General features: G+C 42.7%; 3 protein-coding genes across 3 annotated transcripts; 2 read left to right on the forward strand and 1 right to left on the reverse strand.

The window, feature by feature from the left end:
• The first annotated feature begins 7,345 nt into the window (after positions 1 to 7,345).
• LOC149281824 (stomatin-like) lies at positions 7,346 to 18,641 on the forward strand. Its single transcript, XM_089498930.1, has 9 exons — positions 7,346 to 7,384; positions 8,951 to 8,964; positions 10,143 to 10,158; positions 13,248 to 13,346; positions 13,758 to 13,830; positions 14,213 to 14,295; positions 16,196 to 16,399; positions 16,534 to 16,668; positions 18,444 to 18,641. The coding sequence occupies exons 1-9, from the start codon at positions 7,346 to 7,348 to the stop codon at positions 18,639 to 18,641; spliced, it is 861 nt and encodes a 286-aa protein (XP_089355056.1).
• A 1,269-nt stretch (positions 18,642 to 19,910) lies between these two features.
• LOC149281825 (gelsolin-like) lies at positions 19,911 to 31,126 on the reverse strand. The gene is made up of 16 exons (XM_089498928.1): positions 30,928 to 31,126; positions 30,690 to 30,844; positions 30,160 to 30,321; positions 29,284 to 29,433; positions 27,276 to 27,365; positions 26,599 to 26,731; positions 26,228 to 26,316; positions 25,499 to 25,714; positions 24,472 to 24,605; positions 23,752 to 23,842; positions 22,088 to 22,258; positions 21,599 to 21,773; positions 21,212 to 21,333; positions 21,038 to 21,115; positions 20,346 to 20,406; positions 19,911 to 20,080 (listed from the first exon to the last, which is right to left on the reverse strand). The coding sequence occupies exons 1-16, from the start codon at positions 31,121 to 31,123 to the stop codon at positions 19,911 to 19,913; spliced, it is 2,193 nt and encodes a 730-aa protein (XP_089355054.1). The 5' UTR covers positions 31,124 to 31,126.
• A 25,413-nt stretch (positions 31,127 to 56,539) lies between these two features.
• On the forward strand, positions 56,540 to 59,086 carry LOC149281826 (ras-related protein Rab-14-like). Its single transcript, XM_089498931.1, has 7 exons — positions 56,540 to 56,591; positions 56,766 to 56,819; positions 57,303 to 57,480; positions 58,133 to 58,199; positions 58,389 to 58,476; positions 58,684 to 58,714; positions 58,909 to 59,086. Exons 1-7 carry the CDS (start codon positions 56,540 to 56,542, stop codon positions 59,084 to 59,086), a joined length of 648 nt encoding a protein of 215 aa, XP_089355057.1.
• Positions 59,087 to 62,481: the final 3,395 nt, after the last annotated feature.

Here is a 62,481-nt window from a genome sequence, read left to right on the forward strand (position 1 = left end):
AAGTTATTACGAGGAGCTATATGGACTAAGGAACCGGACTGGATGGGTCTGTCATAATGAGTATCTAGTAAAATAAACCCTATGCTGGAGGGGCAGTATAGGTTAGTATGCAAATACCTGGTGGATGCCGGCCCACCAGGTATTTGCCCGATGTGCCATATGGTCAGTCTTGGCCTAGTACAGACCTTTCTCCATACATATCATAAAAATCTTATTCGCAGAGGGCTGCCAGGAAATACAGTGATATTCTTTGGAGAAAACCTTACCAGGTTGTCCCTAAAAGAAACTAGGTATGTCCGTCCAGCCTGGCCCTGCTGGAAAAGGTATGTGTATGTACTAAAATATTTATAACATAAACTTCCAAAATTCAACAGTGATAAATGCAAAGTTACGCATTTGGGTTATTGATAATATACTCCATAAGAACTAAATCAGACTGGGTCGATAAAAATATTTGGGGACACAGTATCAGCATTCCATTAGAGGGACACACTGGCCATCATATACACTACAATACATGTATTACAGTGTCATTAAAGAGGGTTCAATGAGACCCCCATGTGCATGTAGAGAAAACACCCCCCTCCCTACTCCCATACCTACAGATAAATAATGCCTTCTTTAATATGCATTCTTCATTGCTATGGCTGTATAGGACGTTATACCGTCCTTGTAAAAGGGTATCATGCATGGAGAGAGTTAGTTAGACCTCACTATCTCCAGAAAAGGGCTTCCTACAGGTTGATCACAACGCGCATGTACATTCAAAGTTCTTATAACCGTGCAGATTCTACATCCACCAGAAAGAGCTGGTAACAAAATAAATCACTCATTGTTGAAAAAATTGCAACTTTTTAGCATGCACCTACCACAGGTGGTATAAAAAATATAAATTGGGCAAAACAAGGCAAACAGACCCTTTTTTTCCCCCCATAAGTTTTGGAAGCCGTGCAACCGTCACGTAACATCATAGCCAGATCCGGACCGTTTAAGATCATGCGTCATGTTTACATTCACGGATCTCGCCATTTCCGTGCTGCTATACATCGGACCTGGCTGTGAAAGCGTTAAGATCATGAGAACGTTTTACGTCTAATTAGACCAGCAACCTATAGCGGCTTAAAATTCCATCTGCCGATAAAACGAAGATTATTTCCAAAGCAAAACTGCCGAAAGATGGTTACTAATAGGCTCTTTGCATAGGAGACTGCTCGTTCGCGACCTCATCGCTGCTCCATCTGGAAATCCAATATTTATTTATTTATTTATTAAATCCTAAGACAGGAAAAAGAAATAACAAAAATAAGGGTTTGGGGTTTTTTTACCTGTTGTGGTAACATCGCGCGCGCCGTGCTTCTCGCGGCTCCCGCGACGTGTAATGAAACAGATGACTCGGAAATTAGAAATTGTCTCCTCCGACCCACTACAGATAACCCACGTGATGTTTGTTTCATTACGCCACGCTGGATCCAGAACAGCTCATTACAAGAAGAAAAGAAAAAAAAAACGCAAGCACAATGTGCGCGGAACAATAGTAACTGATAAAAGTCACCAACGACTCCGTCTGCTTGACATCTAGAAAAATGTTCAATTAAAGAGCTTCGAAGCAGATCTCTAACCCACGGCGCGCATGCTGATTTTCCGAGAAGATGAATGCACTCCTGTTCCTGACGGATTCCTTGGGACGGGTACTCGTTAAAGTGGATGAAGAAAAAGAGACTCGATTGGGAATGAAGTGATTGCGACGCTTCGGAGTAATCAGCCTCGTAATTTGAGCGTTACCCCACTCAATAGACTCAATAGACTCAATATGCGGAAACATCTCCAAGTTTGAATGCTGGATTTTGTTTAAAGCGTTTCCTCACGGGCTGAGGTTCTCTTACCGAAGACAAGTGATTAGACCAACATTTAAAAGATGATCGTCCATTATGTTAATTTTTTAAGGGGCTCCTTACAATTTTAGGTATTATAAAAGAGAGGATTGGGATTCAAAATTTGAAAGCTACAGTGTGTGTTAAGTTGATGGTCCTCTTGTACCTTCTAACATGATGGTCCTGCTTTAGCTTCTAATGTGATGGTCCTTCATTACCTTCTAACATGATGGTCCTCCAATACCTTCTTACATGATGGGCCTCGTGTACCTTCTAACACGATGGTCCTCCAATACCTTCTAACATGATGGCCCTCTTGTACCTTCTTACATGATAGCCCTCCATTACATGATTGTCCTGCTTTGGCTTCTGACATGATGGTCCTCCAATACCTTCTAACATGATGGTCCTCCAATACCTTCTAACATAATAGTCCTCCATTACATGATTGTCCTGCTTTGGCTTCTAACATGATGGTCCTCCAATACCTTCTTACATGATGGGCCTCGTGTACCTTCTAACACGATGGTCCTCCAATACCTTCTAACATGATGGTCCTCTTGTACCTTCTTACATGATAGCCCTCCATTACATGATTGTCCTGCTTTGGCTTCTGACATGATGGTCCTCCAATACCTTCTAACATGATGGTCCTCCAATACCTTCTAACATAATAGTCCTCCATTACATGATTGTCCTGCTTTGGCTTCTAACATGATGGTCCTCCAATACCTTCTTACATGATGGGCCTCGTGTACCTTCTAACACGATGGTCCTCCAATACCTTCTAACATGATGGTCCTCTTGTACCTTCTTACATGATAGCCCTCCATTACATGATTGTCCTGCTTTGGCTTCTGACATGATGGTCCTCCAATACCTTCTAACATGATGGTCCTCCAATACCTTCTAACATAATAGTCCTCCATTACATGATTGTCCTGCTTTGGCTTCTAACATGATGGTCCTCCAATACCTTCTTACATGATGGGCCTCGTGTACCTTCTAACACGATGGTCCTCCAATACCTTCTAACATGATGGTCCTCTTGTACCTTCTTACATGATAGCCCTCCATTACATGATTGTCCTGCTTTGGCTTCTGACATGATGGTCCTCCAATACCTTCTAACATGATGGTCCTCCAATACCTTCTAACATAATAGTCCTCCATTACATGATTGTCCTGCTTTGGCTTCTAACATGATGGTCCTCCAATACCTTCTTACATGATGGGCCTCGTGTACCTTCTAACACGATGGTCCTCCAATACCTTCTAACATGATGGTCCTCTTGTACCTTCTTACATGATAGCCCTCCATTACATGATTGTCCTGCTTTGGCTTCTGACATGATGGTCCTCCAATACCTTCTAACATGATGGTCCTCCAATACCTTCTAACATAATAGTCCTCCATTACATGATTGTCCTGCTTTGGCTTCTAACATGATGGTCCTCCAATACCTTCTTACATGATGGTCCTCATGTACCTTCTAACATGATGGTCCTCCAATACCTTCTAACATGATGGTCCTCCAATACCTTCTAACATAATAGTCCTCCATTACATGATTGTCCTGCTTTGGCTTCTAACATGATGGTCCTTCATTACCTTCTAACATGGTGATCCTCCATCACCTTCTAACACAATGGTCTTCCTTTAGCTCCTTCACTAGGGGGGTCAATTCACTAAATAAGGGGTCTACAGATTAGTTGGTTTGCAGGATAAAACTTATCAGGAAAGACTAAAGGATCTCAATATGTCCAGCATGCAAGAGAGAAGAGAGAGAGAGAGGGGATTGGAGAGAAACGTTTAAACATATAAAAGGATTTAACAAAATACTGGTTAGAACAAGAGGGTACTTCACTGAGAGGGTGGTAGATAAGTGGAACAGCTTCCTAGCAGAAGTGGTAGAGGCTAATACAGTGAGGGAATTAAAATATGAATGATGAGTCAATGGACTTCGTAGTTGTACATAACGTGGCTCACCATTAAGTTCCGCCGACTCTGTGAATTTAATCCTAGTTATATACCTCATATCTCTTGTGTTCGGTTTATATTTTTTACATTTCGTCTACAGATAGACGTCGAATGATTTTATTGATTTATTTTTTAGTTTTTAATCTAAAAAGGCTTTTGTTCCTGTAAACTGAAATATTTTTTTGTTATGTTCACTGATACCATAGCAACACTTTACAAAAGAAAAATTAGACTACAGTTTATTGACCCTGAAACTGTATGCAACCAACCAACTTTTCTCAACACTAAAATGTAGCCGTGGCGATGTTGAGGATTACGCAAAATACAATAAAAATCGGCATAGTTCAGCATTTATTTATTATTTTGCTGGGAAGGATATTTTTATATAAGGCTATGACCAATGAATTTGATTGGTGGAGGTTAAATTTTATACTTTTTCATGTCATTAGACGTTTTCTGCAAAACATTCCCAGTTTCCGATGACCTTCTCTGAACTCTCTCCAAAATATCAACATCCTTTATGTGCCAAATGCATTAGTTTGCATTTATCAACGTTAAACTGCAGCAGCCACACTCTAGATCCTTCTTTTAACTATGATAACTTGCAGTTTGGATCAAGTGCGATCATTCGGTAATGTAGCCCAGTAAATGGCTTTCCTAGTTACATCCTTACCTGTAGGCTTGTGGAATTTGTCCACAAGCATTAAGGGAATCGTAAATTCAGACGGTTTACAGACTTAATGTGAAACATTTAATGCAACCTCAGATTTCTGCCAAACTAACATCAGGACGGGTTATTTCTTTGGTCCGGCCGAGATTTTCTGTTACCAACAAAAATATTTAGCAGGACGCATGATGAGGTTTTTATACTGTCTGTTGGAGACGAGCCCAGGGCAGCGCTGGCAAGCAGCAGAAAAAAACGTCCCGATAAGATGAATATTTCCAGTCGGCTTCGGGACGTAAAGCTCTCGATGAGTTTTTCTCTGTGTAGTTAACGACTTCTGTCCTGGTTTACAGCAAACTCATGGAGCTGAGATGGATAACGAATGGCGGTTAATTGACTTATGTTTTATACACTGGAGAGTCGTAGGCACGGCCGGACCGGGGATGACTAGGAGCCCCTGGCACTTTAAGGCCAGCAGCCACCAAATGAAGCAAGTGGGGCCACGGCTGGATAGGCTGGCAGGACCCGATTTGCCACTGGAGGGACAGAATGGGTAAGCACGAGACCCTAACAACCTGTTTAAAATATCAAATGCCCCAAGGAGCTTACAGTCTAATGCAGACATGTCCAGTGTTCTTGTAGTCAGTGACTACTAATACGAAAAAAGGGATCCATTTTGCGGTGGCCTCCCTGGACCTGACGCCCTAGGCCTAGTTGACCCAGGCAGAATATATCGATATTGATGAGCTGAGGTATGCTGTACTACTATTCTTTCCATTAAAAACATAGATTTGATCAATCGAGTTTTTGCCACTACTCCGGGTCACCATAGAGAAACTCTGAGCAGCAGGAGCGCCGTTGTGGCAGGCCCCTCTGTCCACCCATCTCCCCTTCAGACACGGCCAGCCTTCAGTGGGACCACCCACCGATATCATCGGGCCGCCCACTGACATCAACGGACCGCCCACCGACATCAGTGGAACCGCCTACCCGCATTCCGAAAAGGGACGGCTCCTGGTAGTCAGAGCCTAGGTGATCCTAGGTATCAGCGCCAAAGATAAATACCCCACTGGCTTCTGGTTCTGGTATCGATACCTTGTGACCCAAAACTTTAATAACCAATAAGAACGCACACTCTATTAAATCAACATGAAGTTTATTAAGCCAACGTTTCGGGCCACAGTGGCCTTCGTCAGGGTGAACCATAATAACTTACGGGCTGCTTAATATAATTTTCTGCCCTGACGAAGGCCATAATGGCCGAAACGTTGGCTCAATAAACTTTACGTTGATTCAGAGTGCGCGTGGAATAGGTCGTTGCTGGTGATGAGTCTTTTTTTTAATTTTATTTTAAATGTACACATTCGTAGATCTGCTGGAAAGTCCGGCGCGGAAGGGGTTAAACATTTTTATTCTAATCGAGATCCGGTCTCCATTACAGTAAATAATGTCCAATTTAATGGAAATCACCCAATTTTTTTCTGGGTAGAAACATATGTCCTCGCAAGAATAATCAGCATATAAATGCAACGGTTCCAATGGTGTAAGCAAAGCAGGGGCTTCATCTTAACGGATCCTCTGCGGCCCAGGGAGTATTACCCCTCCCCCCCCTGTTTCTTATACTCCGTCAGATGTAAAATTTGAATATTTTGGTTAAACTGGCCCATTCTGTCGTGCAAACCAGGCACTAAATGATTTACTCTCCGGCGCGCAAAGGCATTTGTTTTAATTTGCTTTCAAAGTGCCTCGTAGCAGGGGCCAATAACTAAACCGCGTCTTCTTTGCTGATCATTCCAGGAGCCGCCATATGTTTTGCTATCCTAATGATGTCATTTGCATGTCCTCTTGTGTTTTTAGAAAAAAGTCTCATAAAGCAGTTTCCTGCTGTTTCTATACACATTATCGGGGCTTTTAGGGCTGTAGAACCCTGCGATACCCTCATACCCAGCAAACATTCTGAGTGCCTGAGAGCTTTACTGATAAGTGCAACAGCCTCCCAGCAGAAGTGGTAGAGGGTAATACAGTGAGGGGATAGACATATGGCTCCTGAATCTAAGACGAGACCACTGACTGATTAGGGTTTGAGTCTTTACAGCATGGGGCAGGTTCTATTTTTTTTTTATAAAAACAGATTTCAGTATAAGGAAGCGGGTGTAATGTGCGCGAATCACCACTAGAGGGAACCATTTACCTGTAAATAATTGTGCTGCTATTTTATTAGTTTATACATATAAAAAAAAATTGTTTTTTTCCCCCAAATCAAGGCCTGGGGTAATAAAAGGACAGTAATGCAGGGCAGCCCCATTTCCTTATATATATACTGCCAGATACTTAATGCATTTAGAAAATGCATACCTGCCAGCGTTCATGGGATTACCTGTACAGTCCTTTTTTAATTCCTGCACATTGCTACTACTGTATTATATGATGATATTTAATATATATGAAACTAAACAAAAAATGACAAGCCGGGGGTGCTGCTGCATTGTTGCATTCACTGGGGAAGGTACTTTACACCGGGTGTGTGGCACTGGGAGGTACTTGGTGGAGGTACTGTACACAGGGGGTGGGGCACTGGGAGGTACTTGGGAGGGCATTGTACTAAGGGGGTGGGGTACTGGGAGGTACTTGGAGGGGGCATTGCACTAAGGGGGTGGGGCACTGGGAGGTGCTGTACGTAGGGGGTGGGGCACTGGGAGTTACTGAGGAGGTTCTGTACACAGGGGGTGGGGCACTGTGAGTGGCTGTTACCGCCCTGCTATGAGCGGAGTCCGCGTTATATACTCGGGCTGTTCGGAAGTCGCCTTATTACCCCCTGGTCTCCCCGCCATGGCAGATAACCGGGACAGCGAGCTTAAGCCCCGGAGAGTCACCGACTTGGAAGGTATCGCAGGACTGAACGGGTTAACAGGGTATGGGGTGGGGTCTGAGGGGAGGGTGACAGGGCGCCTGACTGCCCCAGCTGGGTGGCATTGGTGCTTTATTGCCCCTGCTGGGTGGCATTGGTGCCTCAGTAACCCTGCTGGGTGGCATTGGTGCTTTATTGCCCCTGCTGGGTGGCAGGATGACCCTGTCCTGCAGTGCCTGGGTTTGGTAAGATGCCAGCACCATCTGTGGGGTGCCAGCCTGTAGCACTGGGTATTACTGGGTATTACTGGTATTACTGGTATTGAGGTAAATGCATTTGCCCCCCTTGGTCTCATATACAGTATTTGCTGCTTTGTTTAGTGCCCAGTCCTGGCTGTTTAATCCCCTGACTCCTGCCATCTGTCTCCACCCTGCAGCTGTCACTGGGGCACCTTAATAAAAAAAAAAATGGGATCTGTCGAGGCTCCTTTTTTTTTTCCCTCCGTATCCTGTTTACAAAGTACTTTTTGGGCCTAAACATTCCCATTTTATTTAACTTGCCCAATCCCACCAGTTCCCCGAATGTTTCTTTGTGTATAAATATTTTGAAGCCAAACACGAGAAATATTTACAAATATTGTAGTTCCGTTATTTGAAAATAAAAAAAAATATTTACTGTTTAACTTCCACGGTGTTTCCATGTAACTCTTTGGGTAAAGCTTCACCTGTTGCCAATTGATTGGCAAAGGCTGAAAGGGTTAAATTCCTTCCAGAAGAATGTGAAATTAATTTTGTAATAAAGAGCAACCTACACATTAACCCTATAAATCACTGCCCTTCCCATTAACCCTATAAATCACTGCCCTTCCCATTAACCCTATAAATCACTGCCCTTCCCATTAACCCTATAAATCACTGCCCTTCCGCATTAACTCTTACCTTAGGGGGTTCTGCTAAATGTGTTTTAATGTATGTATATATATATGTGTGTGTGTGTGTGTGTGTATATGTATATATATATATGTATGTATGTATGCATAAATGGGTTTAATGTCCTTGTACTTGGAATCCTAGCTGGTCATAGACTGTAAGCTCTTGTGAACTCATTCCCTGTTGATTTGTTTTTGTTAATGCTTTCTCAGACTTGTGTGCGCTCAGTAAGATTCAGGAGCCGTATGTCTATTCCATGCATGTTTAAATCTCCCCACTGTATTACCCTCTACCACCTCTGCTGGGAGGCTGTTCCACTTATCTACTACCCTCTCAGTAAAGTAACCTTTATCTACTACCATCTCAGTCTCTGATCGTCTAGTGTTGGATTCCGGTCTCTTGTTGTAACTTTATTCCTCCTTTTGAAATAAACTTCCCTCCTGTTAAATCCCTTCATGTATTAAAATTACTCTTCCTCTCTCCCTCTCCCTCTCACTCTCTCACTCTCTCACTCTCTCACTCTCACTCTCTCTCGTTGCTGGTTCCATCAATCCGTCTCCATCCGGTGCCGAATATATAGGGCTGGTGGCCGGGAAAAGTTTCTCAGTCCACAAAAAAACAACACAACAAGCAAAGGTCACATTAGGGAGGAAAGAGGGGAATGAAGAGAGGAAAGAAGGGCAGTGAGGAAGGACTTTTGGGATGAATGCTTACTCAGTGGTTACTTTAGGGCCCCTTAAAGTGGGTATTAATGCTGTTTCCTCCTAATAATGTCTGACATAAAGATTTTTTTCTTATATCGCTATCTTATTTCTTTTTTCCAAATTGTCCCTAATCTGGAAGCTCAGTCCCTCTTTCGGACCTAAATCTCCATTCTTCGTCCCAGAATCTCTGGTCTTCTTACAGAAGGTCGTATAAGGTATTAAATTCTTCATCGGAAGGCGGCCTGAAACAGAAGAATGTTTAATAATATCAAATAATCACTGAACGACCTTCCCTCTTACACCACTGATGAGGTTTATTATCTGTCGTAACAACTCAAGGCCATCGAGGTTCCAACTTTCCCGTATGTTGCAATGAGGAATATTAAGAAATTAGCCGGCGTGTAACGTTAGGTACGGGAATAGAGCTCAATACCTTCTGAAGAAATAGTTAGGTACGGGAATAGAGCTCAATACCTTCTGAAGAAATAGTTAGGTACGGGAATAGAGCTCAATACCTTCTGAAGAAATAGTTAGGTACGGGAATAGAGCTCAATACCTTCTGAAGAAATAGTTAGGTACGGGAATAGAGCGCAATACCTTCTGAAGAAATCGTTAGCTCCAGAAATCAACTCGTAAATATATACCGAAACTACATTATTACAGATCCCAATATTCTAGGAACATTTTAATATTAGGGACTGACTTTTGGTCTGTTGGCGGCTATTGGTGTGGGCCACTGAGTGGGGCATTTAGAAGAAGAATGGGTTTTATATACCCCTTTTAATTTATAAAGCCGTTTCCTGCTGTTTCTATACACATTATCGGGGCTTTTAGGGCCGGAGAACCCTGCGATACCCTCATACCCAGCAAACATTCTGAGCTCCTAGAAAAGAGGGGCATCAGGGGAGGAAAGAGGGGCATCAGAGGAGGAAAAGGGTACTTACCAAAACTTTCATATATCTTGTATTGAGGCAGCAGCTAGATGATACATTAACAAATATTATTTTACTATATATATATATGTTCCAATAACATGTAGGAATTGTGTATACATTCAATTGCGTAAATAAAATTCATTATTTTATTCATTTAAAAAAAAATTTTTTTTAATTCCCATGACTACCTATAAGACTATTTTATTTATTCAGTAACATATCTATTGTATAATAAAAAATGGAAGCAAACATTCTGACCTCCTAGAAAAGAGGGGGATCGGGGGGGGGGACACTTGGGAGGAATTCATTTTGTAATCAAAATAAATATTTCCCATCTCATTAAAATTAGCCAAAGTCCATCTTTTTCCGCTGCAGCCGTAACATTTGGCAATCAGCCCTTCTTATCGCCGGCGTTATTACTGTTATTTGGTTGGATGCGCTCAGCCATGTAAAGAATGTTTCTTCCTACGTTATCTACAGTAAATACTTCGTGATACTTAAACTGTCACCAATTAACTTGTTATGTAGCTCCAACAATTCAATTAAAGGTGCGGTCATTATTTTTCCTCCCCTCTGATGCCCCTCAGGTCTAGAGCTAAAGCTTCTTTCGGGGTATTTATCGCAGCACCTGCTTTTCCTACATTTGTTAAAGGGGACAGTTTAATGTCCCCGGACACCCCCTTCTACTGAAGGAATCCTATGAAAGTACTCTGTGAGTAACCCTAACACCTCTGGGAGTTCTTCAGTATGCGTTCTTCAAACCAAAACCCGCGAAGCTGCAGCCCTGTTGCTGCAGCTTCCCCCGTCATCCTCGGTTTGCCATTTCTCGCCACTGATTGGCTGACCGAATCAGTGGCAGGAAAGCAACATCCAAATCTTGATAGACCAGCAAACCCGCGGCGTTCCCAGAGAACACCACGAAAGACTCTCGCCGTAGAAATTTAAAGGGGCCACACGTATGAATTAACGAGCACAGAATGGCCGGAGCGTCGGTGTAAAACGCGCTGGGACCTGTGTAGGTTTTTAAGACTTTTTGGGTGACTTGGACTATTTCTCGCTGGGTTGGCAGAATTTCAACTTTAAACCCGTAGCCACACGCTTGTGGCTTGGGGGGGCTGGGGCTTTGGGTGACGTCACCGGCCCTGACGGGGGAACCCCTGTGGAAATTGTTGCAGAGGAGCTGACGATCTTCAGGAAGCAGTTGGTGACCGAGGATGTCTCTTGTTCTCCTCTGTTCTCAGACTCCGCCGCGCTGTTTGCTCGCCTCGCGTTATCGGACGCCGGCGGGTTGCTGTTTGCTTTTAGTGTTTCCGAGCCGTTATCTCCCGGGCTCTTTACCAGGCACTCAATCTTTGAGTTTGCGTCAGGTTTCCTTTATTCCGTCGAGTAATTCTATTTGCGGCGCTTGTGTACACGACGCGTTCTGCTTGGATACTAAACAAAGGGACGGCTCCTTACGCTCCCTTCTTAAGAGAGAATCCCGTCGCCGGCAATTAGTTTTATCGTCTCTCGCTTTCTTCGACGGGTCCCAAGATGCAGCCGCTGGGAACGGCAAAACATCGGAGATGGTAGAGTCAGCTGTGTGTACACAACAGAGAAGGTCTCCATGGAGGGCTGCGGGGTTTCATGCCGTAACCCGACGAACCGGAAAGGCATGTTTAGGTGCATTTAACTTAAGCAGAAGCTGCAGCTCTCCGGCTCCTCTGTGTCTCGTAGTTCTGCGTAAAGCAGCCAATCGGCTCGTGCGAGGAGATGAAGCTCCCTCTTCCCTGCTGCATGCTCGCTGTGCTGATCTAGCACCCCGTTATTTACAAAATCATTAATTCCTCGACGACGCGTTTCGCTCATGAGCAGTCTTTTCGTATAATGAGACCGCAAGTCGCTTAGAAAGCCTTATCTTATATATTTCACGTAAGCAGCTGGATTGCTTCCGTTTTACGTCTCCATGGCAATATAGACGGCCCTGATCCGCCTGGACTTTAATGTTTTTAATCATAAGGTTAGGATTATATTTATATTAAAAATAAAAATAATAAACATAATAATAAAAATATATTTATATAGCACCAATAATTTCCCGTGGCTCTTCGTGCAGTCCCTACATTCAAAGGGTCAGCCGTGATCCTCCTAAAGCTTTAAGTTGGGCGAGGAGCGAATGCTTGACGTAGAATAGCGAGAAGAGAGCAACAGAACCTTCTTCTCATAAATAAAGAAGGAATTACGGGAATATTTTGTGTTTCCTCTTCCTCCGTGTAGAAGAATCGCAGTTCTTTCTAATAGATGCGCTTAAAGAGCAACTTCCACCAATTCTTTTATTCCTCGTATCGGATTCAAAATATGTTTGAAAAAATCTGGCGCTGTTGTAGTTTTTGCCCCATAATATAATATTTTTCAGGCAGCTGCATATCAGCCATTTGTATCCCGCTCTGTTATCTGATCCCCGATCTACTAAACGCCCCGACTCCTGATCATACTGCCTGTGGGGGGCAATAGAATGGTTTCGTATTAATCACTCAGCCTGATGCTCTGACTAATGAAAGTCTATGGAGGAACGGACTTCATTAGCATCGCCTCAGTGTGGTTTTTGAGCTGGGAAAGTCACCCAAAATATCACATGACTGACAGCAACGGCGGCTCCAGGTCTGCAGATAAAGGGGGTTTATTGGAACAAAATGAGAGAGAAACTGGTTTTATCTCACTGACCGGCATCGCTGTATACAGTGCTGGGGTTATATTACTGTATACAGTGCTGGGGTTATTACTGTATACAGCGCTGGGGGTTATATTACTGTATACAGCGCTGGGGTTATATTACTGTATACAGCGCTGGGGGGTTATATTACTGTATACAGCGCTGGGGGGTTATATTACTGTATACAGCGCTGGGGGTTATATTACTGTATACAGTGCTGGGGGTTATATTACTGTATACAGCGGTGGGGGTTATATTACTGTATACAGTGCTGGGGGGGTTATATTACTGTATACAGCGCTCGGGGTTAATGCTCAAGGAGGAAACTTTCATCACTCTTCTCTTCTGAGACAGACCATAAAGAGGTATCATCCGGTTGCGTGGTGCCCTCGGAGAACGCATCTCTATGGTTTTCCTATTTGTTTTATCACCTGCTGTCTAGAATCACAAAGGATTTAACCTGTAAAACACCTTAAAGAGCGCTGAGTGTTCGGGGTAAGAATGTTAACAGCGCATGACCTCGCCTTTTATTTAAACGACGGATCCAGGTTGCGAATGACCTCCTCTTAGGCCTGCGGACTTTGCGTTTAAATGCCTGACCTCCCCGTGTCTTCGCAGGTCAGTCGGACGGCGGGCTGGGATGCTGCGGCTGGATATTGGTCATCTTCTCTTTCTTCCTGGTCGTTATCACCTTTCCGTTATCAGTATGGATGTGCATAAAGGTAACGACACACAGTGTTCTTCTGTATAGAGACGTACGTCAAATGATTTTATCTTCAGCCCCCCTCTCCAAATAAATAACAGAGAGACACAGAGCCTGCTGGAAGATCGGCCCCATCCGGCCCCCGTCTAGTCTACCCGTTTCTCCTGCCGTAAAGACTCAAACCTTAATCAGCCGTTGGTCTCGTCTTAGATTCAGGAGCCGTATGTCTATCCCATGCATGTTTAATACCCTCACTGTATTACCCTCTACCACTTCTGCCGGGAGACTGTTCCACTTACCTACCACCCTCTCAGTAAAGTAAAATTTCCTTACGTTACATCTAAAGAGCATAAACCACAGGATTGAGCCACACATCTGTTTTCTGCTTAAGTTATATTCATTCCATGGTTCTTCTTTTTGCTTGTTTCAGATTGTAAAGGAATATGAAAGAGCCATTATTTTCAGGCTGGGGCGCATCCTGCGCGGTGGAGCCAAAGGACCAGGTCTGTAGCCGTTATTGATACTAAATTACATTTTTAATTTAAGTGAAATAATGCGAAATCTTCGTACCAAATGCAAATATTTCCCAGCTGTCCCTTTTTTTTTTTTTTTTTTTTTTTAAACAGTTCTTCCAACAATAGACAGGTGCTTATGGTGGGCATCTCTCTGGTGGGCATCTCTCTGGAACTCCGGTTATGCGAATTGTTACATTTTTATTTAATTTCCAGTATTCTTTGTTAGTGAGAATGTTGGCTGGGTTCGGCCGCCCGGCTGTGAGCCGTAGAACCTGACGCTCCATGACTTTGGTCGCCAGTAGACCTTTAGAACCTTTGGTGATCTCCTGCGTTCTTAGATCGTCTCAGCTAAATCTCTTCTCCTCTGCAGGTCTCTTCTTCGTCCTCCCGTGCACCGACAGTTTCATCAAGGTGGACATGAGAACCATTTCATTTGACATTCCCCCTCAAGAGGTAAGGGTCTACCAACATGGCGTCTTTGAATGGGGCTTTTGGTGGACTTAAGGTTTCCTACTGCCCCACTTTGCCTTGGACTGGCTTAATCTCAACCGTTGTAGTCCAATTAAGCAAACTATTTGCCGCCCATCTGAAAAGGGGGTAGGAAAAATGCGATATTTGGATTTTTATGGCAAGCGATATATTTTCTTACTATGATCGCTGATGCAGAAGGAGCTCCTGAGTCACGTAGGGTGATGGATCTCTAGTAGAATGTGCAGGTAATAAAGTATCTGGGGTTGGTCACAAATAAGCAAGGATTTACGGAGAGTTTGAGTCACTCGGACTGGAAAAATATGTCAATCCGATGGAAATATTTACCCGCTTTTTCAGTTTGAACTTTGGAGATTAGTGGCTCCATTTATCGAAGGTTCAGATCCTTTATCTAGCAATTTGTGAATGATTGATAGATAAGGAAGACTAACCCACAACGGAGGCGAACTGCCGTCTATTCTTCTCCATTCATCTGTAATAATAGTCAAGCAATATATATATATAATAATGATACATAAATACAACCAACACTATGGTTTGGGGTCACTCAGCTGTTTTCATGGAAAATAAGGACATTTCTGGCTGTAACATAATTACAAAAAGGGTTTTCTTATGACCAATTAAACTTAAACTTGGATCTGCAAACACAACGTGCCATTGGAACCCAGGAGTGATGGGAGTGATACATTTAACTCCCCTCAGCCATCCTGCACGTCGGATGTTTAAAATACCATCAAAATCAATGGAACTTGTAATTTAAATTAAAATTCTATATTTACTGATGTAAGATGTAATGGAAGGAAGTTTTACTTTACTGAGAAAGTGGTAGATAAGTGGAACAGCCTCCTAGCAGAGGTGGTAGCGGGTAATACAGTGAGGGTATTGAACATGTATGGGACAGGCATATGGCTCCTGAATCTAAGACGAGACCAACGACTGATTAAGGTTTGAGTCTTTACAGCAGGAGAAACGGGCAGACTAGACGGGGGCCGGATGGGGGCCGATCTGAATGTGGAACGCGTCTGTAACCACATTACTTGCTGCGAGCTTTTCAATTGTTCTTATTCACTAGCAGTTTGTTTTAGTTGGCCGGGTTAACCATCACATGACACCAGCGTATTATTGGAGAAGTGTCGTGTTTATAACTTGGCTGTTGGTAAATACTGGAGTAATTTAACCCCTAACTGGCATCGATACCTATAGAGAAGTCACGGATGTGAGCGCTTTGTGCTGACACCTTGGAAAACCTTGGCTCTCACTCATTTACATATTCAGATTTATGTTTCCCCTCTGCTTTATGTGACTCCTTTGCCAGAATAATGTTTGACGGCTTCATTCTTGCCAAGTAAGGAGACGAGTCTTCGCCCAACTATTTAAAAAACTCTCTCAAGAATGGCTTTGCGTATACAAAGTATTTCATGAGACGCCGTGGGGCGAGAATAATGCTCTCTGCCCCGATTCTGAGAATAATTCTGCTTCGTATCATCCCCGAGCAATGTCTCCTCTGCCTTGTAAACAGACGAGGTACCCGCGCCGAAGTATTGAGGTCTCTCGAGTCTCCGGCCGATTTAATTGCTCACAGTCAGTAAGGCGGCGGCTGTTGTTGTTGTCGGAATATCTTGCATCATGTTCCAGTAACTCCCTTCCATCTGAATAATAATAATTATTAGAATACAAAACCTCTGCGTCTGGAGCAGGGGGAATCGGAATCATAAGACGATTGGAAGTCTGTTGTCTGATAGCCGGTTGCTATGGAAACTGAAAACTTTTTGTATTGTGTTTTTTTTTTTATGTGATTTAGAGAAAGGAATAAAACGACTTAAATGTCTTTATAAAGCAGGGTTTTTGCCTCTTCTGCTTGCAGATTCTGACGAAGGACTCTGTCACCGTTAGCGTGGATGGGGTCGTCTATTATCGGGTCCAAAATGCCACCCTGGCCGTGGCCAATATCACCAACGCCGACTCCGCCACCCGGCTTCTGGCCCAGACCACTTTGAGGAACGTGCTGGGGACCAAGAACCTGTCCCAGATCCTGTCCGACAGAGAAGAAATCGCCCATAACATGCAGGTGAGTGACCTCGACGGGCAAAAAATACACCCTGATGGCCGACCGAGACCCCCGTCCTTAAACCCAAGGTGTAGACCCCTCTTTGCCATCTTCATTAAAACTATGTTTCTATACCCAATTTCTTTTCACCCCAGTCTACCCTGGACGTTGCCACAGATGACTGGGGTATTAAGGTCGAGCGGGTGGAGATTAAGGACGTGAAGTTGCCCGTCCAGCTACAGAGAGCAATGGCCGCCGAAGCAGAGGCCACCCGTGAAGCCAGAGCCAAGGTAAGGTTATGGGCTAACAGCGCTCGTAGCGTCCTCGAGTAATTCTCGGGATGTGATAAATATTTGTCTCCGCTTTATGAACGGGAATAGCCTTGGGTATTAATGGGTTAAACCTGGCTGCGCTATGTAGGTTCTTTAAATAGTCTGTTGGTATGGAATAGGTCGGTTAATCGTCTACCAAGAGACAAAACCCACTGAGCCAGATCGTCTCCCGGCGCGTCGGCCTCTGTATCCGTCTAATGCGCTGGTTAATGGAGATACCGCTGATCCCCGGCGCGTTCTGTGGATCCGTCCCTCAGGGAGTGATAAAGGGCCATTGGAACACAGGAGTGATGGGAGTGATAAAGGGCCATTGGAACACAGGAGTGATGGGAGTGATAAAGGGCCATTGGGACACAGGAGTGATGGGAGTGATAAAGGGCCAACGGGACACAGGAGTGATAAAGGGCCATCGGGACACAGGAGTGATGGGAGTGACAAAGGAGTGTTCTTGTCTTTCCAAAAGGAAATTTCTAAATGACCCCAAACTTTTAAACGTGTGTGTGTGTGTGTGTGTGTGTGTATATGTATGTGTGTGTATATAATATATAATGTGTAATGACGGGGCACAGAGTTGTGAAATCAGTTCTACAAAATCCTGTAACTTGCTTTAAAATGACCGCTTTTAGAAACTTTACATTAATGGAATAATGAAGAAAAAAAAATCCTGTTTATTACATTTAATTTTTTTTGTTAAATTCCTGGAGATTTGTGTTTAAGTGTTTGCTGGGTATGAGAGGATCGCAGGGTTCTACAGCCCTAAAAGCCCCAATAATGTGTATAGCCAGCTTTATATATTAAACGTGGTAAATAAACCCATTATTCTAAATGCCCCACTCTGTTACCCCGATACCCAGCAATAGGTAACAGAAGCGTCCGCCAGCACCCGGTATCTCATCGCTGGTGCATTTAAGACCCCATCTGGAGAGCGTTCTCTGTTCCAGGTCACGAGATCAGGCGGTTATTGATAGCGGCTTCCGGGATGGGAAGGAATCCAAGTCCTGGCCGTCCTTAAAAGGCTCCTCGGGGTAGTTGGGGGCCCTGTTGGCAGGCGGCTGTATTTTAGGAACCGGTGGAGACCCCCTCCCCCCCTGGCTGCGTTGTTGAAATATTTTCTCCCTCACTGGGTCGGTCTCATCGCACGAGCAAACAGATTTTTAATTTTCATAAACGGGGCAAACCTATACACTTTGCATATTTAATTGCGTTGCAAACAAAGGAGTAGTGGATATGTGGCACTACTCGAAGGCAGTACCATTTGAAATGCCTCTAAACCTAAGCAGTGTTTTCACGGTTAAACGCCTCGTTTCCTTCTCTCGTTGCAGCTGTTGACCTCACAGGCACATTTTCTGCAACTGTTTATCCTACGTATATTAATAGAAAATCATTTTTTTATTATTATTTACTACCGTACGCCCAAAAGGATAGACTTGGTGTAAAGTTCACAACGGCTACAACAGTCCTTTTTGGCAGGGCTGTAGATAAGTGGAACAGCCTCCCAGCAGAGGTGGTAGAGGGTAATACAGTGAGGGGATTAAACATGCGTGGGATAGACATACGGCTCCTGAATCTAAGACGAGACCAACGACTGATAAAGGTTTGAGTCTTTACAGCAGGAGAAACGGGCAGACTAGACGGGGGCCGAATGGGGCCGATCTGCCGGCAGGTTCTGTTTCTATGGGGAAACAATCGGTAGCCCCCCTGCTAGACTTCATGTTTCCTCTCTTTCTTGGCAGGTTATAGCCGCCGAAGGAGAAATGAACGCCTCCCGGGCTTTAAAAGAAGCCTCCCTGGTAATCTCCGAATCGCCAGCCGCCCTGCAGCTGCGCTACCTGCAGACGCTGACCACCATCGCGGCGGAAAAGAACTCCACCATCGTCTTCCCGCTGCCCATCGACATGCTGCAGGGCATCGTCTCCGCGGGCAGGAAGTAAACCGACGGCCGCGTCGGTCACGAGACGCGAAACGCGCTGTCCCGTCCCTGTCGTTGGGGAGACGTTAGTCCGTCTCTGTTCTCTATCACCAGATTGTTCTAGAAGATATTTTTTTTTTATCATTTTAAGTGCTCTTTGTTTTGATAAAACAAGTTGAATTTTAATGTTTTTTCCCCCTCATATTTGGTAAAAAAAAATAAAAAAAATTTAAAGCCAAGTTTCTCGGGTCCAGGAATACCTCAGGTTATCCCTTTAACATTTTTGTTAATTCCAAAAAAAATTCCAATTCTTTCTCAAATAATTGCTTATTTTAGTACAAAACCGTAATTTAACAAATTCACGTTCAGAATTATAAAAAAAAAAAAAATTAAAAAATGTTAAATCTGCCCGTTTGGACCACGTTATATATCATTATCCAAAAACAGCAGGATAGATGAACTTTTCTCGCATACAGCCAGGGGAATAAAAAAAAATGTAAAATTACATAAAGCACTTTAATATAGAGAAAAAAAACCTGAAATTTTGCTACAGGATTACTGTGATCAACTCCCCCAAATTTAATATAAAATTTGCTGCACATAAAAATTTAACTTTAAGTCTACGACTTACCTGGAAATGAATGTGTTAATAAGTTCACCAATCAGCCTCTAGAATCCTTTTCCATACCTTTTCAAAAAAAAAAAAAGGGATTCTGAATATTTTTTTAAGTAACCAACCTTTTAGTGCCGCTTTATAATGTAATATAAATTTAATTCATTTTTATATCTGAAATTAAATTTAAAAAAAAAAAAAATCTTTACTACTAATTGATGCCAATTTTTTTTTGGTTTCTCATTTTATTCCCCCAAAATTTCTGAGTGCTTCTTATTTTAAATACTTTTTTTAACTGCTGTTTAATAAATGTATTTATCTTTGTTCTTGAACAGTTGTCCGGCTTTGTGTGTTTTTTTTTTATTATTATTTATTTGTTTTAGAATCGCTCTGAATTAATGGATAAAGAGAACAGTTGCAAACGTTTCTTCTGCTTTTTCATCAGGAAATTAAACCAAATACTACCCGGCCAGCCTCTGTTCCAAGCTTTATTGCTTTTAAATATTCAAAAAGTACAACTTGAATTAACGGTATAAACAAGAACAAAACTTTTTTTGGTTATTGCACTGCTCGTGGGGGGTGGGGGGGCAATGAAACTCGTCTAGCGGGTCGGAGAAGCTTTCAGGCAGTGAAGGCACTAAGAGGGAGGACGACCGAGAAGGAGCCTACGATCCGTAATCACATGTTGAGTTCAGCCAAAGCCTTCTCTAGCGGGTCAACGGCCCAGTAATCGGAGTCCCAAGCCAGGAACCAGCCCGTGAAAGTAGGAGGCTCGAACCCTTGTTTGATAACCGCCACTGGCGTCCTCTTATCTCTCTTGGCAGGGTCGCTTTCGATATATTTGTGGGCTGAAAGACACAATAAGCGGTTAAAAAAAATCTAATGTGCGGCACTTTTCTAGGAAGTTAAAATTTATAGCCTGAAGTAAAAGGAAATACGGTCCTTTAGTAAGATCCTGGGGCCCTGTGTCTTAAAGGCACGGCGCACCTTTAAACGCAGAGGGAGCAGCTGAAGTTAAATAAATTTCTGCCCCCAACACCGAGTCCTTCCTCCTCCCCGGTGTCTGTACCGGAGAGAGCAGGTTATTTATAACGTACAGATAAACGCACTTACCTGAGGACAAGGCTTCCTTCTTTTCTTCCTCGTGAGCATCGTTACCAATCCAGACAAAGACCTGGATGAAAAGAGGTCAACTTATTGTTACGAATGGAGCTCCGGTAGAGTCTCAGCGCCGTTACAGAAGAATACAAGTTTAACAATAACGCAAAGAAACAGAAGAGAGATACAGGAGGAGATTACGGGCCTGTCCTTGTGAGCTTACAGTCCAAAAGCCCTTATCAAGTAACCAAATAAATTCATGGAGGAGAGGGTCTATCGGCTTTCCAATTTGGGGGAAAAATAACGATGGAAGCAGGATGAGAAACAAGGATACAGTTTAGCATTCTAGACATTCTAGGAAAGAACCATGGAGAAACCATTGAACAGATCTAAGCAGATGGGGTTAAAAATGGGCGTTGGGAAAGGAATGTCCAATAGTAGGACAGGTGGAGAAGACAATGATATTGGGTCACTGCCAATAATTCTTATTGATATAGTGCCAACAATTTACGCATCACTTCTTACAACAGATACATTCGAGGGATCTGAGGAGACTAGAATGTACAGACTCAGACAAACCGACACATTAGGTGGATACAGTGCGACTCCAAAGACACTCGACATTGTATCCAAGTGAAGTTACTGGTAAGTTGACAATCATTGTGACCAGAGAGAAAAAAAAGCCCTTCTCTCTGTGATCAACGGACCTGGTCCCAGATGTCCAGAAGCATCACGTCATCTGTGGCAAGGTCATCTTGGGTAATTTCTCCTGGAACCTCCTCGATCTACAGAAGAAGACGACGATGAGTATTTTGGAATGGCTTAGAGCGAAGATAGTGGAATATTCTAAAACTTCTATGGGTTTCACAGAGACCACTTACTATGAAGCGGCCGGTCTTGTTGGAACAAGCAAACAGGCGCGGGGGATGGGCATTCAGTTTGTCCTTGAGCCGTGAAGAGGTACGGTATGGAGCTTTTCCGCCCAGGGCCTCCCAGAAATCATCTGTAATTAAAAAAAAAAATGAATAAATGGAATACTTTTGTCCAAAGCAAGATTATCTAATCCATGTTCTCAATGGAAAATTGGCTTTATTTATTTTTATTATTTTCTTTTAACAAAGTAATAAAATAATAAAAATCCCTCCAAAAGACACATGCGCTAAGGAAACTGTCAGTGACGGGCAGAAAGCGTACCCAGTACTGGGTGAAGTCATATAGTCTGCCCCAATTGTGGCCAAGATTCTTCAACGCGTTTCACTACTACTCACCAGTTTCTCCTCCTTCTGCTATTTCCGACGCAGACGCTCCAATAACGTTCAATAATTCTTGGCCGCCGCGTTTCTCGGCCTCACTGGAACCTTGGCCGATCCACAGGTAGGCAGAGGAGGGAGTCTTCAGGACAAACGCATCGTTGGAATTCAAATTACTCGCAGCGGCATCAACCTACAGCATGGGAAGGAAAAACTTATTTAGAATCGCACAGAAAAGACACTTGGTGCGGCGCGTTTCGCTGGCCATGCCTTGTTTTCACTTTAAGGAAGAAAATATGGTAATGGTAAGATACAAAGCCACCCGCCCTGCCAAGTGCCCCTAGGCACAACTTCTACAAATACTATCTAAACCAAAGTGGACATAGACAAGAGCACATCAATCAAAAAGGTATCAAAACTCCCTAGGGGTGATGGACTTCCTCCGAGCAGCTGAACCCCTTAATTCAAGGGGTCCCTTTAAACCTCTGAAACGATCAAACGCCTTACCTCGATCGCTCTGCTGAACCCAGAGGAAGACGCGCGGACCTGGAACAGACGAATGGCCGCATCTGTCGTCTGACCCCCTTCTCTGGAGGTTCCTCCTTTGTAGACAATCAAGGGCTTCCCACCGAACAGACTCAACAAGTGAGCGGGTTCCTTGCCCTGAATAACTCGCACCTAGGATTTAAGAGGTTGAATTACATTCTCACATCTCACAGAATTTGTTTAATTCTAGAATTTGAAATGCGGCGGGTTTAGTAGAAAAAGTCACCCGTGCAACGTCACAAGCCAGACCTCCTCGGTCAACTTTTGGTGGGTGCGTCTGCAGGCCACCATACGGAAGGTGCGTTAGTTTAGTGATAAGACCATCAAACCATCACCACGGCAGAATTACTGACTGATCCCTCCCTCTCACACTTAGTTACCCTTCTTTAAAGAGACACAGTCATAGAATCTCCGGTATCTTTAATCTTAGTTGGTTGCAGGGGTTTGGCGGCATCTCACACGGGAACATTACATTATATATTTTCGTAGCTTCGATGCAGGAAAGGTGGAGGAACAGCACCCACCGAATAAATAACGGGAACAGCACCCTCAGCCTTATGTTAATTCCACTTCTATTAGTAGTATGTTAATATAGTAACATTAATGTTATCAGTGCCAATGTTTGCTGTTCCATAGAACGTTCAACATTCCACTTGGTACTACAGCATTTACAGCGAGATAGCAACCAATGGATTTATTTTGCCAACAAAGCCTCGAAGGGCTAAAGTCAAAGCGATACACGCAACGCAGACCCCACGCTATTATGCTACACGCGTGTTAGTGCACTTAGGCAGGCTCTATGGCTTCTAGATCTACATGCAGCTTCGTGAGCTACGGTGAGAACTATGGCCACTCAATCCTAGACGTGCAAATACCTGGGATCTGGACCCCCCAAAGCTCTGCAAGGAAGAAGGAAGAAAAAGAAAGGTTTGCAGTATAGGGTTAAAGGAACGTACACAGTGCGGTCAGAACGCCCTCCGACAGTTACTACAAACTAAAGTGAAGCAACAAGTGTCACCATGATCACTGATGATGTAACATTGTAACAACGGGATTGAGTGGAGACAATCACTCAACAGAATTTTGTGAAGATGGAAACTCCATAATGGCTACATAAGAATAATGCCGACTACAACACCAACTTCTGATACCAGCAGGTGGCAAATAGGGCCCTCTATGGTACTAAATACACAAGTCCTCACTAAATTTCATACGTTTTCATTTATAATCGGGGGGGGGGGGCGTCTCCAGTCCCACTTTCCGCAGGGACGACCCACACAGACAGGGGCTCTGTGATAAGCTAAAAACGTGCCTTTAATATTTGGTACTGAAGCTCTGCATACTTAATTTGCATACCAGGATGCACTATGATGTCAGAGGTGGCAAAGTGGGAATTTATTAACGCTTTTCTTTTAGGTTTTTCAACTTGCTCTCTAGATCGTAAGTCACATTGTTTTGTTACATATAACGTTATGTCCATTGTGCAGCTCTGTGGAATATGACGGCGCTATATAAAGACGATAAATAATAATTAGCGTTGTACAACACAGCATGACCAAGTATAACTTCTATCCGGCTTTGGAAAACATTTCGCAACTGGATACGAGTTGTAGGGAGCTGCTCACCTGAACGGGGCCGCCGCCAAGTTCCTCATCGAGTTGGGCGCTCAAGAAAGCGGAAGCGGTTATCTCATCCTTAGTGGAATCAGCTCCCTGCCTGTATGAGATAAACAATATAGCAGAACCCATGACAAGCCTTTATTACGCAACGCGAAGTGCTGCTTATTATTCACAGAATACTTTTGGGTTTTGCTTTACCGAGAGGGTGGTAGATACGTGGAACAGCATCCCAGGAGAAGTGGTAGAGGCTAATACAGTGAGGGGATTTTAAAATGCATGGGGTAGACAGATGGCTCCTGAAAACAAGAGTCCAGCTTGTGAAGTGGGAAGATCAGTATGCAGAAAAGTTAATGCAATGACCCGTAATAAATAACAGGCGACTAGTTTTCTAACTAGGTTTACTAGATACGTGGAACGGCCTCCTAGCAGAATTGGTTTACATTGTTTTGTTTCTACTGAGGATTGGGCGCCACCTGCTGGTCACAAATAGGTGCAGTCAGTGGGGGGGGGGGAAACCTCACAAATCCCCCAACCGCCACCAATAAGTTAAAAGAAAATAAAAATTCAGTTTGTGAAGAGGAAAAGTCGGTATGCAGTAAATGTTTATGTAATGGCCCGTAATAAATAACAGCTGTCTAGTTTTCTAACTCCTATAGAAGAGGAACGCACGTACTTCCCGTTTCTTGGAAGGGTTTGAAGCAATAAAATAAAAAGGCTGCTATTTACCAGGTGTAGATAATCTGTCCCTGCTTCCCACCGTGGCTGTAATGGTACAGAATAATATAACTGTCTCCTCCATAGAACTGCCCATAGAGGGATTCATCCACCGGCACCTTCTCGGAAGACTCGATCCTCCAGATCTACGGAGACCGAACAGAAACATTTCAATACGTAAAGTGATTTACTTCAAAAGGAGGAGAAAATGTTAGAGCGAGAGGCCATATTCTAAAAAAACTGCCGAACAGGTCTGATCTGCCGGCAAATTCTATGTATATAAGATACAGAATAGGATTGTGGGCAGAGGAAGGTAAAAAATAATTTCCAGCTGCCCCCTGGTGGATAGAGTGTTTTGCTTCATGAAAATTCATTTTATTCTTGAGTTAAATTACTAAAAAAAAAAAAAAAAAGAAAGGAAGAGAAAGAAAAAAGAGAGAAAGGAGGAAAAGAGAGAAAGGAGGAAAAGAGAGAGAGAGAGAGAGAGGAGGAAGAGAGATAGAGAGAGAGAGAGAGAAAGGAGGAAGAGAGAGAGAGAGAGAGAGAGAGAGAAAAAGGAGGAAGAGAGAGAGAGAGAGAGAGAGAGAGAGAGAGAGAGAGAAAGGAGGAAGAGAGAGAGAGAGAGAGAGAAAAAGGAGGAAGAGAGAGAGAGAGAGAGAGAGAGAGAGAAAAAGGAGGAAGAGAGAGAGAGAGAGAGAGAGAGAAAAAGGAGGAAGAGAGAGAGAGAGAGAGAGAGAGAGAAAAATGAGGAAGAGAGAGAGAGAGAGAGAGAGAGAGAGAGAAAAAGGAGGAAGAGAGAGAGAGAGAGAGAGACAGAGAGAGAGAGAGAAAGGTTTTTGTTTGTTTCATGGTACCGGTGACAATAATAATAATCACCCCAATCTGAAAACAGCCGAAATTCCAGAGCAGCTGAAGGCATCGCCTGCGATAAGATCTGGCCAAGACCCGTGTCAAATATAAAATAGACATTTATCATCTACAGAGACTATAGAGAACGTAGTTCACAGCGCAGGATCTCCTACCTAAATCTCACACCCACCTGTTTTTTGCCCGTTCCGTTGTCCACCATACCGTGCTGCGCCGCCATGGCGGAGGAATCGTGGAGGGTGCTGACATCAAAGGGCACGTTCTCGATTTTGGCGATGTGATTGGGGATGTAGGCGATACCCATCCCTTCGGTCTGGTCCTTATCGCGCCAGTTCTTAAAGAACTGTTTGAACAGGGGGGTCTCCCCACTCTCTGGGAGAACTTGGACCTAGAGATGATATTAGGAGAAATTAAAAAATTACACAAAAAACCCCAAACATTGCTCTAGAACAGGATTTTCCAGAAATGACCGGCTTCCTTGAGGATTACGAGAAATCTACATTTCCACCACTTATGATCTAGAATTATTGTAAAATATTATATTACAAAAGCAGTTATCCCATTCTTTTCCTATATGACCTCATTAATCCAGGACATAACTTGACGAAAACCACATTATGAGGTCATTACTCGATGGGCGTCATATTTATAAAGACCAGCTCTGGTGCAAGGTTCTAGATAAGGAACTTTTCACTATGTTCCAGCTTTACAATATCTTTTTGAACTATACCTTCCCAGTGTGCATCTTTCTTTTTAAATTTTAATTTTTTTTATACTATCCTCAAATAAGCTAAATAAAATTAAGCGTATTAGCTAAAAAAAATACACACACATATATATATATATATATAAAATATTAGTCGTGGTGGGACTGGAAGCGGAAGCTGCCGTGTGGACGTACCTGCGTTTGTTTGGGGTAACCCATTTTTGAGATAAACTCTGTGGCTGTTTTCAAAGCTGCCTTCTTTTCTTCTAGGTTTGCGCTCTTACCTACAAAGAGTTTAATTAGTGGTCTTAAAAATAAAACAGGCTATGGTGCGAAATCAGGATCTATAACAGAAGAGTAACAGAATTATCCATCAATCCGTATAAGATGTAGGCTGATACATCATGGGGTCTTGCATCACTATTCTTCTCTTGGATAAGACCCCCAAGCCATGTACTAAAGACCCCTTAAGTAATGAGACAGCAGCCGTTTGGTAGAAGACGGTCTTCATTCATCGATGACTTCCGGAAGTCTATCGTAGACATTGGGGTCTTTTTGGTACCAACCTTTCCATACAAATATCTTCCCGTCGGAGCCGTGATCGAGAACAAAGCAGTCGTCTGAGCTGAGAGCGGATTGTGTGAATGGATTTTCATCCGCGACCAGGGACACAGTCATGGGTCCATTTCCGTTCGAAACCTCAAGGAGAAACATTTGGGAGTATAGGTATTAGGATTTGGCTGTATGGGTGAAGATGTTTGGAACAGAAAAAAATATATATATTTGGCATTGACAAAAACCTGGTTTTCTATCTGTAAACACCCATTATCCGCAGACCTGGAGTCGCCGTTGCTGTCAGTCATGAGATATTTTGGGTGACTTTCGTGCTCAAACACCACACTGAGCTGATGCTTTATGGCGATGCTAATGAACTCCTGCTTATACTTATTAAATTCCATTCCCTTACAGACCTAAATTAGCAAGAGAGTCCCACTGAGTGATTAAGACGCAGCCATTTTATTTCTATTGACAAAGCAGTATGATAAAAGAGATCAGGCCAAGATAACACAAACACGTATAAAAAGCCACCATTTTGGGAAATTGCTTAAAAAAAAATAAAAATAAAAATACGCTATATATTTTTTTAAACGGCTTTTAAATGAAAATACGGTGGGCTTTCCCATCTGGATACAAATTGTATTGTATTGTATTATAGATTCGTCTGCATTTCCATTCAGTTTACCTTGTAAAGCTTTGCAAGCTTCCTATTGGAGGAATCGACTTTGACATCATCAGGGCTTCCTTCTGGCAAGTCTGGCTTCTCTCCCAGAACCTGAACATAAAAAAAAAAAAAAAAATTATAAAAAAGTTAATGTTATATACCTTACAAGGCTCTGCCTGTTGTGCCAATTCTAAATTAAATTAAAAAAACACATTTCAAAATATGAATACAAAAGCTCTATTTACCTAATTAATATCAGATGAAAAAATATATATTAAAAAAAAACAAAAAACAAAAATAAATAAAATCACTCCATTTCCTAAATTTCTCTTTTTCTAACTTTTTTGTGACAGCAATCAGACCGGCAATTGCTGAATGGAAAAACTTGATTAAATTAATCTAAACAAACTTTGGCTCAGATGGGAAACCAACAAACATATCAACAAATATGCTTTTAATGATTCGCGCTGTTCCACATTAATTGCACTCTCTAGATTGTTAGCTAATAAAACTTGGCTGATCTCTTATATTCTCTCCTCTAAAGGTTTCCAGTTTCTATGGGAAAAAAGTGCTTTTGCGTCACGTGACAATTAAGTGTCCCCGACCAAAATTCTGAATGAAACTAAATTTTACGAGATTAAATAAATTATTTATAGAAATGCTTCTGGGTATTCCGCAGTGAACGAAGATTCAAAAAAGAAGATGGAACAACAGCTTTCATTATGTTTTAAAAAGAAATATCAGACATTTATGTTAAAATTGTGTTTAGTTTTGAAATATTTCTCCATACAAGAACAAGGAAAACAAAGTGTCCAGCAGATGTCTCGCTTCCAAAAAAAATATAAAAAAAATAGTTCATTAAAGGAAAAAAAAAAAATCAAAATAAGGATATTCTCTCCAGTACTTACACCCAACCCTGAGGGCAACATTATATATATTTAAAAACAATTAAAAAAATAATAATTACGAAACATTAAACAAGTCTAATGTAGAACCTTTTTTTTTTTTATTTCAAAAATCTCATACAGAAGAAAGTGTTGGCACACATTTATATATATATATATATATTATACATACATACACACACACACAAATATAGATATACACACACTATAATATATACCGTATATACACAGACATATATATATATATATATATATAGATAGATAAATAATTATATTATATATAATTATTATTATCTAATTTGGAGGGCTCTCTCCACCAAATGTATCGGTTTGTCTTAGTCTGTCAAGTCTTGTCATATCCCTTGAATTTATGTATTGTATTAAGCGCTGCATAACCTCTTGGCGCTATATAAATAAAAGATAATAATAAGTTATATATATATATATATATATATATATATATATATATGGCGGTGAGGCATTAAGATTTGCAGGAGGGCATTTAACTTGTAAAGTTATAGGAGGCTTTGTGGATTAGCGCCCTGGATATAAGATCTGCTTTTGGAAGATGCACAAAGCCAGCGGGGGATCTGCACAACGAAGCAGACGCGTCGGATTAGTTTGAAAAGCCTGACCGCGGAATTCTGCGCAAATAGGATGGGAATGGTTGGGTTAAGACGGGCTGCAATATATATATATATATATATATATATATATATATATATATATATATATATATATATTATATCCCTCCCCGGTTGCCACTCCATTTCGAGATGCATTAGGTGTAAATACAGCTTGGAAAGTTTAGATTTTTTAACAAAACGATTGAGAACTAAAATCAAGACCGTTTCCGACAACAGAATTCTGATACTGCGTCATATGAAATGGCGCACGCCAATAAGGAACCCGTCTACGATCACAACTTTAATAGACAGCAACGCATGACAAAGGGTGAAATGCGGAGGGCTTTACGGCATTATCTACAAATAAATAATAAATAATATTAAAACACAGAGTAACAAAAAATATAAAATATGTACAGAAGTAGTTGTGATTTTTGTGCAAAAAAAGAAAAAACAGAATCACTGTAATTAAGATTTTTTATTTTTTTTTTCAAATACCTCAATCATTTTCTCCCGCTCCATCCCTTCTTCCACCACAAACACCTTGGCGCGGCCGTGCCTTTCATTATCGCGAATGTCTTTGGCAAGAGTTGTGGCCTTCAGCTTCTCAAAGCGATTGGATTTGGAACCGCACCACTGGTAGATCTCCTGCAAGCGACATGATTGTGAGCAATGCTGCACAAGAGCTCACTCTTCGATGGGGTAAAACCCCAGCGCTGTATATAGTAATAACCCCCCAGTGCTGTACACTGCAATAACCCTCTAGTGCTGTACACTGCAGGTGGGTGACATTTTGTTCCAATAAACTCCCTTTATCTGCAGACCTGGAGCCGCCGTTGCTGTCAATCATGTGATATTTTGGGTGACTTTTCCAGCTCAAAAACCACACTGAGCTGACACTTTATGGCAATGCTAATGAAGTATGTTCCTCCATAGACTTTCATTAATCAGAGAGTCCACTGAGTGATTAAGACCAAGTCATTCTATTGTTCCTCACAGGCAGTATGATAAGGAGTCAGGGGGTTTTTCTAGTAGATTAGACTCGGATAACAGAGCGATAACTCATACAAATGGCTAATATGCAGCTGCCTGAAAACATATTAGGCAAAAAAATGAAAACAGAAGAATATTTTTGAAAACGGATTTTTAATCTGATGCTAGGAATAAAAAAAGTGTAGGCTCCCCTCATAAAAAGCTTTCTACTAGCTGAGATTTAGCAGTGATTCCATAGAATACAGAATGTTCCGTATCGCGGCATTATTAATAAACGCTTTGCATCGAGGCTCTCCTTCCTACGAGGCACTCAGAAGTTTTAATCACGGCTTTGATGCGCCTGTAATTATAAACCTGTCTATAATCGCTAGGAACACTTACATCGCCAAGATCAAGGATAAAGCAGTCTCCTTGGTTGAAGCTTTCCCAACCAACAGAGACTTCGGTGGCTCTGGCCAGGCGTCGGCCTTTGACCTGCAGAAGTCGCTTGATATTCACGTCGTTCGGCACTACATGGGTAAAGCCCGAAGCCACACCGCCGGCCTGAAAAATAATAATAATAATACATTTTTAAAAAATGATCAAGATGGTACGAAATAAGTAAATATAAATAAAAAAATTTAATTTTTTTTAGAAAATTTACAAAAAAGATCAAAATTGTTTTTTAAAAACTTTTTAAACTAGAAATTGTAAAAAAAAAAAAAAAAAAAAAATGAATAGCATTATTCTTTGATTTTAACACCGTTTAGAAAATAATTCATGCACAATTTCTAAAACTGGTTCCTCCGCTTCTCACTTCGCGCATCAGCTTCTCCTCCAGCCTCCCGTACACCATATTACTCCCCCTCCCCATAATCTACCCAAATCACATCAAAACGGGCTCACGTCACAAATGTCTACCCGATAGCCACCTTATATTTGATGCCAGATTTGAAGTATCCCAAAAAGACAGACGATTCGAACCCTTGAACTTCGCGGTTCTGGATGGGATCTCCTCCTAAATGGTCGTCCATTTGGACTGTGAAGATTGCAGCTGAGCCACTTTCATCCTGAGTGCACTCATCGCCTGTTGAGAGAAGAACATCGATGGATTCACTTCTAAATTTTTAGATAATATGTAAAAAATAAAATAAAAATATATATATTTACCCAGCCAATAGTGAAGGTCGTACTGTAGTTTCCCAGATTTCTGTTTGATGGTGTTGAGGACAAGGTAGGCATCACCGGTGAAGAAAGACCCGTACTGGTTCCGTGGCACGGCCACCAGGTCAAACTTCTCCACCCTCCAAACCTGGAGGCCTGGCTCCTTTCCGGCCTTCTCAAACTCTGCGTGTTCAACCACCATTTCTGAAGGCTGGAGGAAGCATGTGGGGGTGGGGGACAAAAAAGATAAAAATAATCATTAACATTATATATATATATATATATATATATATATATATATATATATATATAAAAAATTTGGGACAGATGCATTTAAAACAAAAATCACTAAACAAAAATAATTCCCAAATACAAGATCTTAGACAATATGAATTTTTTTTTTAAATTTAGATCCCCTTTTTTTTGGGGGGGGGGGGTGTAAAGCCACTCGCCCACCGCAATTTTAGTAATTGTGACATCCGATTAATGGGGAGAATGGTTTCAAATTGTGAAAAATCTTGACTAAATTCTGAAAACAATAAGAATTCACTAATAAATACAGTATATTTATTGCCACAATAATTCATATTTCGAAACCATTTAAATTCATTGCAGATAATCTATAGATGGAGAAATTCGTTTAAATGTATGCACGTTGGGATATAAAAATGTACTTTATTCACATCGGAGCAAATTTTAATAAACTCGCTCTACCTAAAACACAAAGCATTTCCTTCTGTTTTATTTTATATACACACACAAACACACACTACTGTTCAGTAGTTTGGGATCACCGAGCTGTTTTCATGGAAAATAAGGAAATTTCTGGCTGTAACATAATTACAAAAAGGGTTTTCTAACCATCAGCGAACACAACGTGCCAGTAGAACACAGGAGTGATGGGAGTGATAAAGAGTGATGGGCGCCTATGAAGATATTCCATTAAAATCAGCCGTTTCCAGCTACAATAGTTATTTACAACATTAACCCCGTCTGTTCTGCTGGATTTTTTTTTTTTTAATGGGAAAATGTGCTTTTCCTTAAAAAAAAAAACAAGGCCATTTCTAAGTGACTCCAAACTTTTGCACAGTAATATGTATGTAAAAAATCCTTTATATATTTAAGCCCCGTCTCCCCACATTGTTCACCGCTCTGAGACGAGAGCCATAAGGAATTGTCAGTGTTGATAGACTATCATTTAGACTTTGATCCATTTGAGAGGCCTCGATAGTTGAGCTTCAGCTTTTCAGATTCCGCTGCATCAAACGAGTCAGCAGCTGTTGTAACAGAACACGGTCACGTGCCGTCCGCACACGCTTACACAGCCAAACTATTGTGCACTCGACAAAAGCTGCGAGTGTCGGTTTGTTTTCTCGCTTGTCAGAGAATTAAGGCTAGACTCCAAACACCGGAATGAGACACCATGACATGTTTCCACAGGACGGGTCAACCTTTCCCCGAGCCACATTCAATAGTGTGATGTGAACGTCAAACCATCGTGGACTGGATTTAGATACAGAAGCCATATCCCTTCCACATTTAAATTCCCTCACTGTATTACCCTCTACCGTTTCTACTAGGTGACTGTTCCACTTATCTACCGCTATCGAAGCAAAGCCAAACTTCTTTACGATCCATCAAGGCCTCTGATCTTCTAGTTTTCGGTTACGGCCTTCTTTAGTTCTGTACAAGACCACGTGCGGATGAAGCCACCTTGTCGTCTTCCACGTCTACTCCAGATCGCCTACCCATCAATACTGTTTGGGACCTGGGACTTTCTTTGAATTTTACTTGGCTGTCTTCCTCTAAATCCCAATAGATTGTAAGCTCACAGGAACAGGACTTTCTTCCCTTCTGCATCTTATTACTGCTAATTTTCACCCCCCATTGTAATGTCGCAACGGAACCTACAGAAACTCTATATGTAGAATGTTATGTACATTTACAGTCTAATAAAATATTCTATTTTCTGTCTGATTTTCTGTTTAGGTCACGATATCAAACAAGAAGGTCCGGCGTATAAAAGATCACTTCGTTTCCCTGACCCAATGATAATGTTCAGCACGGTTCCCATCAATATATAAATATTCCAAATCCCTTTAGGCGGAATTTGGCAGAAAAGGGTAGTTTTGAAAAATCCCAACTTCCTTTTAACTTAAAATCATATTAATCAAGCGGAGAAAGACAACTATTTACAAAAACAAAAAATATACGATTGTGGTCCTCCTGAGGTGACAAGAGGGACAGAAAAACCTCAGAACATTGTTATTGTTGATCTTCTCACAATGTTCTTCTGGGTCTAAACTTGTGTCCTCACCAGCACAACAAGTCATTTCTCGGAAGACCAGAAGAGAGGATTCAGAAATAACGTTCCGCGCCCTTTTATGTTACCCTTGGAGAAATTACCAAGGCTGGTTAATAATCTAAATATAAAACGATGGATCCTAAAACAGGAAAAGGTTGCCGGGGCGCTGGAGTTTGGAGACGTTGTCTAGAGCAGATGCCATGCAAGATGGTGGCTCCACCATACGGCATGAAAACCATTAGAAGACATTTTAATATTTTTTTTTTTTATATATAAACTATTAATATATATATAAATAACAAAAAAAAAAATAGGAGTGACCTGTTTCTATGACATGTTTATATTTTTGTTGGTGTTTTTTCTTTAACCCCTTCGCGACCTTTGCCGGTTCAGGACCGTCATAACAAGAAGGTCACTAAATGACCTTTGACGGTCCTGAACCGTCAAAAAATTAAATAAGCTTAGAAAGTGATCAAGGATCACTTTCTTCGCTTAAACGGCCTTGCTGCAATGCCTCGATGTCGAGGCATTCAGCAAGGCTGAGATCGGCATCGGGGGCCATGTCTGGCCCCTCCCCGGGGCGTCAACAGCCGCCATACATTGTATGGCGGCGGACGCCCGTTTTAAAAGCGTTTAGGAGGCGATCAACGATCGCCTCCTAAACTTAAATGGTGTCGCTGGAATGCCTCGATCAGGAGGCATCCAGCGACACCAAACACTTACCTCTGGGTGGGCTGTGACCGCTCCGGAGAGCGGTCACAGCCGCCGCTGCCGGTGATCTTCGCCATCAAGCAAGATGGCGGCGGCCCGGGAAATAAAACAATAAAGACGAAAAAGTTCGCTAGAGGGTCTCCAGACCCTCTAGAGAACTGGCTCCACTTGCTGGTTGAATACAGGTACTGCATTCAACCATGCAAGTCAATGGAGCCCAGCTTTCTAATCACTATGTGATTAGTAAAATATTCAAAAAAAATAAAAAATGGAAAAAAAAATGAAAAAAAAAAGTGCTAACATTTAAAAATAATTATGCGGTGATGTCACTAGATGAACCATCCAGTACCAGCAAAATGTGTAAAAAAAAATATAAAAAAAGTATTAAAAAAATAAAATAAAATTAAAAAATAAAGTTTATTATTTTGAGCAAGTGCTAAAAATTCTCAAAAATCTCAACAAAGAGTTAAAATAAAAGCACTTCAAATACCCAAGGGGTGTCTAATATATAAAAAAAATGGCTGATGGGGTAAATTGGAGTGGCCTAGCTCAAATATAGGGCATAGGTACAGACTGACCAAAATGGAGAAAAAAAGCGCACTTCCCAAATGTGGCATTTTAAATCTGAAACAACCCGACAAACCCATGCATGTCGGGTATCACTGCACTCAGGAGATGTTCCTGAACACACATTGGCGTGTTGTTTGACAGTGGCATATACCAGGACCTGTATATCTATAACTAAAGTACAATTTGTGTGAAAAAAAAAAATAAAAAATTACTATTACAAAGTTTGACAAAGTGTAGTTCTATAATTGGTGCATGGAAAGGGTTAAAATAACAGCATTTGGAATACCCTGGGGTGTCTAGTTTTCAAAAATATATGGTTTGAATGGGTTAAATTGAGTTAACCGGCTTCAAAGATATTCCAAAGAGGAGAGGGAGGCACAATGACCAAATGACCACCTGAATTACGCATGCCCCAAAAGTAGCCTTTTACCAGCCAAACAATCTGACAAACCCATGCATGTGGGGTATCGCTGTACTCAGGAGATGTTGCTGAACACATATTGGGGTGTTTGACAGTGACATATACCAGCACCTGTATATCTATAACTAAAGTACAATTTGTGTGGAAAAAAAAATAAAAAAAATTACTATTACAAAGTTTGACAAAGTGTAGTTGTATAATTGGTGCATGGAAAGGGTTAAAATAACAGCATTTGGAATACCCTGGGGTGTCTAGTTTTCAAAAATATATGGTTTGAATGGGTTAAATTGAGTTAACCGGCTTCAAAGATGTTCCAAAGAGGAGATGGAGGCAGACTGACCAGATTTGTTAAAAAAGATTTGGAAATCATAAAACGCTGCTTGTACTTATTGCCCTATAACTTACAAAAAACAGCAAAAAAACATTGGGTATTTCTAAACTCAGGACAAGTAGTAGAATCTATTTAGCTAGTTTTTTTACTTGCTTTTTTAGGTGAGTAAAAGATTTTTCAAATAAAAGTCATAAAATGTGTTTTTTTTTTCAATTTTTCACCATGTTTTTTTTATTTTTTTTATAGTAAATAAGATGATACGATCAAAATAATGGTATCTGAAGAAAGCCCATCTTGTCCTGAAAAAAACAATATATAACTTATGTGGGTACACTAAATGGGTGAGGAGAAAATTACAGCTGAACACAAGCACCACAAAAGTGTCAAAACAGCCTCGGTCCCACAGGGTACAAAACGAAAAATGAGCCCGGTCCTTAAGGGGTTAAGCTAACATTTTATTTATAGCGCCGGCAGATTCCATAGGGCTGTTACCATGTGAACATCAACAAACTCATAAAAAAAAATAATATATATATATATATATATATATATATATATATATATATAAAAAATTATATTATAAACATATGAGCATTAACACAGACTACAGGAAATATTAAAAGCTCGACGGATTGAGATAAAAATAAATTTTAGGCAAAACGCCAGAAGTAAAGGCCGCTCAGGGAATTCCGTAAAATATCTTATTTTACAGCAGCTGCTGGGGCAGATAAAATAAACATACACCGGAAGCTAATAGCGGAGGCAAAGCGAGACGATGCAGAACGGGACGAGGGCCAGGCCATGCAGATTCATATGTCTTTTACTAAGGCATATCTCCCAATTGTCCCGGTTGTAGCAGGACAGTCCTGATATGTTGGGAACGTCATACCTGCCCAACTGTCCTGTGTTTGCGAGTAGCAGGGATCAGCGGCAAGTTGAGATCTCCCCTAACCATGCATTTCTGGAGATCCCTGCTTGAGAAAAGGCATCTCAATTAAAAATTCATTAAAACGACTTGTTTTCAGGCAGGACTGTCACGGCCCTCAAATTGTATACAGCCGACATAATTAAAAAAAAGGAGGACTCAGATGTGGTTTTCCTGAATACCAAAAAAACCAGCGGTTTTCTTGCTCTTGCATATGTAAGGCGGCACGTTGTGACGCACCGCTCGCGCCCTCACAAACTGCTTGAATACAGCTGTGGTCTAGCATTTCGCGTCATAATAGTGAATAAGCCACGGATTATGAAAAACAACGGCATGTTCGCTTTAGCGAAGCTCACGGTGTTGGTTAAACCAGCAGAGGTGATAATACCAGCAACCGCTCCAAAGTGTAGGGCCACAATGGCTACCAGGTCCCTTAGCTTCTCCTTCCGGGGGCCGCTCTCCCTACATAGAGAAATGCAGCACTTTCTTCCATCCCAGGCCAAGGAATCTTCTAGGGTCCCAGCCCCTCACCACCATGAGCGAAACGCACGGAGAGCCACATCTGGCCCAGCCCATGGTAGTTTTAACTCCTCCCCCAGCTGCCTCTACAGAAAGCAGGGAGTATACCTCAGTACACTTCTTGCACATGCTCAGAAAGGATAATAATAATATCGTAAACACTTATTACAACATCTATAGGAATAGCAATGTAAACAAATCCTGGGAGTACTTGTTGGTGACCACCTCTAGAAGGATCTCCGGGTCGTTACGACCCAAACCCTCTCTGACTAAAATACACACCGGAAAAAGCCTTACAAGAGAAACAAAATGATTCAAATTTAAATATTTACCAAAAAATAATAATAATTCAACTCAAGTTTATGGAAAATTCCTGGTGGCTTTTATTGTCACTTCCAAACCTGGCTACTGGTTGTGGACCACCATAGAGATCATGGCGGACAACTATCGTAGTTTCAGACAACCCTGAGAGATGACATCATCAATACCTGTAAGAAATGGCCACGTGGAAGCAGAAAGGAGATCCTGTGCGACGCGGCCAAAGGTCCGTCCCTATACGCTACACGTAGAAGAGCGGTAGACGGGGGACAGACCCCCGGACCTGGAGCCTTGGAACTGGTTGCAACCAAAGCCCCTGGAGTTATGTCTCCAAACCAAGGGTTTGGATATCAAGTCTGGATTCCAGGCAAGTCGCCAGCAATTGCGTAACACAAGCCTACCAGCTCGACGTGCGAACGCTCAACTTAAAACAAAATCTTACTGAGAACAGACATTCCTTAACGGAATTCAAAGTAGCTTCCAGCCAAATCCAGATGTAGAAGATCCGCGTTAATTATTAGAAGCGGACCAAAAACAATTCGGACGACCAATTTCCTTTCTTGAGCTTCCGGTTCGGACGGAATTCGGAGAGCTTTTTCAATTGGTCCTCACTCACATTCAGTAGAATAATGGGGTTTATTTACCCCGTTTAATTTATAAAGCTGTTTCTATACACATTATCGGGGGTTTCAGGGCTGTAGAACCCTGCGATCCCCTTATACCCAGTAAACATTCTGACCGCCTAGAAAAGAGGGGAATGGGAGAGGGAAAAAGGGGCATCTGGGATTTTGGGCCAATTTTATACAAAAGCAGAACAGACATCACTACTCACTAGAAAAAAAAAAAACATTTACAAAAAAAATATGAACTTTACAGCAGCGACTCGCTTCTTGCTGCCAAATGAAAGGTTTTGTTGCCGATTCATTTTTTCCAGCGAAACTCAAAAACCTCAAATATTTTCACGCAGCAGGATATAGAATTTCTGAAGAAAGAAAAGAAAAAAAACATATGTTCGGCTTTAAATACTTCAGACGTTGCCAAGGATCTCCTTGCTCCGTCTCGCCGGATAACTAGAAAATCAGGTTTTCGGACTCAACAAAAGCAAATCCTGAAACCGTAAGTCAATAATAGAGAAAAAAAAGTTAGTATAGGCATCTCAGAGCGCTATTAGCGTTTTAGGATTTCGTCTTCCGATTGGCTGAAAATCCTAAATTTGGACCATTAAATGCCCAGATAAGAATATGGAACAAATATCCCAATTCATTTTGAGGTATTTTCCTTAATTTTTCAAAAAAACGGCATTTGTGTTGGAGAACCGGAACGATGGGAATTGTATTCATAATACAAAATTCTATTTCATACGGAATTAAAGCCTTTTTTTTTTGTACAAAAGCCAAAATTAACTGGTTTAAACAAGGAGTACCCAAACATACAAAATAAACATATTTGTGTAGTTTGTAGAAGGATGAGCCCTGATGACAAGTTAATTCGCAGAATAAAGATACATTTGAAAGAAATTAAAGTAGGATTTGGCAAAGGGTTTTTTTGGGGTTTTTTTGTCCAATTTTATTTTTATATATTTTTTAACCAATATTTTCATATTTAGTTATTTTTTTTAATATATCAATATGGCCCACTGGGTTACCTCTCAAAGAGGTCTAAATAATAAATAATTAATACCTCATTACTGATCACTTTTGACATATATTGAAGCGAACGGCGCAGATCAGCTAAATCCCTCGGCAGTTTCAACTCGCTGCCGTGTCCTGCATTAAGAGTAAAGCCGCGATAGAAAAAGCAGTAGAGAGAACCAGGCAGAAATTATTAAAAATGATGACAGGACTAGGCCTCAATTTAAAACGTGATGTCATATCCGGTGTCAGCCAGCAGGAATTATGTAACAAACCACAGTTAGAGTCATCAAATGAATTAAAGTCACATTTTCCATAAAGCAGCCATTATATATATTTTTATAAATAAAATTATATATGTATAATGTACTCCATTTTGTCAGACATGAACATTCTTGCTATCACGCTTATCTAAGCACAGTGTTGCTTTACTGCTGCCGAAAAAACCCACTTATATGGCACTGTGTATTTGGAGTGAACCGGTAAGCCTGAGGAGATAGGAAAGCGTGATAAACTACATGTTATTTTACATAAAACCACAGCAGGAGGGGACTGGAAAGATTTCACACGTGACAAGGATTTAGTAAGCAGATGGGAATCCATCTGTATTCAATTTGCACCCTGTGGGATCTTAAAACCAAGAGTTATATCAAAATAAAATGTGAGAAACACACATCGCCTCACGCTCGCACCACGGACGCTCGCACCATTTCTGTCATGCAGGACGTCTGAATGATGTGAAGAATTTAAAGCACGCGTTACAAACGTTTTTCTACAGAATTCGGTGGCTTATTGACGATGCTGACCGGCCGCAGGCCGAGACCATGGAAGGCTTAACCAAACAGGACTCCGTCGCAATGACAACCTTATTACAGTCGTGACTTTAGTTTGGGTTATTTTATCTTAATCAGAACCTCATGTTCTTCACAAAAAAAAAAAAAAGTGCCACCGTGGTCACAGGGGGTGCCGTGGACTCCGTAGGTCGCGGCTGCCAACTTCTGCAGCTGAAACCGGTGGTTTAGGACGAAGACGACCGTGACGTGGCTGTCCACATGAATCGCACAGCGTGGGCTGTCATCGCAAATCAGTTCCTCGCATAGTTTAGCCTTAAAATAGCGGATTAGTTTTCTAAACCACTTGAAAGTGTTCATGCAGGACCACGCAAGCAACACATATCTTGAGTTTGCCCCTAATGGAGGGGAACATTCAAGAAACAAAACAGTCCACAAATCCCCCCCCCCCACCTCCCAACCATGCTAGTGATTTCTAAAGAGTCAGTAATGCCTTAATATTCCACATAAAATAGCCCACCGGGAGAAGCTCCAGTAGGTACGTCGTCAGACTCGACTACTCTGAATTTTATCATCGTTCAGAATCTTGCATTTTAGAGAAAGTGGGAGAGAAACAGCTAAGAAAACCCAAAGCTAATTTCTGATTGGCCAATTAGAAGAACTCTAGAGTGGATCTTACAGTCGCTGACCACAAAATGGCTTCTTCTTGTGCGCGACCAATCAGAAGATCGGACATATGGCCACCAAAATAACTTAATGGGGTCAGAAAACAACCACTATTATTATTATTATTATTATTATTAATTGAATTATAAAGCGCCATCATATTTGGAAGCACCTTCTAATTGTGGTCACCGACCAAAAGAAAAAAAAAATGTATATATATATATAAACTAGCTTGATGAAATCAAAATCTCCCAAGCATTTTAACATTTTTAAAAAAATAAAATAAAAATTACTAAGACTCGTTAATTTTGAATAAAAAAAATAAAAAATGTAAATATTCAATTCCCCCCCCCCAAATTAAAAATTCCAATCCATACTCCTCTAAATGCGCTATTTCATATAAAATGAGCATAATATGAGGCATTACTGTCTCTTTTTACACATGAGTGCAGGTATTAAAAATGAAAAATTTCACACACCCGTGGTACACAGCAAACTCCTGGAGCATTGGTGTTTCCCATTTATAAGCGGTTACTCATGCCCGGCGTTCAGAAATATTTTTTTTATTTTTTTGTTCCAGGAAGTGCGCGTCTGTAAGCAGTGCTCTTCAGTGACTTGGTCGCTGCTAACAGTCGGACCATCCAAATGCACACTAAGATCGGGGAGGGATCCTACTAATGCATGCATCAAAACAAAAAGCAATGGTCGCCACAGAAAAAAAAAAAAAACACTATGCAATGCCCAAAAAAGGTTAATACTGTTAAAAAAATTTTTTTTTTTAAATAATCTGCAAATTCATGCATTTTTTTCCCAACATTATATTTGCATATTTTTTTTCTCCGTCTAAACAGGTATTTAAAATAAAAATATCTAAAAACCTTTGGTGCAAGTGTCCCTATAATCCAGCGTTTAAAAAAAAAAAAAATTCTCTATACAATCTGTGAGGCCTTATTTAAAATTTTTTGGGAAAACTAATTGTCATGTGATACCAGAGGAGGCACCGATAGGTTATTGCCATAGAAACTGAAAATAAGAAGAGTTCGACGGTAAAATCTAAGGTAGTCTTTTGTAGAGAAGCCTCCATTTTGTTTGAGTAAAAAGCGTGGGGTTGGTTTATTGAAAGCTGTAAAACAGCAAATAAATATTAATATTGCCTCAAAAACACAATCCGCATAACTACAGAAGTGCAGGTTTGGGTTTTTTTGGTCCTGACTGCTTAAATTTATAGAAAATCAGAACAGGAGGCGGCCATTTTGTTTTACTTTCAAACATCAGGAAGTATGAAGTAAATAAAACCAATTTCCAATTTTTATCATTGAAAAAGGGGCAAAATGCTTATTACAAATCATTTTTCGAGCAAAAATTGCCTTTTAGGGAGTACTTAAGAAAATGTAAACACATTTTTTTTTTAAATTTGACTATATAATATAGTTCATAAAAGGTTTGTAGGAACCTCTAATGGACGCAAATATCTGAATGCAAGCGACAGTATGACTTCCTGTTTACATGAATCGCTTGATAAATAATGTCAAGAATATTAAAAAAATATAATGTAAAAATAATTGGAAAACTAGATTATACAGCTCTTGCACCAAAGAAATAATTATGTAGGCATAAAAAGAGAAGAATTCATATGGAAAAACAAAGTATTTTCATGTCTTACGTGCCTTTTTTTTTGGTAATTTGTGTAAAATTACATCTAACACAGACCGCTTAAATTTATCGGTTTCATCTAAATTTCTACATTTAAAAAAAAGACAAAATACGGATTCTAAAAGAAAGGTCTATTAAAAATGCTTAAATTTAGTTTTTCTAATGAAAATAAATGAAATAAACTTTACTTCTGACAGAGGCCGTGACAGAGGCCCATCTGGCCGGTAAAAGGAATATCTCGGTTTATTACCGTCAGGATGTAGATATTATAATGCATGCGCGGATCGACCGCCGTAGAGAAGGAGGCAGGTGCAGGAATTAGTGACGCAGGTGCAGGAATTAGTGACGCAGTGCGTTAAAATAGCATTAACAAAAGAGTGCATCTGATGTGTAGCATGCATGGTGTGCGACACGCATATTAACCCTTTCATGTGCTCTCCCAAATGAGCCAGGACTTCATAAAGGCCTAACCCATAGTATATATACATATAAATACACTCAAACATACACACATACCTTACATACGTGATCTAATTATTCACTGTATGAACAGACGAGAAGCCTACTGTACACGAAAGGTTAAATTGTATTAAAATCAGAAATTTACTATTGATTTATTTATGCAACGTAGAGATGCCTCTGTTAATTTGTATAAATAACTTTTTTTTTTTTAATTACTTATTTTATTTTAGTAATAAATTAAATACTATTTAAATAAAAAATTATATTCACAAAAAAAAAAGTCACCATATTTTTGCTGTATTTTAGCACACTTCAAAAGGGCTTTAATCTGCCCCTCTTCCCGACACTCGAAGCAGGGGCCTTATTTTGCCCCCTACTGGGTTTTACTTCCCAGGAATATACTAATCTAACGGCCAGTTCCAATTTTTCATCCAAAAGTATCAAAATACTTGATTTCCACATTTAAGAGTGTTGCCAGAAACCATAGAAAGGCGGATCTGGACCAATACAGCATTTAATTTTTTTTTCCTTTTTTTATGTTTTGTTATTTGATGTACTATGTACCATATTTAATAAAATTATAAAAAATATACCAAAAATATAATTACACTGAAGGGGTTAATCCCTGGAGCAAAGTGACATTCATTCTCAAATAATATTTATGTTTAGAATCTCAACCTCAACGTTACAAAATACATTGTTTATCTTAGTTTGGTTTTTTTTTGCGTTCCAAGATTTGCCAAGAATTATGTAACCTGATTATTCATTCGCATTCCGTGCTTTGAAAGTGAATGAGAGTAAAGTAAGTACAACTGAGCGCAAAGATCCCCGTTAGAATGTACAGTAATATTGTGCGTGTGACGAAAGACGAACTTCCGCCACAAGAAAAAAAAAAATTAAAATAAAAAAAAATAAAAAAAAATTTGGCAGCCAAAGTTGGCAAGCGGCTGAACATCTGACGGTAACAGCTGGTCTTAATACAGTCACTTATCCAATCTAAAAGGAGAGAGGGGGGTCTCTGAGTACCCCCCAACCCCCACACTAAGGAAAGGAAGAACATTTGTATACTTTAGGAACTTTATAAAACTTTAAGTGCGGTGTGTCCGGGCCAAGAGCTGTCACTCATCTCCCTGCGACGATCGGCGTCAGATTTCCTTAATCAGTTTTTTTTTATACAATAAGTTATTTTTCTGCCCCGAAAGAACTAGCGAGTTTGAAAATTACTAGTTAATTTTATATTTCTATATTGGAGGATTAGTGATTTACTAGTTTTGCATCCCCCCCCCACGAAGAATATACTTCATTTTGTTACAATCTGGACTGGAAAAAGGTTAACATTTTAGAATTAACCCCTTATGGGCAACGGGTTGTCCTTAAACCCATCGATGTATTTGTTACCAGCGGCTGAAAAATCACAGATGCTGTCACAGCGCTGCACGGAGCGGAAGAGTGAGTGAAGGTGCGGTCTCGTGCGTGACTCACCTGAGAAGTCACCTGGGGCTCAGCCCAGAAAATCATCTAATTGCTGGCCCCTGGGGGGTTATAATTAGCATTTAGGGTGACCGTTGGGCTTTAAACCCTACCCCATCTCACCAGGTGTGCTGCGCTTATTATATAACCGCTCCTTTGCCATTATTAACCCTTAAAACTGTCAGGGAGGAGAACAAAGCCTTGCAATAAGACACTGACATCCCGCAGTCCTTACGGAGTTAAAGGCATTCCCTCTGGGGTACTCGGGGTTAAATGTTCAGCAATGAATACTTTAACATCTTTCATTTACCTGCTAAATATTTGGCTGGGAATTATTTTATTCAGGACCCGGCAATTGTGGTCCAAAATCATTTTTTTTAAAAGTTACGTTCCATTGGTTGCTACGGCAACTGCACTATTCCATTGACAAAATTGACACTCAATATATATAGAGAAAGGACTTATATCTTGCACATTTATTTTATAGGGGTAGGTGGCATCGGGACCCAATTTGGGGCTTAACCCTTATTTTGCACAGCACAAGAATACACAGAATCATAGAATCCACCACCAGATCGGCCCCCATTCGGCCCGTTTCTCCTGCTTTAATGACTCAAACCTTAATCAGTCGTTGGTCTCGTCTTAGATTCAGGAGCCGTATGTCTATCCCATGCATGTTTAAATCTCCTCACTGTATTACCCTCTACCACTTCTGCTGGGAGGCTGCTCCACTTATCTACCACCCTCTCAGTAAAGAACCTTATTTCCATTCCATCTAAGCCTATGACTCTTGTTGACTTTTTTGTAACATTTCTCCTCCTTAGTTCAAGACCGGTGCTGCTGCAGAACCTCGTGAACCCTTTTTCCGATCGAGCGTGACAAGGGGCGGGGGCTTAAGCTTTCAAGAGGTTCTGCAGCAGCTTAGGTTCTCAGATCTATTTCCCAGATTAGAGTGGGGAGGCGGAGGGGGGAACGTAATAAAGTATTTGGGTAATTCTGTATTATTCTGCCTACCCCCCGGGCATATGCCAACCACACTCAGACCTCACATGCGAACACGATTAAGCCGGGATTCCATGCCTATATATGGATCAAATTAGAGCGCAGAGGGGGAAGTTGTCAAGCTGTCTCACAAAGACATTTGCAATCTCTCCGCAGGCAATTACCCCGACCTGGTGCATTTATCTTGCTGCATGCACATCCCTATGCATGCATCTCCCGGTTAGCGCATGCACCAAAAGTGCAAGGGATGCTCTTCTGCAGTGGTGAGTCGTGTCTCCTGAGTGAGTGCAAGTGCATTTACACCTATACTCAGTAAAAAGGGGTGACCCAGTGAGTCTCTGTGCATTAAAGAGAGAGTTTCAGAGCCCTGATGAGCAGAGCCCTGGAGAATAGCAAGAAACTGGGGAGAGAAAGAGAGAATGAAGTTGCACCTACCTGGTGAGTTACCTCTGTGCACAGAGACCGAGATCCTACACTTACTGCGAGAGAGACAGCTCTGGAGTGCAGGCTTTGTGCACACAGGGAAGCAATTAGACAGCCACCACCCTCTGACTCACAGCAATGCACGTTACTGGGGCGCCCCAACCGGTGAGTAGCGGGTACTGCACCCTCAGATCGGTTACAAAGGCTGCATAAAATAATAATAATAATAATATAGTAACAACAATAATAATAATAGTAATAATAATATAGTAACAATAATAATAATAATATTCAGAAGAAGCTTCAGAACTTCATACACAGAGGTGCCTGGATCACAGGATTGATTAAAAAAGTTATGAGTGTCAGGGTTAGTAAGTTGTGGTTGATAAATGGAACAGCATCCCAGTAGAAGTGGTAGAGAGTAATACAGCAAGGGTATTAAACATGTATGGGATAGGCAAATGGCTCCTGAATCTAAGACGAGACCAACGACTCTGGGCAGATATGGGCATTAGGGGAGAAAAGAGGGGCATCAGGGGAGGAAAGGGAGGCACAGGTGAGGAAAGAGGGACACCAGGGAATTGAGGGACCAAAGAGGGACCGATCCTATTAAAAAGCATTTCCTTTGTTTGTTGTCGCCATAGTTTCTGCACAATCCGTGTATTTATATTTCTCCACGCGCCGTCGCTACGACCGGTTCTTTTTTTGTGGTTAAAAAGCGATGACTATTTCCTCAAAAATGACTCGTCCGATCTGGTCAGGGTTTTAGAACGAGTGTGAATCACCCCCGCAAACACCGTATAGACAGAGAAATATATATATATCCTCTCCAACCAAAGATAAGAGGACCTGCTTCCTGAATCTATTCCTGTCCTACCCGAGAGGGTTATATGAGATGTTTCTCGGTTGCGTAATACGCTTTTTTTCGAGAAATGTACATCAAACGGCTTTTTTTTTAATGGGAGCGTATAGCATGCCTCCCAACTGTCCCGCTTTGCACTGGACAGTCCTGATCTTGCCACTCTATCCTGCTTTTTTGCCGAGCTCCACCTCTGTCCTCCTTTGGCAATACCACGGTCCCAATTTCACGGGAGGCAGCAGGCGCCGGCCCAAGGCAAAATGCTGGCTGGGGCGAATTTTAAAATGCCGCCCCCCCCTTATCTACCCTTCCTCTCCCTCCGTCCCTGCCGCCCCCCCCTTATCTACCCTTCCTCTCCCTCCGTCCCTGCCGCCCCCCTCCCCTTCTTGTACTTACCTTTCAGCAGTCCTGCGGCGAGTCTCCCTGTTCGGTCTCGGTGCCGGCTATGAGGAAATCTTCCGGCACTCAGCATTACAAGCCGGCACCGAGACCGAACAGGGAGACTCGCCGCAGAGGAGAGAGAGAGGGGCGCCGAGCGGGTACTGACAGCTTGGTGAGCGAAAACCACTCGGCGCCCCTTTCTCTCTCTTTCGCTTTAAAAAAAAAAAAGGGCTTGGGGCGGCAAAGTGCCGCCCCTTCAAAAGTGCCGCCTGGAGCGGTTGCCCCACTCGGCTCCATTGACGGGCCGGCCCTGCAACCGGGCACTTGTCGAGTGACAGTCTGGTGCCTGTACCCATCAGATAAGTGTATATAAGATGGAGACTTCTACGGATGAGGAACGTTGGCCATCTGGCCAGTTCAAGGTCAAGGTGACATTTATCCCCGTTTTCAGGGAATGCCGCTTCAGATGTCACCAAGTTCTGACCAGCAGCCGTCCTACCCAATTACCCCCTACTGCTTCTGTAACTGGGCCGGCATTGGCGGCATTCATGATGTCCAGCACTTCCTGTCCAATTGGATCATACCACTTTGGTAGGCGTAGCCCTCCTCTTGCTACATTGTATACCGTACGGAATGTTGGGCTAATCTCGGGCCCACATTTATTATTACATCCCTTGTAAAATGCCTTTCCTGCTCCAAATCTTGCCCTGGGGTGGTGAACGAGGCGTTTAACACAATGGAGTCTTCCGAGCTGCTCATATCTGGGCCGGAAATTGCTTCCTTGAATGCCCCTGCACCGTGTCCTTCACCACCACGCAGGGCACTTTATCCCTCCCACTGTTCCCATCGATACAGATTAAAAAAAGATCATCGATATACCCAAAACCTTTGTTTCTTTTCTCCTCGTTCTGCCCCAGAATCTAATGTGTTTTTTTCTTTTTGGGACCTGAATATATAATCCAGAATCCAGATCAGTGACGGAGGCCAAGAGGCAGCTCGTTATCTGCCAGCAAAATCAGCAGAGGGAGCAAATTCTACGTCCAAGGAAAGACTTCGCCAGGAAACCAGACATTTTGTGAATGGGAACCAGTGTGCCCTCCCTTCCCGAGGAGTCCCCTGACTGCTTTGTCTTTTGTCGCTTGTTATGTGAGCGTATTGTTGTGCTGTTCCTGGCATTTTCTTTACGTAAATAAGGAGATATTGTATGTCTGGAGCTCCCACAATCCACCACGAACTCCAAGAACTCCGATTCGGGAAGCAGCAGCTCTGAAGAGTATTTAGCTGCTACGTTGTATCCGCAGTAGATCCATAGATCACATCATGCTAGTTTTGGATAGTCACAGTTTTTGGGCACTGTCCCACGGTCCCAGTCAGTAGCTGCCATCTGTCCCGCTTTTGGGGTCAGTGGGAATCATGGACGGGCCAGACGGATCCTCTGATCACCTCCGACCGCCCCAGGGACCTGTGAGATCAATGGAGATCTGTGCAGTCCTCCCTTTCTAGATCTGGCTGTGGCAACTACCCCATGCCTCCCGACTTCTACCCTCGGCGATTTAGGGGGGGTGGGTGGAGCTTAGGAGCTATAGTCCCACTGGCAGAGCTACTGTGCATGCGCCATATGCCTTCTCCAAAGCCCCAGACACTGGAGAACAAAAGCGGGACCACCGCTCCGTTGTCCTGCTGAGCTCCACCTGTCGAAAGTGGGACAGAGGTGGAGCTTTGTGGGATAGAGTGGCAAAATCTGGACTGTCTCACGCAAAGCGGGACAGTTGGGAGGCATGCTTCCCTTATGTAGCCAAACACCCCTACATAGGTGCCCTGAAATATTGGAGGGCAAATGCCCAGTTGGCCGGTAGCTCCAGTGGCAGATTGGGTGGTGTAGTGTATGGACAGCAGCTGGATTTGCCCGGCATAATCATAGCGCGCCACCGCGCATACATTCAGCTGTCGGCCGCACTTACAACACCAAGCGGCTACTTGCCTTAAAGCGCCGACCGCCCCGTCATCTTCACTTCCATTCCTCGCATTGACTTTGAGAGTCTTCAGGTGTGGGGGGGGGGGAGTCAAACTTATCGCTGTTTTCGTGTTATCTACGGAGTCCATGATTTCAATGCCTAAGAATTCTCGTATGATGTAACATGCTTGTTGCCCCGGGGACAGGCGTGTAACAGATATGTGAAGGGTTACCTTATTTGTTATTTGATTTAACCCTATATTTGTTGCCTTACGCTTACTTTTTCCACGAATCACCAAAGGTTTTGGTGATATCCCAGCGCTCCGTTTCTTATAGGCGCGATTGTACTGGCGATGCTGACCACGTATTAGGAGTGCACTGTCCTAGATCGGCCCCAGAGGTAAATACATCACTATGGTTGATGTGAATGGTATATTTCCTTACATTGTTTGAATATGCATTTAAGTGAATTAAGTAAGATTTGTCCTCATTTTTTCCGGGAACACTTAATTGTCATGGGACACTAAAACAAATCACTGATAGGCTGTTTCCATAGACACTAAAAAGACTTCTTAAAATAATTAAAATAATAGTCTGCTTTAATGACTCAAACCTTAATCAGTCGTTGGTCTCGTCTTAGATTCAGGAGCCGTATGTCTATCCCATGCGTGTTTAATACCCTCACTGTATTACCCTCTACCACCTCTGCTGGGAGGCTGTCCCAGTTATCTACCACCCTCTCAGCGTAAATAAAACTTCCTTACATTCCATCTTAGCCTCTGATGATCAGATACAAATCAGACTAGGCATTCTGTGTCACTTGTGACGTGACGCATCACATGTCGTGATCACCTCGATCCAGTAAACCTGAGAACTGGAGCCTCTCCTGGAGACTCCGGAGGAACCCGAAGCGCAATATTTTATAGAACACGCGTCCTATAAACAAATCGTCCATACAAATCAGACTAGGCATTCTGTGTCACTTGTGACGTGACGCATCACATGTCATGAAATATACGTGTGAAGGATGCATTAACCCCTGCCACCCCTGCAGGGAGATATGTCTCAATTGTTTTGTGCAGAAAGATGATGAGATTTTTGCGCAGTTATAGAGAGGGAGCCTTGATTGCAGAAGAAATATCATTTTTTGGCACTAGAGGCTGGAACAATTCTTGTGGCGAGGAACGAAGGAATCTTTAACAGAGGACACAGGAAAGCGCCAATGAACCAAATTTCCACTGCATTGTATGCGCGGCCGTTATAGTTTTAATGGAGGAGGGAGAGACATTTATCAAAGTATCAAATCTTTGGAAACAACTCTCCGTTGTTACTTAAGGCAGTAGAACCCTGCGATACCCTCATACCCAGCAAACATTCTGAGCTCCGAGAAAAGAGGGGCTGCAGGGGAGGAAAGAGGGGCATCAGGGGAGGAAAGAGGGGCATCATGGATTTTGGACCCATAGAGGGATTGGCCAAAGTAAACAGGGATACTTGGGAGGTATGTGAGGCTGAAGTTGATCTTTTGATAGAAACAGCATTGGTTTTGAGCAAGCGTGGGTTTTTTAAACTGCAATACTGAAAAAGGCCACCAGGTGGCAGACACATGTTAAAGTGTATCTGGGACCCGCATGTAATGACTGAATTCCTTGATCTATACATTGGCTACGTATGGCTCAAAAGATCATTGTAAACACAGCTTACTAGTGGGCGTGGCTTTGCTTGAATCATGCATATATAATTATGTGTATATACACATATATGTTACTGCAGCACATTGAAAATAAAAGTACCGTATATACAGCACGCCCTCTTTATAATACTTGTAATGAGAATATGTTTAACCCCTCAGCTGATGGATTTCTCAGCAGGGAAGGTGTTAACAGCGACACGTCGCGCCATTTGCCACAATCTTGCGGTTTTCTAACATGATGTTGAAATCCCAACGAGCTTCTCTTGGGTTAACATGTTTCGTGACAGTAATGGAAATAGGAGTGGCAACATGTAGCATATGTAACAATAACTCAAACATGTAATTTATGTAACAATACCTCAAACATGTAATTTATGTAACAATACCTTATACGTGTAACATGTAACAATAACTCAAATATGTAACATGTAACAATAACTCAACTATGTAACATGTAACAATAACATACATGTAATTTATATAACAATAACTCATATATGTAACATATGTAACAATAACTCATACATGTAATTTATGTAACAATAACTCATACATGCAACATATGTCACATTCATTCACATAACATGTTGCTGATGTCATGAAAAGGGGACACACCTCTATTTAAGGTGGAAATGGGCGGGGCGTGTCAGGACCTCGATCCAGTAAACCGGAAAACTGGAGCCTCTCCTGGAGACTCCGGAGGAACCCGAAGCGTCCCCAGATCATATGTCTACATAATCCCAGCGAGGAGGGAGTCGGCTCCAGACTGTGTGACCCGGAGAATCTGCCCCGAGACCCCGAGACTGGGGCAAAAACCCTGAGATTCCGGGCAAACCCTGACAGTTCCCAGATAAAATATTTATATAATCCCAGCGAGGAAGGTGTTGGCTCCAGACTGTGTGACCCGGAGAATCTGCCCCCGAGACCCTGAGACTGGGGCAAAAACCCTGACAGTTTCCGGGTGTGAAAAAATACATTTCAGAATCAAAGCAATATTTTATAGAACACGCGTCCGATAAACAAGAGTCTCCGCTATGTATAAAGACATACGTATATTTCAATGACAGACCGATTGATAATTGATTGATAGGTAATTGATAGATAGATAATTGATTGATAGACAGATAGATAATTGATTGATAGTTCATAGATAAGAAAGAGAGAATACTATAAGAACATTATAACAGCTTAGTGAACATGGGCCCAGAGTTTCGTGACGTCACCCCGCTCTGCTGGAATCACGTGATTGCGTCTCAGGATCTCGTGACCAAGCTCGTGCCCGCTGCGGGGAGACGGGAAGTGTTGGGCGTGTTCGGAACCTGAGCGCGTTCCGCCGGCCCCACCCCTCTCTCTCGCCCCCGCCCGGCCCGTTGGGAGCGCGCAGGGAAACCCCGTGCAAGCGCAGACGCCATCTTGGTGAGAGAGAGGTAGAGAACCGGAGCTGCCCGGGAGAGCGCACAGAGCCGGAGGGAAAGCAGCAGAGAATAGACAAGTAGGAAACGGAGACCGGCTTCTGGAGCGAGACACGGGTACAGGAGGCAGTATCAACAGAGAGGAGCTGACACAGGTAACCCCGGAACACCCCCTGACAGGCACTGCACCCCAATACCGGCCTCACCCCAGAGACAGACAGGCCGTCAGTACCCTAGTTACCCGCCTCCCCAAATAACTGCCCCACCCGTAATGCCTCCCCCGAGCTGTCATGCAGCCTGGGCCACCCATTCTCCCCCGGACCTTTCCCCGTGATCCATGGCAGGTACCCCTCCCATCCCCTTGTGCAGCTGCTATTAACCCTGTGCCTGCCAGTGCACTGCATACCCCACCCTTTTTGTTACTAGGCTTTGGCCGGTTAAGCCCCCCCCCCCCCCCCTTTCAATCTGCTTCCTAATCTGTCTGCAGTGTACCCGATAGCAGGGCCTGGAGTCCTTTATCCCTATAGCATCCATATAGCGGCCTGTCAGTCCCCATTATCCATATAGCAGGGCATGTCAGTCCCCATTATCCATATAGCAGGGCCTGTCAGTCCCCATTATCCATATAGCAGGGCCTGTCAGTCCCCATTATCCATATAGCAGGGCCTGTCAGTCCCCATTATCCATATAGCAGGGCCTGTCAGTCCCCATTATCCATATAGCAGGGCCTGTCAGTCCCCATTATCCATATAGCAGGGCCTGTCAGTCCCCATTATCCATATAGCAGGGCCTGTCAGTCCCCATTATCCATATAGCAGGGCCTGTCAGTCCTTTATGCCTATTGCATCCATATAGCAGGGCCTGTCAGTCCCCATTATCAATATAGCAGGGCCTGGATTCCTTTATCTCTATAGCATCTATATAGCAGGGCCTGAGAGTTTCCTATGATCTTTATAGCAAAATCTAGGACCCCCTTATCCTTAATAGGAAGGCCAGTGAGCCCCCGTTGCCCTTTGTGCCCGGGGATGGGTATCTGCGCATACCCCGGTAACCGGTGCTCAGGAAGTGGGGTCCGTGTCTTCCCCGTTAGCCTGAATTTATCACATCGCTGCGACCATTTGCCATCTGGAGCCGTCATTTGTTACGGACATTCTGCACCCCAAAAGTGCTGCTGTCATATTGCCCCTGTAGCACCCCCTCGCCCCACTACGTGCCCCGGGAGAGGGTCTGACAGCTTTCCGGAAGAGGCAGATGATCTCGTGATCGTGTTTATTCTTCTCTGCAGCCGGCTAGTGTCAGGCCCGGTGGGGGGGTTGAGTGCCGGCCCAGACTGTCACCACCTTTATTTACTTACCCTGCAGGACGGCTCTATCCTGGAAAAACCTCCCTCCCCACGCGCTGTCTGCCCCTAATACCCCCTCTGAGGTCCTGATGGAAGGTGGAATCAGCAATGCAAATCAATGCAACCTTCCACGGGAAGCGTAAAGGTCTGGGGGGGGGGGGGTTGGGGCCGCAGCGGCCGCCGTAGGGCTGGGTTACTGGATTTATGAATGGAGGCCCGAGGGCTGTCAGTGACTCAGGTGTCGGTAACCATGACAAGGACGGGAAGCCGTTTGGGTCATTTGCCTGTCAGCATTCGGCCATCTATATGGCAGCATATAGCTTGTCAGCCGGCGTGCAGGACCCTGTCTACTTAATGCGTCCATTTCTAAAGCGGTTCTGCAGCAGCTGCCGTCCTCGTCACCGACGGCTTTTATCATTTCTAATGCCATTCTGCGCTTCTCGTGACTCCGGACCCCATTTGGAATCATCCGGAGAACTTGGGATCCTAACGTTTTTTGTTTGTTTTGTTTCTGTAGCGCTGCGTAAATTGTTTGCGCTATATAAATAAATAATAATAATAATAGTGTAAAACAGCAATATTTGTTATTTAAGTAGTGATTGATAGAATGACAGTAGGGTGAATCTTTAACATACTGACTATCCTTACAGTACCTCCTACTACAGTGTCCCCAGACCTGCGACTACTACTACTTTATCATAGCTCCTGTTCACTATTAGTGTAAAACGCCCCATATAAGGGTTTTCTCATTTATAAACTAAGAAAAAAAAAAGCAAAAAACGTGATTTTAACCAAATTCCTTACTTTGTGTGCCTGCTGGCCTCTGATGGTTCTGCGGGGTCGGGGTGTCCATAGGCTGGGTCCCCAGGGGCCCTTTAATTGCATCTCCAATGATTCTTTGTTTTTTTTTCGGTTGGGCAAAGGATCATGGGAGTTGTAGTTGGACAGCTGTGAGGTATCATCGTCCGCTCCGGGACCGGGTTCTGCTTTCTTTACGATTTCTGCGTCATGCATATAGTTTGCTGCTGTCGTTATGGTTACGGTTCTATGAATGAGGTGTTGGGATAAACCTGCTTTGCTGCAGGTGCAGTTTAGCGACACCGATTAACCTGTTAGTGATTGCGCAATCGGTTTTTAACCGTTTACGTGTATTAAGACGCACGGGGCTGTTGCGGCAGCGCATGGCGGGGCCGCCGAGTGCGTCTGTTGTGATATTTAGAGCCTGTCCGGGTTTTCGCACCGCATTCTGTCTGCTGTGTTCCGAGGCACCTTGTGCGTCCGCTGGGGCCGCTCATGGATACGGCCTCCTGAGTCTCGCTGCGCTCCCTGTGTGCTGTCCGGCGTGAGATTTTCCTCCCGGCAGATTCATGCTTTCTGTCCGGATGGATCGTGCGGCGCTTCCTCTCTGCGCTCCCGGCGTGGCGGCAGCCGTGACACCTTGTGGTCTCTCTGCGACGTCCTTGCGAGGGGCAGGAGACATGCTTCGTAGCTGATGAGAGCTGTGAGCGAGGCAGGGAACGGCTTTTGGCTGTCGGTCTCGCACATGGACGGCTCTGGCCTAGGGGTCCACCTACCGCGGGGCAGCGAAAAACAAGTGGCTCGCCGTGATGAGGCGTTTAGTGACGTTCTGGAGAACGCGTCAAAAGTGACAGCTGCAGCGAGACGCTCTGAATCGTTCATCTCTGCGTCGCGTTCATCAAGTAACACTTTATTCTGTAGAGGAGACCGCTGTGCCGGCCCCTGCGTGCGCGGAAAGGTCTCCAGTCCTTTGTGTAGAAATTAAGATATTCAGAAACCTTCCTGCTTTTGTTTATTGATTGAGATGAAAAAATCCCCCCCCCCCCCAGTACTCTGAGTATCTCTAACCCTCTGTCAGCACTTTAATACGCATTCTTTCAAAACGGGGAGGAAAAAAAAACTAAAAGCGTACGATCTGCAGCTACCCTCAATAATTCTTGAATTACCACCCCCATCCTGGGGAATTGGAAAGGGGGACACCAAGAGACCCCCCCCCCCCAGCTGTCATTCATTAAAGTCCATGGGATGGCTGGAGCGCCCCTGTAACGCGGCGCGCGGTAGAGACGGGCGGCGTGGGACGCCATTAACGATGTCTCGGCTTTATAAATACCGTTTAAGGCGAGGTCTGCTTTATGATGCCGACCCGGCGGCTCTCCGAGGGATTTCCGGAGCCGTATTTAATAGAGAACAGTCTGTTGTGACTTAAAGTATGACATCATCCTGTAAAGCCGCCAACACACCTGAAAGCCGGACGAGTCAGGGCCGTTTTTTGTTTTTTTTTTGACGGCTGTTTTGCCGCCGGCTGTCTCTCGAGCTCCTGGTGACGCTCGCGGTTTGCAGGGCGAGCTTTAGCCGGGGCGAGCAGCGTGACATCCGACGCACGGTTCCAGTTAAAGTGCCTGCGCGAGACGACCTGTTAGTTTGTAGGGTTTGCTGAGAGGTTCTGCGAGTTCTGCTTTTAAATTGAGAGGCGTCCGCGTGTCCTCAGAGACAGATCGAAGTGTGCAGAGACCCCGCTGACGGAGGGCATCAGACGGCTCCATGTTTTCGGGGCCTAATGTTGGTTATTATCGCCCAGCTAAATGGCTGATCCGCTACCTGCGCATGTCCAGCAGTCTCACCCGCCGGACCCTGACCGGTTATGCTCCGCTCTCGCATTAAGTATTCCTTTTATTAAACATTAACTCTGGACTCCGGAAGCCACGACTCCGGCGAGTGTCACTGCCGGCTCCCGAGTCATTGGCTATGGCGGTAGACGAGAGCCTCGCTTGGCTTGTGTGCCGGTTGCCCTTGCGTTTGTGCTGCCACGTTTGACTCCACTAGGCCACCATCCCTTTCCCTGCTCCATTGTACGGTCACACGATCCCCTGACACATACTTACACGAGGGGGCTTTATTACGGGACACCTCAAATCCCTATTGTGCCTCTCTTAAGTAGGTAATCGTACGGCCGTATCGTTTCTGCGCAGGGAGAGGAATAAAGTTTTGGCTTTATTTATTTTTATATACCGTATATATTACACACAGATAGTAGCAGTAGGGGCCGTGTGACCCTATAGGGAAGGCTCGTATAGAATGGGGGTTCCTTTCTGTGTATTTTAATCTTTTGCTTTTTCTTCCCGCAGAGTCACTCGCTTGGTGATCGTGAATCCCGTCCGTCGGCTGCTAATTTATAAGGTAATAAATACTCTTTACTTCTTCTTCTGCGCCGGCCAGGCGAGGAGGCTCGTTAACTCCTTCAGTCCGTGCCTAATATTGCTTTAACTGTTAAACTCTGAAGTCTGCTACTCCCAAGACGATCATCCAGCCGCGGGCTAGCAGAAGAAGTGCGGTTCTGGAGGGCCGGGGGAGGCTTTGTTGATGTATTTTGGACATTTTGTAAATAATAAAGTTTTTTGTTTAATTGAAAAAAAAAATTGTAACACCAGTGTACCAGATACCCTCTTTGCCCCCTTTTCTTTGACGTTATTTCACCCCGGCACCTGCTGTATCTTTTCTATGCCTGTCGTTTTTACAAAAATCTTTAAATAGCGGAAATAAAGCAGCCAATCATCATCAAGCAGGTTCTGGCCGCAAACGCCTTAACCGCCGACGTGCTGGACTGCACATATCTCCTGTAATTCTAGTGGGCCCTATATTACATTTGGCACTGTCAGGGTTAAGTCGTGCTTTTCTCCGTACGCATGTTTATGATCTGACTTCTTTGCAACCCAAAAAATGTGTTCCTCTAAATTAACCCCCCCTTCTTTCTTTTTAGAGCCAAAATGGCAACCGCACCTTACAACTACTCTTACATCTTTAAGTACATCATCATCGGTGAGTTTAGTTTCTCGTTTACAGCCCATGCGCGGGGTCGTGGGGTATCGTACCGAAGTGTTTGCCCTGTTTAATTGGGTATTGTATGCATTTACATACGTTCCTTATAACGTTACCGTTGAATCATGCGTGTGCTTTTCATGTTCCAGCTGACTTCTGTCTCCCTTTCCGCAGGTGACATGGGAGTGGGAAAGTCCTGCCTGCTGCACCAGTTTACAGAAAAGAAATGTAATTCTGCTTTTATTGTTAACCGGTGATCATGCGTCTGAGCGAGTTTTGGACTCGGAGGTCGAAGCCAGCCTTCCCGGAATCCTGTTTGGGTTTAGGGTCTTGTCCGCTAAGCTCTTTGCTGCAGGATTAGCCCCCCCCCCCCGATACATATGGATGTCTGCGTAGCTTTAATGGACGGAGTCCTTGTGCATCCAAGTGGGAGAATTCAGTGTACTTTGTGAAAGCAAATAAGCCAAGTAATAAAATCTTCTATGGTCAGGAAAAAAAAAAAAAGATCTCCATTGATCCATTAAAGGGCTGGAGCAGCCAATCGGCTAACACGTTCATTCATGTGTTATTTAGAGATAAGCCGTCACAGCACTCACTTTGAGCGTTCTGCGTAATATGATCTAAACGTGTTAGTTTGTTTAATTATTATTATTTTTTTGTATTTTAATGAAAGCAAGATATTAACCCATTCAATCTCTCTGCTTTTTCCAGTTATGGCAGATTGTCCTCACACAATCGGCGTTGAATTTGGCACTCGGATAATCGAAGTCAGCGGCCAAAAAATTAAACTGCAGATCTGGGACACGGCAGGACAGGAGAGGTTTAGAGCCGTGACCCGGAGCTATTATAGAGGTGCTGCTGGGGCCCTTATGGTTTACGACATAACTAGGTGAGCGGTGCCTATGTGTGACCAAACCGCATTGTTACGGGTCGTATACCGTTACTTACGGCCTGCAGATTGTACATTTGAGTCTACCTGATGTAGTATTTTCACAACATATCAGAGCCTCGGCACTCCCCCCTCCCCCGATTAGAGGATTGAGGTAGTCTGTCCCCCCGATGCGCACAGAGGCTCTGCCCTGCCGCAGAAATACTACATCAGGCCAGAACAATGCAGACGGATCCGAGGAGAAAGAGAAGCATATCTGCGCTTCTTACTCTACAGACCCCTCTACGTTATTCTGGCCTCTTGCAGGAGTACTTCTGCGACAGGGCGGAGCCTCCGTGCACCTCATGGGACAGCTTCTCCCCACTCCCCCAATCGCAGGAGAGGGTGTGCATGGAGGCTCCGCCTTGTGGAACCACCCCTGATTAGGATAATAAGCTGAGGGACCATGTCTAATAACTATCTTGCTGGCTATTAATGTCTGGCTCGTCCTTGACTTCTGCAGTATAGTCCTGGTTAAACCTCTTCCTCTGCGCCACCGTGAAGACTGTGCATGCGCAGAGAGGTCTGGCGCAGTCACTTCTAGTGTAAGCGCTGTTATTACTCTCTGATTTATTTCCCGAAGCCGTTGACACCGAAGTGTTTTTACTTGCAGGAGAAGCACGTACAACCATTTAAGCAGCTGGCTGACGGACGCGAGGAACCTCACCAATCCTAATACTGTAAGTCGCCCGCTTATCTGCTGCGGGTTCACGCCGTCTGCGTAAATACCAGCCAAAATGCTAATAATGATCCGAGCGCTGCTGCTGAGTTTGGGTTTATACGCGAGTTTAAGGGGATGCGCTGTTTTAGTGCATTACAATTTTTTTTTTTTGGTAACGAGGATTTCTAAGGAAATGTTTGTTCTTCAGGTCATCATTCTTATAGGAAACAAAGCCGACCTGGAAGCCCAGAGGGATGTTACATACGAAGAGGCCAAGCAGTTTGCTGAAGAGAACGGTATAATTATTTATTCAGACTCTTTTTAACACGTCCGTAACTTGGTGGTGTCCTTTAACGCTCTGCCCAGACGGCACAGATTGTGTGACCGAGCGTCTCCTTTGTAGTTGATCTCACGGGTTAGGGGTACAGAAATTGCTGATTATAAAGCAAGGCCACAGTTATATCCTAATCGTTAAGTGTTTTTTTATTTTTTTATTCTTGCAGGCCTGTTGTTCCTGGAAGCGAGCGCAAAGACGTAAGTATTAGGAGGATTCGTTGGCATGTTGATAGACGTGGCATTGATCATACAATACATGGTTAGAACTGCCCTTTTTCCTAATTATCATTAAGATTTAATCCAAATCTAGATTGAGTAGATTTGATTGAGGGCAAACAGATACAGAGTTCCCATAAACGCTTCTAAATACCTCGATCATGCCTCCTCCCCAGGGGTGAGAACGTCGAAGATGCTTTCCTAGAAGCCGCCAAGAAGATCTACCAAAATATCCAAGATGGCAGCCTGGACCTGAACGCGGCGGAATCCGGAGTACAACACAAACCCTCCGCTCCCCAAGGCGGGCGGCTATCCAACGAGCCCCAGCCGCAGAGAGAAGGCTGCGGATGCTAATGAAATCCTCCTCCTCCGGCGGCTGATTCTCACCTCCACCTGTCTGTCTGACGCAGTATTTTTTTTTTTTGTACTGCCCCCTCTATCTTCTCTCCATCCTGCTGGTCTCTATTAAAGGTGTGTTGGGGGGGGGGGGGACTCTGCTAAGACGACAGTTTAACACAATACTAAACTGCTCAATAACTAGATGTATCCAGGTTATCAAAGGCAAGTCGAGTAATAAACACAGAGAAAAAACCTTTCCTGCATGGTATTAACTGTAGAATTTTTTTTTTCTTCTTAATTGTCTTTGTGACGTCCGCAATCCATTGTTTAAAGATACGCACTGATGCTGGACTTTCGCTGCAGGGGCTGTCTTAAGACTTTTTTTTTTTTGTCGTAACTAAAACTTTCCTTATGTGACTTGTAAAGAAAAAAAAAAAAAAAAAAGTCTGTAGGCGATAGGTTTATTTACTGTGAATAATAACTACACGGTTAATTTTGCTGGATAAAAAAAAAAAAATCATATAATTCTGTCTTAAATTTTGGGAGTAAATAATGCAATTTTCTATTTTTTTTTCTTCTTCTCTCCTTCCTTGTGTTCAAGGTTTTATCCTGTACCCTTAAGTGTTAAAATAATCCCCAAGGATCCCTTTAAATACATGCTGTGTATATGATTTTAATGAAGAATTCTAATTCCTGGCATTAGTGTAATCAGAATATACTCGTCTGTACAGTACGTCGGCGGCATTTCTCTGTTGTACAGTAGACGTTACCAGCTGGTTTTTAAATAATCGGGGTTTTTTTTTCTGTTTATATATTTTTTTTTCTCTGCGCGCCAATTTCTCACTTTACGGTTTAGCAATCCAGTTGTGGAATAGGCAGCGGCTAACTATTTTTTTTTCACCCCGGTAAACCTTTAATTCATACATGTTTTGTCTCCTTCGGTGTATCATTTTCATAAATATATATATTTTGATTTTTTTTTTTTTTAACACTACAGTGGGATGGATTTGTAAAACATAACTTTTTAACCTTTTGATTTTGTTTTTTCCTCAAAAACCAGCTTTAGATCTAGTAAATTCCATTTGTTCATTGAAATCTTTTGCAAAGTAAATTTTGTTCTTTTTTTGTTTTTTTTTAATTGTGTGAAGCGTATGGATTGTAATATAAATCTATCAAGCCTATTGGTGTTTTTAAAGGGGCCATGCTTTCTTGTGCTTAGGGTCCCTTAAGCATGACCCCCCCCTCACAAACCAGTCATATAGCTGAGTAGTTTCTAACCAGTTAAAACATATATTTAAAAAAAAATCTAACCCTTTAAGTGCCAGAGGGGGCTCAACAATACCCGTCTGGCATTAAAGGGCTTAAACGCTTAACTGGTGAGCCATACGCAACACTTTAGGATGGGGTTTTGCGCGGTCATTTGGAGAACCAGGTTATATATAAATATATTCATTTTTAATTATGGAACTTGTCAGATTCTATCATTGCTCACACTTTTAGAGGGTTTAGAGCATTTTGCCATCAGTTATAGTGCATAAGCGACTAAAGCTTATGCCAGGGACCACGACCTACTGAGCGTGGAAAGGCCGCACTTTGCTCAGACGAGACCCCCCCCCAGCTCGAGTAGGTCACCTTGTTTATAGCTGTCACTAAAGGATTTGTTTGGATTCCTGTACTTTTTCCCTTGATGTAACAAAATGCTATTAATCTAAATATTTGTAAATAAAGTACCTGTATCTAGATAATTTATAACCGGCTCCTTTTTTTCTTTTGTATTAACGTTCTTTACGTGTTTAATGTGTGGAGTGTTTTAAAGTTGGTTGGGAGTCTTCATTCTTATAGATGCCAGGGGTGACCATGTAGTTTTGTGCTTTAACCCCTGCTTCAACTCCCTGTACTTACACGTTTGTGTTTGTTGACCGTCTCATATGTAAGCAGGGTACGTGTTGGCTTCACCTTCAAGAGACCCCTGTATGCGTTGATACAGCGGAGCAATAAGCAGAACCCCCCTTAAGCAGGTAACCAGGGAGAGAAATCAAATATTGTAGTACATTAAATACCCCGGGGAATAAGCTTATTTCATAACTTACACTGGTAATTAAATATGAATTAATCGCCAGTGCCGCAAATATCTTCCCGTCACAGACAGACACATCAATCAACATTATATATGATGTCTCTAGATCTTATATATATATATACACACACACACACACACACCCTACTTTTAGGTACACCTTGCTTAGTACCAGGTTGCCTTCAGCACTGCCTTCATTTCTTCTACAAGGTGCTGAAAACATTCCCCAGCTTTTGGTCCATATGGACCTAATAGTGGCCAGTGAGTGTATAATATAAATAATATATATATATATATAATGTATATAATATACCTGATATGTGTAATATCTATTATATGTATACCGGTATATATCCAATTATATTAACATATACCTATGTTTTATAGCTAATTACCTTAGCTTTTTTGGAAAAAAATCAGATTCAAAATTATTTCTATACAAATTTTTTTAATGAAAACCCATCAAAAATATACTCTTAAACAATTTTTGTTTGAATATATAAAATAAGTTCTGTATATACAAACGTCAGTGCATAGGTGAAAGGAAGTATGGGGGCTGTGCCATGAGACCTTAAAATACAGAAATATAGAAATTTCACAGTAAGTCCCTGCATCTTGAAGCAAAAAGAGCTCTGGATATTTAAGGCATTAAATCTTCTACTCCGTCGTTAAACAGTCTGGTTTCCTGAAATATGTCACTGCAAAAAAAAAAATATATATATATTACGATAGATCTTAAATATTGAATAACTGTTAGTTCTGGATAGGGCTGGATTATTTATTTTTTGCACCAACGTTTAAGTAGTATACCATCTGGTCTTTGTTTGTATTTGGGATAAAAAGGGCAGCATCCTAATAGTCCCCGGCATTTCACATGCTGGAAAAAGCATTAATTGCGTTCCCTGGCATAGTTAATAAGCCTTAGATCTGTCTTGAGGTTTAATCACACAAGAAGCTTTTTAAGGTTCTACGGCAACAACCTATTGATGCCTTTTGAGGTCACATGACAATTTGAACCTCCACAAAACAGGCAGAGTTTTACATTTAGTCCATAGGTGGGACAGCAGCTTTAAGCCTTAGCGTTTGGCTAGAGTACCGTCATTTTTGGGGCGTCTTGTAAGGGGGGAGCCTTGGCACAAGCCGTAGCTACAGTTCTGCAATGCGACATAAGAGGTGATTACAGGATAATGTGCTCCAATGGTATTAACTTGGTGTGAGTTAAACGATTGGCATCCATAAGGCCCACTACTTGTCCATTAGCCTCTGACAGTTATTTGCTTCTTACCAATTTAGTTTAAGGTCGCGTTCCAGGTGAGTACATCGCAGGGAGCTG

Source organism: Sceloporus occidentalis, unplaced genomic scaffold, assembly GCF_023333645.1.
Source record: "Sceloporus occidentalis isolate IW3139 unplaced genomic scaffold, rSceOcc1.0.p SCAF_127, whole genome shotgun sequence".
Lineage (NCBI taxonomy): Eukaryota > Metazoa > Chordata > Lepidosauria > Squamata > Phrynosomatidae > Sceloporus > Sceloporus occidentalis.

What these genes read in the sequence shown, in the direction of transcription:
- LOC149281825 (XM_089498928.1), bottom strand. Translation starts at nt 31,123, where the DNA reads ATGGTGGTTGAACACGCAGAGTTTGAGAAGGCCGGAAAGGAGCCAGGC. An exon ending in CGACCTTCACTATTGGCTGG is followed by an intron (nt 30,845 to 30,927) that starts GTAAATATATAT and finishes TTCTCTCAACAG; the next exon opens with GCGATGAGTGCACTCAGGAT. An exon ending in TTCTGGACATCTGGGACCAG is followed by an intron (nt 20,407 to 21,037) that starts GTCCGTTGATCA and finishes CTTTTCATCCAG; the next exon opens with GTCTTTGTCTGGATTGGTAA.
- LOC149281824 (XM_089498930.1), top strand. Translation starts at nt 7,346, where the DNA reads ATGGCAGATAACCGGGACAGCGAGCTTAAGCCCCGGAGA. An exon ending in CAGTATGGATGTGCATAAAG is followed by an intron (nt 13,347 to 13,757) that starts GTAACGACACAC and finishes TGCTTGTTTCAG; the next exon opens with ATTGTAAAGGAATATGAAAG. An exon ending in AAATCGCCCATAACATGCAG is followed by an intron (nt 16,400 to 16,533) that starts GTGAGTGACCTC and finishes TTTTCACCCCAG; the next exon opens with TCTACCCTGGACGTTGCCAC.
- LOC149281826 (XM_089498931.1), top strand. Translation starts at nt 56,540, where the DNA reads ATGGCAACCGCACCTTACAACTACTCTTACATCTTTAAGTACATCATC. An exon ending in GCAGTTTGCTGAAGAGAACG is followed by an intron (nt 58,477 to 58,683) that starts GTATAATTATTT and finishes TTATTCTTGCAG; the next exon opens with GCCTGTTGTTCCTGGAAGCG. An exon ending in CTGGAAGCGAGCGCAAAGAC is followed by an intron (nt 58,715 to 58,908) that starts GTAAGTATTAGG and finishes CCTCCTCCCCAG; the next exon opens with GGGTGAGAACGTCGAAGATG.